Genomic DNA, 72089 nt, shown 5'->3' with positions numbered 1-72089 from the left:
TAACTCCGATTTTGATTCTCTTCGCTGAAACGTATTCATAAAACGTACTTTTTAAATCATTAATTCGTAGTGTTAACGTATTAATTATTACGGGAAATACATGTATATCAAACTTTAGATAGGTGAGTCACCTTCATATATTGTACATGACAGGTGTATGCTCTTGTAAAAGCTTGTATCGGCGAAAACACTTTGACAGTGAATAAAAAAAAATGATAAAAATGTAGAACTCTAAATTTACAATTCATACAAAGGCACATTTTGCTATGCAACACATACAGAGCGTTTCCATGAATATATTAGAGGTTTATGAAATGATATCTTCTTGACATTTCACGAAGTTCAGTAGCGAAAGTTAGCCAAAACATTGTCAAAAATGTACTTGTCTTTAACTTTGAATACGGAACAATAAATCAATTAAAAATAATTGCAATACATTTTACATCAATGAGTGGTACGAAAAGGGAATTAAATATCTTCAACATATTTTTGACTATCGTACCAAACAATTTTATTCATTTGAAAATATTAAATATTTATACGATATCAATACTAATGATTATCTCACATATTTTCAACTCTTATCTTGTATTCCACATGAAATAAAAAATAAAATGAACTTAGAAACACCAGAAAATACCACAGCAAACACACAGCAAACACACTTAAACATAAAATTATGTCCAGTAAAACAAAACCAAACAAGCTTTTATACTCTATCCAACAAAAAGGTGAAATGAACCAACACTTACAGGAAAAATGGATAAAACACTTACATTTGAATAGTATAAATGATATACCCTGGAAGTCAGTGTATACAAAATATATAGCTTCGACGAATGACATTTCTTTAAGAAGCTTCCAATATAAGTACATAAACAGAATCATACCGACAAATACTTTCTTATATAAATGCAAATTAACCCAATCAAATTTATGTGATTTTTGTCAGGAAAATATTGAAACACAAGAACATCTGTTTTGGGAATGTAAAATATCACAAGACTTATGGTCACAATTGATGAACTTAATAAATCAAAACATTACTCCACTTGTTTTAGATTTAAAAATAATAAGTCTCGGATACAATGATAAGTCACAACATTCAAACATCGTAAACTTTTTGATATTGGTAATGAAATTTTTCATTAGTAACATGAAAAATAGAGGTATAATTCCAACCTTTGCATTCTTTTTGAATTATATCAGACTAAGAGAAACCATAGAACGAGAAACTGCCCTCGTTTACAATCGAATACATATCCATCAGAAAAAATGGAACCTTTTGAACAATTATTTAAATCTTTGAATGCTCCATACAGTAACAACAACAACAACAACAACAACACTATTTAATGCTCCATACTCCTTACTGTCCATTAATCATCATTCACAATAATAATACTCAAATTTCAAACAGTAACACCAATTATCACTAATTTAAAAACCTACATAAATAACATCACTCTACCAAAACGCAACCAAAAACTCATATAGATCCAGTTGCATAGTATATTTGTTAAAATAGTAAATACATCATTATCATTGCTTGTATACTGCTTTATATGTGTTTTTCTTGTGAATATTTCATAATAAAAAAATAAAAAAAACTTTGAATACGGTTTATTACTTTTAATCAATATATATTTTAATAAAATAAATGAAGCATTGCGTTTCGTGCGACCATTAAGTACTGATGGCCAGTGTTCCGGTCAGCGACGTATATAGTTGACGGTAGCATCCTCTTCTGGAAGCTAGGACATAAGAGCATCAGAGATACTTAGGACATTGGCATCGACAGAAATGCCAAGGATTGCATTCGAAACGAAAGCTACGGACGGTAGGTGTGACTCGAGACCTTTTGAAGTCGACTAGGGGATGCTGAAACGGGATACTTAAAGTGATCAACAACCTAAAAACGAATCGTATATGCCTGACAACTCAGTTGAAAGTCGCCTATGGTAGTCCTTGGCTCGTAGGATTTGGGTGTGGTGTTTACACCATTGGAGAGTTTTCAGAAATCACCATTGTTGCTCTAAACAGACCTGCAAAGCCGCGGGTTATATGGCGTCCTTACTGGTACTAAACTATTTTCTATATCTTGCTGATTTGCCAAGGATGGCGAGCGATTACCGAAGGCTTCACAAGGCTGTGAGCTATCCGTTTGCCTTATTTTACTTCGACATGACTGATGCATAACGTTTACCTCTATAATTGTCGCAGATATTCTCCTGAATTCCGTCATAATCATAAAACTGACATTCCAAGTGGTTTTGTCGGCAATAAATAACGATTGCACCTGCTGATGCTAGCGAAGTTCCGGCGGGGACACTTGAAAACCAGTTCATCTTCTACAAAGTGAGATAAAGAATATGTTAAATGCATACAGTCGAATGGTTATAAATATCGTGGATTGCAACTCATTTCGTTGGTGTTTACGCATTCTTTAGAACCTTAGGTTAATGGAGATTGAAGCACACTTGCATTTTGAATCGCCAATTTATTGAGCGTCACGAAACAAAACAGTGCTTTGATCCCCACCCCATGTTGCAAGTTCAAACGTTGTTTTCGCTACCGTATACAACCAAACGTTTGGATAAAAGTTAACACTCTATTTCGTCAACATAATGATTTATAAACATTTTTGAGCGCAACATATACCCACATATGGATTATATATACCTCTTGTATTGGTACATACAGCTCGCTATTCTGATATATGTTTCATTGTGTAATCAAATTGACAATACAAAGATGGCTGTGTTCCGCTAACAATCACCAAATCACCAGACGGCAGACGGATTGAGTTTCTCTTAATAATCATCTGTTAAATTGTTTTACTTTGAGTTATTAAATCTGGTGTTCATATGAAAGCATGTGTGTGTGTGTGTGTGTGTGCGTGTGCGTGCGCATGCGCGTGCGTGTGTGTGTGAGTGTGTGTGCGTGTGCGTGTGCACGTGTTCGTGTGTGTGTGTGTGTGCGTGTGTACGTGCGTGCGTGTGTGTGTGTGTTTTATGAGAGGCATATCACTCCTACCAGTAATATATGTGTGACATGTTCTCCTTATCAACATTGATACGTCATTTATCTTATGGTGACTTCATGTGTATGCTAGGCTATAGCTTTAAAAATGAGTTTAAATAACATTAAACGACTTTAAAAGTAAGAGATGATTATTTGTAAGTTTGGCCATCTCTCCGTATTGCCTACACCCTCGTATTTATATGTAATGTACACTAACCTAGTCCTATCCCACAATTAACTATACTTTTTATTTTGTCTCATCTTTCGTTTTCTCTATGTATATCTATATTTTCTACAACTGCTTTACATGTTTTCTTCCATATAATCCAATTCAATTAAAATATACTGAGAATAAAAATTGATTAAGCTTTTTGTTGTTTCATTACACATAATTCAGACATTTTATACAATCTTTGGACGTGTTTTTATTGATAAAATACCGTTTTTCATCGAAAAAATTAATAATACCGGCGACGATATGCCATTAAATCGCTTCCTTCTCTAAAAACAATTTCCGGGGGGGGGGGGGAGCGCAAGCCCCCGGACCCCCCCCCCCCCAATACCCCTAGCAAGGGGGTACATTTCAAAATGGCCCAGTTACGCAGACAATTCTAAATAGCGACGTCACAAACAGTAGTTCTTCTAAATACATATAAGTATAAATCGCATGTACGGATGCTTCTTCGGGAAAACGTACGGTTGCATTAGTGGTTTACTCCAGTAAGAATGAAGCTTTTGATAACAAATGCGTTAAGATGTAATTATTCAAAGCTCATACGTATTTTTTGCATATGAGTCAATATCATCAACAAGTGGCTCACTAGTATGTGCTGTAGCTTAATATGACTTAAAATTAGTTTCGTACCTTAATGTGCATTTAAAAAAAGTGATGTACCTAAATGTGACTTTAAAAAGTAATGTACCTAAATGTGACTTTAAAAACGTAATGTACCTAAATGTGACTTTAAAAAGTGATGTACCTTATTGTGACTTTAAAAAATGATGTACCTAAATGTGACTTTAAAAAATGATGCACCTTAATGTGACTTTAAAAAGAGATGTACCTTAATGTGACTTTAAAAAGAGATGTACCTTAATGTGACTTTAAAAAGTGATGTACCTGAATGTGACTTTAAAAAAGTGATGTACCTTAATGTGACTTTAAAAAGAGATGTACCTTAATGTGACTTTAAAAAGTGATGTACCTGAATGTGACGTTAAAAATGTGATGCACCTGAATGTGACTTTAAACAAGTGATGCACCTTAATGTGACATTAAAAAAGTGATGCACCTTAATGTGACTTTCAATAAGTGATGTACATTAATGTGACTTTAAAAAAGTGATGTACCTTAATGTGACTTTAAACAAGTGATGCACCTTAATGTGACATTAAAAAAGTGATGCACCTTAATGTGACTTTAAATAAGTGATGTACCTTAATGTGACTTTAAACAAGTGATGCACCTGAATGTGACTTTAAACAAGTGATGCACCTTAATGTGACATTAAAAAAGTGATGCACCTTAATGTGACTTTAAATAAGTGATGTACCTTAATGTGACTTTAAATAAGTGATGTACCTTAATGTGACTCTAAATAAGTGATGCACCTTAATGTGACTCTAAATAAGTGATGTACCTTAATGTGACTCTAAATAAGTGATGTACCTTAATGTGACTCTAAATAAGTGATGCACATTAATGTGACTTTAAATAAGTGATGCACATTAATGTGACTTTAAATAAGTGATGCACCTTAATGTGACTCTAAATAAGTGATGCACATTAATGTGACTTTAAAAAAGTGATGCACCTTAATGTGACTCTAAATAAGTGATGCACATTAATGTGACTTTAAAAAAAGTGATGTACCTTAATGTGACTTTAAATAAGTGATGTAACTTAATGTGACTCTAAATAAGTGATGCACCTTAATGTGACTCTAAATAAGTGATGTACCTTAATGTGACTCTAAATAAGTGATGCACATTAATGTGACTTTAAAAAAGTGATGCACCTTAATGTGACTTTAAATAAGTGATGTACCTTAATGTGACTTTAAATAAGTGATGCACCTTAATGTGACTCTAAATAAGTGATGCACCTTAATGTGACTCTAAATAAGTGATGCACATTAATGTGACTTTCAATAAGTGATGCACCTTAATGTGACTCTACAGTGATGCACCTTAATGTGACTTCAAAAAAGTGATGTACCTTATTGGGACTTTAAATAACTGATGAACCTTATTCTGACTTTAAATAACTGATGCACCTTATTGTGACTTTAAATAAGTGATGCACCTTAACGTGACTTTAAAAAAGTGATGCACCTTATTGTGACTTTAAATAGCTGATGCACCTTATTGTGTCTTTAAATAAGTGATGTACCTTAATCTGATTATAAAAAAGTGATGTAACTTAATGTGACTTTGAAAGAGTGATGAAACTTACTGTGACTTTAAAAAGTGATGTACCTTAATGTGACTTTAAATAAGTGATGCACCTTAATGTGACTTTAAAAAGTGATGCACCTTAATGTGACTTTAAAAAAGTGATGCACCTTATTGTGACTTTAAATAAGTGATGCACCTTAATGTGACTTTTAAAAACTGATGAACCTTATTCTGACTTTAAATAACTGATGCACCTAAACGTGACTTTAAATAAGTGATGCACCTAAATGAGACTCAAAAAAGTTATGCACCTTAATGTGACTTTAAATAAGTGATGCACCTTAACGTGACTTTAAAAAAGTGATGCACCTTAATGTGACTTGAAAAAAGTGATGTACCTTAATGTGACTTTGAAAGGGTGATGAACCTTTATTTGATTATAAAAAAGTGATGTAACTTAATGTGACTTTGAAAGAGTGATGAAACTTACTGTGACTTTAAAAAGTGATGCACCTTAATGTACTTTAAATAAGTGATGCACCTTAATGTGACTTTAAAAAGTGATGCACCTCAATGTGACTTTAAAAAGTGATGCACCTTAATGTGACTTTAAAAAAGTGATGCACCTTAATGTGACGTTAAAAAAGTGATGCACCTTAATGTGACTCTAAATAAGTGATGCACATTAATGTGACTTTAAAAAAGTGATGCACCTTATTGTGACTTTAAATAACTGATGCACCTTATTGAGACTTTAAATAACTGATGCACCTTATTGTGACTTTATATAAGTGATGCACCTTAATATGACTTTAAATAACTGATGCACCTTATTGAGACTTTAAATAACTAATGCACCTTATTGTGACTTTAACTAAGTGATGCACCTTAACGTGACTTTAAAAAGTGATGCACCTTAATGTGACTTCAAAAAAGTGATGTACCTTAATGTGACTTTAAAACAAGTGATGAACCTTTATCTGATTATAATAAGTGATGTAACTTAATGTGACTTTGAAAGAGTGATGTACCTAAATGTGACTTTAAAAAAGTGATTTACCTAAATGTGACTTTAAAACATGATGCACCTTAATATGATTTTAAAAAGAGATGTACCTGAATGTGACGTTAAAAATGTGATGCACCTGAATGTGACTTTAAACAAGTGAGGCACCTTAATTTGACATTAAAAAACTGATGCACCTTAATGTGACTTTAAATAAGTGATGCACCTTAATGTGACTCTAAATAAGTGATGCACCTTAATGTGACTTTCAATAAGTGATGCACCTTAATGTGACTCTAAATAAGTGATGCACATTAATGTGACTTTAAAAAAGTGATGCACCTTAATGTGACTTTAAATACGTGATGCACCTTAATGTGACTTTAAATAAAGTGATGTACATTAATGTGACTTTAAAAGGTGATGCACCTTAATGTGACTTTAAAAAAAGTGATGTACATTAATGTGACTTTAAAAGGTGATGCACCTTAATGTGACTTTAAAATAGTGATGTACCTTGATGTGACTTTAAATAAGTGATGCACATTAACGTGACTTTAAAACAGTGATGCACCTTAATGTGACTTCAAAAAAGTGATGTACCTTAATGTGACTTCAAAAAAGTGATGTACCTTAATGTGACTCTAAATAAGTGATGCACATTAATGTGACTTTAAAAAAGTGATGCACCTTAATGTGACTTTAAATAAGTGATGCACCTTAATGTGACTCTAAATAAGTGATGCACATTAATGTGACTTTAAAAAAGTGATGCACCTTAATGTGACTCTAAATAAGTGATGCACATTAATGTGACTTTAAAAAAAGTGATGTACCTTAATGTGACTTTAAATAAGTGATGTACCTTAATGTGACTCTAAATAAGTGATGCACCTTAATGTGACTTTAAATAAGTGATGTACCTTAATGTGACTTTAAATAAGTGATGTACCTTAATGTGACTTTAAATAAGTGATGCACCTTAATGTGACTCTAAATAAGTGATGTACCTTAATGTGACTCTAAATAAGTGATGTACCTTAATGTGACTCTAAATAAGTGATGTACCTTAATGTGACTCTAAATAAGTGATGTACCTTAATGTGACTCTAAATAAGTGATGCACCTTAATGTGACTCTAAATAAGTGATGTACCTTAATGTGACTCTAAATAAGTGATGTACCTTAATGTGACTCTAAATAAGTGATGTACCTTAATGTGACTCTAAATAAGTGATGTACCTTAATGTGACTCTAAATAAGTGATGTACCTTAATGTGACTCTAAATAAGTGATGCACCTTAATGTGACTCTAAATAAGTGATGTACCTTAATGTGACTCTAAATAAGTGATGCACATTAATGTGACTTTAAAAAAAGTGATGTACCTTAATGTGACTTTAAATAAGTGATGTACCTTAATGTGACTTTAAATAAGTGATGCACCTTAATGTGACTTTAAATAAGTGATGTACCTTAATGTGACTTTAAATAAGTGATGTACCTTAATGTGACTCTAAATAAGTGATGTACCTTAATGTGACTCTAAATAAGTGATGCACCTTAATGTGACTCTAAATAAGTGATGTACCTTAATGTGACTCTAAATAAGTGATGCACATTAATGTGACTTTAAAAAAAGTGATGTACCTTAATGTGACTTTAAATAAATGATGTACCTTAATGTGACTTTAAATAAGTGATGTACCTTAATGTGACTTTAAATAAGTGATGTACCTTAATGTGACTTTAAATAAGTGATGTACCTTAATGTGACTCTAAATAAGTGATGCACCTTAATGTGACTCTAAATAAGTGATGTACCTTAATGTGACTCTAAATAAGTGATGCACATTAATGTGACTTTAAATGAAACTACAGTGGTAGGTTGTCAATGACTAGGAAAAAAAGAAAAAGAAAACTGACGACCTAACCACTCGGGCCACAAGGACGTACACTACAGGTGACAGGTATTTTAATCGAATACATTGGAAGCATCACGTGATAATTTCGATTAACCAATCACGATATAGCATTTGTAAATCGTGTTTTTGATTGTTTTTAAAAGGGGGGTATTTAAGGAAAATATATCGGCAAATACTTATTATTAGTTGAAAGGTTTCAGCTGTCAGTGTCTTCATTTTAGTGCTCCTAATGGTTTGCCATACTTTACTTCGTAATATATTTTTCTCGTAAATAGGGCATTTTACAAACAATATACAAGTCCCTTTAAAGTCAGTTTATCAAAGGTCACGTGCACGATCAGTCGTTTCAAAACGTTGTACACAATTCACAGGACTGTCTTTACTTTTTCCACAGAACACCTTACGCGAGAAATGGGATGAACCTTGTTTACACGAGGAGCCATGGTATATGTTTTTACTCCAACATCAGTAAAACATGTAGTAAAATGTATTCTTTCACTGAAACTCTTTTCGGCGGAGTGGAATACAGGATTTTTTTTACCAGTGGGCAAGATAAAGCTTTCTCCCACCTCAGATGAGTAGATCCAAACATTTGACCATGCTAGAAATTTTATCTTGCCCACGGGCAACGATAAAACAAGTACGTATGGAACTCCTTTTGATTGCTGTCACACAATTACCTCCTTTGTTGATGACAGTCGTCTGTAGCATCATGGAAACCTCGTCTTGTGTGTTGTGGCAATATTTAGAATCATAATTAGTTATTGATCGCTTCATCTGGCACCATAAAAAAGTTTTCACGCTCAATTCAACAAATAATGTAGCACTCAACTCAGAACTGTTTTTAGAACGAGTTGACTAAGCATAATCTGAATCACTGCGCGCATATCAATGACACCCACGTATTACCACAAATCTATACGCATTTATTTTCACTACGCTCAAAATAGTGCTGAGGAAAAAAATTAACTTTATTTATTTGAACTGAGGTCGGAGAAAATGCACCTGTCATATTTGCTCGTGTAAGATAGGTTCATCCCAACACTCGCGCAGGGTGTTCTGCGTAAACTCGGTAAACCTTGTTTCCGCAAAACACCCTACGCTCGGGTTGGAATGAATCTATCTTACACTCACGGCCATGGAAGATTCTTATATTCAAGCATGGCCAAACATTTTATCTACTTACCCTGGACGGTAGAAAATATTCTTTGCACGCATTGCTTTTAATGGATAAGGAAAAAAAATGGAACATACCTCTATATATAAAGCCCTGTGAAGTGTGGAACTTGAACCAAAGTCGGTGTAGCATATGAATCATGTTTAGGTATTCACTTTATTGCCAAACAACTAAATTCAACCATTAGGTAGGATTAAAAAGCAATAATAAATTAATGAATACTCTTACATTATTTAGTGATTGTTAAAAAGGTATTTTAAGAAGTTATCCATCGGCAGCTTATGAGAGTAAATGTTTCACAAAAAAGTAAGGGTCGCTAGGACTCGCGGACGACATCACACTTATTTGTATTGTATGATAATGTGTGGAAACCACAGGTGACCGTCACATAGCTTGATCACAACAGTATGACCCTTCGTCCTTTTATAATTGTTTAAAATTAACAAAAACAATTGATAAAATAGCATTTCTAAGGGTATAACTTGAAAAAATATGAATTTATTATAAAATAGACAGGGTTCCCTTGTCCAGAAGTCGCATAACTACAGTGGCTCTAAACAATGTCAAATATTTCCTAAAATACTTGACAAAATGCTATTATTTTACACTGCCGGAGAGGTAAAGGACTGAGCTAAAAACACTTTTTATGCCAGTTCTTAATACAATTCTAACATAATCATACGAAATGCGCAGACTCAACACTGAAAACGCCAATTACAAAACAATGAAGAGATTCAATAACTGCGAAATTTCCCCCCTAAAACACGTTAAATACAGACTGATATGCAAACTTTGCGCATGCATAACAAAGAGTAGCTTGAAATATCATCTCTACCTTTGTGAACTCGTTGAGTTAGACGCATATTTATCCAAATCGAACGTTTTTTGTTGCGGTATTTCTACTATTACTTTCAATCACCATCGTGCAATTTTGACATTGACCGCGCACTCGGCTATGTCTTAAAAATAATAAGCGTTTTCATTGAATGGCTATCATCGTTGATGACGTTAATGGAAAAGCCTTCAAATGTTGTCCAAAAAACTGTTCAATATCAATGATTTAGCTTATGTTGTTAAATAAAGAAATAAAAATATGTTGAGGGTTTCAAGGTACTCTTTCGAATCAATCCAGAAGCATAAACATTTTCTACAGAAGTTTTTATTTCATTTTTTTCATTTAAAGGTAATTGAAAACATGTGTACACATAACTTTGAACTTCTTCGAAGATTTCATTACTTGCAGACTCGGCTGAAACAACTGGCTTGGAATTTGAAACTCTACTTATTTTAAAGAAAAAAAGGTAAGCCATCGTGATTTTATTGGCATAATGTTCCCAATAGGTTAAAGTTAACTGGTCATGAACTTTTCTAGAACATGTTCATTTTGCTTTAAACTTCGATGTTCCAATTTTTCGGCGTTGAAAAACATATGTTAAAATTGTTATACCATGTGGCTATTTCAGTACTGTTTTAATTAGTTGATGATGAGATCAATAATGTGCTTTTTCTGAAAGCAAATATTCCTTGTTAGAAAATTGTGTTTTTTTTCTGTTGCTGTCGTTTCAATCAATGATTTTAAAATGGGGGTAGGTTAGTTTAAGTTTAAATAAAATTGATAATTGAATGTCTATTAAATTTTGTTTATAAATCCTGGAATTGATAAGCAAAAAAAAGATATCAAGCTTATTATATTTTAAAATGATGCCCAATTGGTTCTTACTACCTTAAGTCAAGATTACAAGATAACGACTGCGACTGGTGCTAGAGAATAAAGCAGAGTACTGCATACTGAACGTTAATACACATGGAAGAGAATACAAGAGATCGCCGATTCGACCTATAGAGTAAGCGGAGATTTCACAATTGATTGCCAGGCCCAATGGTATTTAAAATTATTCAGTTCGTTTTTCTATGCGCTCAAATAAACACAATCATCATGAGCTGCAGCGTGAAGTTCTACAAGAAAGGGTGACGTTAACTAACGCAACGTGAGCTTTGTATAAAACGTAATTAGTATACAACGACACTGCATGACGTTCATCGAGAATCGAGGAAATGTCATAACCGATACTGACACAAACATTTATTGTACAAAATCTAACAATATGGCAAAATATGTTCCTAGGTTAAACCTAACTCCATTTTAGCAGTGGCGATACCTCAATCGATCGTTGAAATCTTTTCTATTATCATCTGTGATACTTGCTCTTTTTTCCCTTTGTGAAGTTGATACTTGATAGCAACTTCTCATTCAGTAAACCCCTACGTGATACGTCAGAACTTTGGTTAAGTATATACGACGTAATTTAAACTGAGTCCATATGCTGATATACAAATGTAAATATGTAATACGTCAGACCTTTGATTTAGTATGTACGATAAACCACATTTCATATACAGTTCTTTTGTTTGGTGTATTCTTTCTTTTAGCTTGATTTTGACGAACGCTGGCACCTCGAGTCCGTTTTCCGGGCAGAAACCAGTACTGGTGTCAACTTCGAGAGGCTATGAGAAGGTACCCTGGTGTGGATTGAACCACAGGGGTTTCTCTCGATGTTTTCACCCTATTTATAATCTATTGACTTGTGGTTGAACACACATTTTGCGTTTCATAAAAGCATGAAAAGTATAACAGTTAAAGTGAAATTGTTTTATTTATAAAATGACTAATATGAAAAAAACATATGACTTTTGACAACTATGACACAAAGCGCAGTCATGTCTTGGTGTTGATGATGGGGATGTTTGCAATGTAAACCTTCACATATGTGAACCCTCAAATAACATAACTACCGGATCTCTGCAAATGGAACTAACTTTGCTTTATAATCATTACCGCACCTTTTTATACGAAACAACTTTTTTTTTAACTTTAACTTGTTTGACAAAAGGTTTGAAAGCAATGGTGAATTTTAAGCAGTATACCACTTATTCAAATTGTGATAAATTGCATATATCACATGCACCGAGATTTCTTTCACATACGAGAGTATTGTTCAAGTTTTAATATTCTTCATGGGAGTTGCATTGTAATTATATGAAAACGGAAATGGAGCTCTTGACAGTTTTAATGACTTTACTGATGAAATCAACGCTATAACACGTAATGGTACGCTCAATGATGAAGTGTAGAGATCTGGAAATAAATAGTGTACTTATGATATACAATAACAAAACATTATAGTACAATAATTCAAATGATTTAACATTATGGACTTAAATATATATGTTCTGTCCATGTTTTTCTTTGTGTTGTTTCTTTGTTTTGCGTTCCCCATAATACTTAAAGTATCACATATATATATATATATATATATATATATATATATATATATATATATATATATATATATATATATATATATATATATATATATATATATATATATATATATATATATGTGTGTGTGTGTGTGTGTGTGTGTGTGTGTGTGTGTGTGTGTGTGTGTGTGTGTTAATATAATGCATGCACAACTTCACAACGCATATAATAATTAACAAAATAGCACAACGGAAATCAGACGCAATATATGCAAGTCGATGGTGTTGAATCATTTAATTCAATTTGATCGATCAATGACTGTTTTTATAATAGATGCGGTAAAACTATGTATCATGATGCAGTATTATATGAAGAACAAAGCAGTTATTTCATTGCAGAAATAAATAAAAAGGGTTATTAAGAAAGGTTAATATCATACATACAGTGTGCAGATAAGATGATATGCTCTATACCGTTTATATATAATACATAATCTGCAAAACTTAATTATATGTTACATTAATTTAAGTTTGACATAGTCTAAAGTTCATTGTAATATTCATTATCAGCAGTCGACTTGTGGTCCTATACTTCGCCGAATTGTTTGGTATCAACTGGAGATGTTGAGGACTGGATCATTTCATATTGTTGTCCATCCTGTGATACACCGATTTGTTTCTTGTCTAATTCATCGTAGATAGTGTGACCGTCTTCAAAACAAAACAATTGTTTGCCACAGTCAGATAATATTTATTCAGATATGAATAAATATAGATATTTTCATAAATGTTAAGATTGTGGTTTTCAAAGCATAAAAATATTGTATTTAATAATTCGTATACACTTTTAGACTAAACGTATGTTACTTCTTGAGATACCGGATACAGTGCATTGTGTTACCTGTAATTGAAAGACTGGTTTCAAACGGTCGTTGTCCTTCAATGACTGCATCGCTGTGTTTCTTACCTCTCCTCCTATTAAGAACATTGGTTCGTTTATAAAGTGCGATCTACTCGTGTTTATCATTAGTTTATTATTGTGTACTTCAAATGCTTCATAACAATGCAATACAAATGATATAAGCATGTATATAGGATTTCTAAAATTATACATTATATTGTATGTTAAATATCTAGCATGACATGTGCATACATGACTTTACCTTCTTCTAAGAATGATCACTGTGATCAATGCAGTTACCAGTCCTATACTAATTCCGATAGCCCCGACGCCCGCAATCAGCCCCACATTGATCCCAGAAGCAGTTGCTGTAAGTTGAAAAATATGTTATGTATGAAGCATTGTGTATGAAGACATTTTTCTGTTAATATTTATGTCTTATTTATAAATGTGTCAACCTATCAAAACAACTACCTTGGTATTTGCATCCAACACCTGTGTAGCCCTCAGAACAACCGATCAGACAGTCCCCAACCATGTCGCATTCAGAGTTGATACAATTCGAACTGCATGATAAATTGCAGTATGGACCATATAAAGATGGATGAATACAACCAATGCATTCACCAGTCATTCTCTCACACGTCCTGCAAAGAATATCGCAACTGTCCTCACATTGATTTCCCCAATTTCCATCAATGCATCCTTTAATACATCGACCACTGCTTCCATCACATTTGTCATCTATGCATGTTGCCTTGCAAGCCGAACAGTTTCTGTATACATCTGGATAAAACCCATTAGTACAGTGTGTGCATCTCCCTGTATCCTGAGAGCAACTCAAGCACATTCTATCGATGTCTGAACACTTCTTGGAACAATCATTACCATACATGCCATTTTCACACCCATTTAAGCATTGAAATTGTGATGAACATATTGCGTTTTTACATGAGCTTGAACACGGGCAGCAACTGCTAAGGCCCTCATGAACAAAGTATGTAATATTCGTACAGATGTTGCATTTATCCCCGTTACAGTATTTCGTATGGCATTGGCATTTGTAATCCGGGTTGGAGTACAAATGTACACATGAAGTACATTCATCAACGTCCCCTTCACATCTGCAGTTTGGAGGACATCTGCATGTTGATCCAGAATATTCGTTGAAACATGATGTGCAATATGATTTATCATACTGTTGACATGTGGCACAGTTTGGCTCACAAGGGTATGAACACGTGTTACCTGAATATCCAGCAATACAACCATCAGGACATGTGCCGTTTCTTGAACATGTTCCACGGAAACAATTGTCTGCGCAATGTAGGTCACATGATAATCCATAAAATCCGTGTTTGCATGTATCGCATTTGTTTCCTTGGAAATTGCCTACACATGGACTACAAGTGCCATCATTACTACACGATCCGCCATCGCACCCTACGGAACATGTCTCGCTACACTGATTGTTTAGATCATAAAATGTAGCCTTGCAAGAGAGACATGGTATCCCACGATCTTGGGTGCAAGTATAGCAGTTATCTGGGCAAGGAGTGTGACATCTATGGCCGTATATTGTATCAACACATCCCTCAAAACAATAGTTATTTCCAAAGATTTTGTGATAACCACATCGGTCCTCTCCTTTACAGCACACACAGTTCAGACTGCAGTCCACCACCTCACCTCGAATAACTACCGTCACTGCAAATAAGCAAAACCAGGACAAAAGTAGACACACTTGTAGTATTCACTTATAATAATTATATATATTACATTACACAACAATATATCTGCCTCTGTGATTGTTTGATACATATTGCCCTTGTTTGATTTTTTTTCCTTTTTATTTCAAAAGAACTGGTATCTTTTACAACTGGGGTAAACATCCTAACACTAATTATATTCTTTCTAATGTTCCTCATGACAACGCTTATTTCCCTTTAAAAGAGCCTTCGAGTTATCCTCTTAAATTCAAAAAAAAAAAAACTTATATATATAACACACGTGTCCGCAATTATATATGTGATAAAACTTGGTTATATAAACTAGCCTCTATAGAGGCTATATGAACTAGGTTATGTTTAGTAGTAAATTAAAAGGCTATATAAACTAGGCTATTTAGAGAAAACATAAATTAGGCTACATAAACTACCCTATATAGACACATAAACTAGCCGATATACAGGCTACATAGACTAGACTATATAAAAAAGCCTATATAGGCGCTACATGAACTAGCCATTTTAGACGCTACATAAACAAGGTTATATAAACTAACCTAAATAGAGGCTACATAAACAAGGTTATATAAACTAACCTATATAGAGGGGCTACATAAATTAAGTTATATAAACTAACCTATATAGAGGGGCTACATAAACTATGTTAAATAAACTAACCTATATAGAGACTACATAAACTAGAATATATAAACTAACCTATATAGAGACTACATAAACTAGAATATATAAACTAACCTATATAGAGACTACATAAACTAGAATATATAAACTAACCTTTATAGAGGCTACATAAAATAGGCTATACATGGGCTATATCGATTTTAACATATGTATTATTGCTCAATTGTTATGTATTTGTTTTAATAATAAAAGCTACCTGCCACACATGATGATGCCAACAGTGAAATAAAAACAAGGCATCGTGTGCACCACTGTATCGGGAACATTCTGCTACGAAGCTGTAACATAAATGGCAAAAGGCTTATGTTATATGTAAAAAATCTGCATAATAAATAAAACAAATACATTGAAACCAATCTTAAGAAGTAGCATTTAAATCATCAATAACAACAACAACAACGTCATATACTTTACTTACATTTCATAATCCTGGCATTCCCGTTTAAAAATAATCATGTAAACTGCGTGTTTTAAACAGGAAGATAAAACCATTCAAACTTTACATTGAAAGCTGAAGAGTTAAGAATGAATATAATTTGAAACATGATATTTCCTTTTTGATAAGTGCTTATTAGTTGTGTTGTGTTCCGGTGTAAGTACTATACATAATAATTATAGTTGCTTGCGTCAGAATGTCCTTACGGTGTAAGGAATGAAGTGAACTTGAAATGCTAGCAGACCACACAATTTGTACAAGTCCGATTCGGGAGAAAAGCTCATGGCAACACAGTTCGGACAATATTGCAACGAAATCGTAGCCAACCTGAAGTAAAAGTGTTCTTACACGGTACCACATTCGACGATTTTCGAAATATGTTCGTTTAATAATATTATCAAATCAAATCTTACACACGTGTGTAGAAGTAAACACGAGGTTAAGGCGCACCACGGAAGTTTCGACAGCTAATTTTCTTTGCTCCAACGATAATTGGTGAAGCTGGCAAATCAATATATTAAATTTTCAATTCAATATTCTTTTTTTCCACCAATAATTTGAAGGTAAGAGATTCAAAATTTTAGATCAAGGGTCGCCACGGCGCCTCCTAACGGGATGTCCTTTACCGATTGCTGAAAAGGCATGGCATGATGGAAATCCTATGGAGAAAGATCGTTATGTGAGGGAATCAGATGATATCAATAATATGTATCTTGGTTATAGATGAAATGAATCATGTTATGGCTTTTCCATTATTCAAAAGGTTTTGGCTTAGAATTTAGATATATTTTTCAGTATTACATTGTCAGGTAGCAAATTGCGTTTCCAACGATTACCTCGTATTCAATCAAGTCTTTGAATATTTAATTGACTGACTCAAAAAGCTAGGTATCGTTCATTTATATATTAATTACCAAATCCTATCTCAGCCGTAGCAAAGGGCATCGCTGTACAATTAAGTGGCAAGAACCCAGCCATCAGGGCATGTCGTGTAAATTTACAGTGATTTAATAACACAAGTTCTTTGGAATATATCAATTTGAAATGGTTGATTTAGGTCGATTAACATTATATATTTAATTTAATTTGTAACATAACATTTCCGATTATATTGCTACATGTATAACAACATTTAGTTTTAAATCACCTACTTTGCAATTTGCACACCAACAAAACATACAACTACAAGTACTTGGAATATCTGTTCACTTGCACCTGCGGTTTGTTTTATTATGAACATCGTAAAGGAATTATAGATAACAAGTGCAAACAATTGTTTAAATAGCTTAAGATTTAATGAAGATCCCGTTAAAAGGCACTAGTATCAATATAAAACTTCATGGGTATGAACAAATAACTCCAAGCAACCCACATCACCACAAGACAACATACATTAAACAAACCTCAAACTATTTCCATCTGTAAATGTTGGAGTTAGTGCATTGCTATGGTCGGTGAATCACGTGTGGTTTATCAGTTTGAAGAAGTTTATTTATCAATATATCATTATTTGATTATTGAGTTATCTTGGAAAAGTATGCAACTTGGTGAAAGGTTTATTCATCATAATGTCAAGGTCAATCGTTGAAGACTAGATCACTAACATCAGCACTTAAGGAGGTATGCCCCATTAAAAAGTAGCTATTTTTTTTTTTAAATAAGCACTTACCGTTCTACCATGCTGATACATTGTGACAGCTGTTGTGTCAACAGTGTCACGGTAAAGTTTTATCCGGATGTGATACAAACCAAAACTAATGAAATAAAGCTGATGTGTTTAATTATTGTGCACGCAGTATAGTAAGCTCTATTTATGGCACTAAACTTGGCATTGTTGTTGTGTTCGTGATAATACTTCCATTACTTATATACACAATTAATTGAATTGACCCAGTAACCCCAGAGTTATTCCCATTTTACCCTTAGTTCATTTCATTTGCAGACAATAACTTAACAGATCAGTCATGCAATCATTTAAAACCTCAAATATAACATATTACCCTCAAATCCGGTATGCTAAAGACGAAACCATTCTGTCAAAATCATTCATCCTTAAGAATTTCCATAATAACGATGATGTTCGTTAATGATATCATGAGTCTGCGGATTCAGACAGCCATGTTTAACATTCGCCCGTTATCTTATAAAAACTACAACCCATTAATTATTAAACCAGTGTTTGTAGTAATACATGTATTGATATACTCGTGTTTGGAGTTATATAATTTTGTCATGTTATTCCTGATTGTGTAGTTGTATATGTTATGACTAGATGCCATAATAATAACATATGATAAGCTGTTATGTTATATCCTTTTTATGCACATAATAATTTTTGCAGTGCTAAATTACAATATTATTTCACATCGTAAACACCAAAAGTAACTATGTCATTCCTCAACTCGAAGGGTTCACGCGAAAAGGTTTTACATGTATCAGTGCTTCTGGGTATGCGTTCACACAGATAAAAGCAAAATGACTAAAATATAACTCCAAAATAGTTTCTTTGTACGACTTAGATTGATAAATTGGGTCCTTAGGAACAGTGAAAAACGCTAAGTGGCCGGTCATAGAACGTCAAGTTTTCGAATATTTATGGGAATTTTTCATTGTGCTATCTTAAACAGTAGTAAAAGAAATGCATCCTAGGTACAAATCTCCCTAGGTTTTTTTATGAAAGGGTCCCCTGATGGTTAGAACAAATTTAAGATCTTGAAGTTTATTTTACGGTTTATCAACGTCATACGATCATTTTGTACGGCACGGTGTACGGCCTGGGATAGAACTGATATAAAGACAGAAATATCGTTGTGTTTATATTATAAGGGAATATTACACGTGTGTTTACTTTTATCATGGTTTTGCTTATGTTTGCAGTGACGGTAATTATAGACGGGGAGGAGGTGAACCGTGTGTGCTGTAAAGGGGGAGAGGCTCGATGAAGATCTGATAATTATTGTGAAGACGGATGTTATTACAATATTTAGCCCGCGATGTCACAATCCTTGGTATCGGGAAGATAGTTGCATTGATTACAGTGATCATTGTTAGAAGAAGGTAAAAACATGTATGTACATTAACTTTTGTCATTCTAGATATTTTACATACAATATAATGTATCATTATACAAATTAAAAACTATTCGAAGCATTCGAAGTACACAATAATAAACCAATCGGTAGAAAACGAGTAGATTACACTGTATAAATGAAACACCTTTCGTAATAGGTAAGAAATTTGCAGTATTTGAATTGGCTGCTCTAGAACAATCCAAGACACAAAATTAGATCACAAGACGACATAGGATTGATCAATGCGGTGTCTCACAAAAAAGAGTAGATATACATGATCCTGATGTAAAGACGGAATAAGGCGACAAACAATTTACAAAGTTCCAAAGTCAATGATTTTTCCAATTTGTACACTTAAAACCGTCATTTTTTTAAATACAGTGTCGGATTTTGTTAAGATCTATGTAAAAAGAGATGGCATATTTTACATATACTACTTGATTATCGATCGAATCAAATTTACTTTCTAAATTGTTCAATATAAGGTTCATTGAGGTCACTAGCTTTTCCACATTTTCGAGTCGAGAAACACTTGGTTTTTATTACTTTAATGTCTTCCATGATACTAGTAGCCCAATTGGTGTTTCGGCATGGTACATTGACTGGCCGGGTTGACCTGGGTAGTTCATTTACTCGTTGGTGGCTGCATATACTGCCAACCAAACGCTGGGAAATTCATATTGTTCATGGTACCGAGTGTCGGTGTGTCAAAGACAAAATATTCCGGATGAGTATTACAAAAGTAACAACACATTTATGCAATACCAGACGAGCACTTTATTAAGTGATGACATGCAGCCGGCAAAGACATGTGTCAAGATATATGAAACAATCATGCTTTAGCACTGAAGAAACACTGGCTACAAATGTCATGAGCTGCGCAACCGACCGGCCAGGAAAAAAACAGAGACGGATAACTTATGAAACCTGCGCTTATTTGCCAAGTGTCGGCTCACAAGGTATAAATGTCTAGCCTCATTCATTCGTCTGGTTTCATATTTATGATACACATTCGACATTATATCGAAAAAGAATGTCACATGGATATAAGGTTGTCTCATCAACTTTAGAATGTCACAAACATTAGGCCGTCATACTAATGTAAGAATGTCACATTAGCACTTAAACGTCACATCAAAATATGGTTGCCTTATTAATGTAAATATGTATTTTAAATCAACACAAGGTCCAAATATAAAGCGTCAATGTATTAAAAGTTTCATATTAATTGTGTTTCCCTTTCAAAGGCATCTGTATTCTTCTCTGAAAGGAAAAAAAATAGAAAAACGATAATATTTATCACGGATATCTAAACATTTTTATTAAGTTGTTTGACCCACATAAGGTGAAATGTTCGAAATCATTCCAATTATTCATGGCAATATGCCAGTAATAAATTTTTATAATAGCATTGTACATGACAATATCTTAAACTTATAACCTAAATTTATTAACTTATGGTCAATACCGCAATCAACATCCATATCATTCGGTTTACGAGTAGACATTTTGCATAATTATATTAGTTTTAGTTATGGCTCATTATACAAAACCCTTTTTATAATTCGGACGTACATAGTATCAAAAAGTGATAACAATAACACTGTTTGAATCCAATGATAAATGTTCAATTTTTATTCTTACTTTTGTTAAACGGTCTTTAAATATTTGATAAAAACGGTATTGTATGACTTTGAATATTCAATTTTAGCCTCCAAATGGTATTTTCACCATCTATTACCTCATTTTTTTCACGTTGTGTATGAGTTTGATTAAAAAGATGTGTTGGCTTGACTTGACTTGAATATACCTGAATATTTTTCTAATTATTTAATTCTAAAGTTCTATAAACGATTCTCGCGTTACTGACCCTTTCCGCCATTAGGTCATCAGTGAGGTGTCAAACATTGTTTTATCCGTAAGATGTACCCCATTGTGACCTCAGTGAGATGTCACCCACTGTGTCATCAGTGACGTGTCGCCCATTGTGTTATCAGTGACGTGCCGCCCATTGTGTCATCAGTGACGTGTCACCTGTTGGGTCATCAGTGAGGTTGTCCATTGTGTCATCAGTAACGTGTCACCGATTGTGTCACCAGTGACGTGTCAACCATTGTGTCATCAGTGAGTTGTCATCCATTGTGTTATCAGAGAGGTATCACCCGTTGTGTCATCAGTGAGGTATCACCCGTTGTGTCATCAGTGACGTGTCGCCCATTGTGTTATCAGTGACGTGACGCCCATTGTGTAATCAGTGACGTGTCATCCATTATGTTATCAGTGACATGTCATCCATTGTGTTATCAGTGTGGAATTACCCATTGTGTCATCAGTGAGGTATCATCCATTGGTTATCAGATTGGTTTCTTCCATTGTGTCATCAGTGACGTATAACCCATTGTGTAATCAATGTGATGTCACCCACTGTGTTATCTGTGAGGTGTCACCAATTGTGTTATCAGTGAGCTGTCATCCATTGTGTCATCAGTGAGGTGTCACCCATTGTGTTGTCAGGGAGATGTCATCCATTGTGTTATCAGTGAGGTATCATCCATTGTGTCATCAGTAAGCTGTCATCCATTGTGTCATCAGTGAGATGTCCCCAACTGTGTTATCAGTGGGATGTCACCAATTGTGTTATCAGTGGGATGTCACCCATTGTGTTATCAGTGAAGTGTCACCCATTGTGTCATCAGTGATTTGTCGCCCATTGTGTTATCAGTGAGGTGTCACCAATTGTTTCATCAGTGATTTGTCGCTCATTGTGTCATCAGCGAGGTGTCACCAATTGTGTCATCAGTGACGTTTCACCTTTTGTGTTACCAGTAAAGTGTCGCCCGTTGTGTCGTCAGTAAAGTGTTGCCCGTTGTATCAATAGTGACGTGCCCCCTCTTGTTTCATCAGTGAATTGTCGCCCATTGTGTCATCAGTGAAATGTCGCCCGTTGTGTCATCGGTTAGGTGTTTCTCATTGTATCATCGGTAAGGTGTTGCCAATTGAGTCATCAATGAAGAGCCGCCCGTTGTGTCATCAGTGAGGTGTTGCTCATTATGTCATCGTTAAAGTGTCGCCCGTTGTGTCATCATTGAGGTGTTTCTCATTGTGTCATCATTGAGATGTTTCTCATTGTGTCATCAGTGAGGTGTCGCCCATTGAGTCATCAGTGAAATGTTGCCCATTGTGTAATATGTGAGGTGTCACCCATTGTTTCATCAGTGAGGTGTCACCATTGTGTTATCTGTGAGGTGTCGTCCATTGTGTTATCAGTGAGATGCCACCCATTGTGTTATCAGTGAGATGTCACCCATTGTGTTATCAGTGAGATGTCACCCATTGTGTTATCAGTGAGGGTCACCCATTGTGTTGTCAGTGAGATGCCACCCAATGTGTTATCAGTGAGGGTCACCCATTGTGTTATCAGTGAGGTGTCACCAATTGTGTTATCAGTGAGATGTCACCCATTGTGTTATCAGTGAGATGTCACCCATTGTGTTATCAGTGAGATGTCACCCATTGTGTTATCAGTGAGAAGGCACTCATTGTGTTATCAGTGAAATGTCACCCATTGTGTTATCAGTGAGATGTCACCCATTGTGTTACCAGTGAGAAGTCACCCATTGTGTTGTCAGGTTGGGATCAATCATTGTGTTATCAGTGAGATGTCACCCATTGTGTTGTCAGGTTGGGATCAATCATTGTGTTATCAGTGAGATGTCACCAATTGTGTTGTCAGGTTGGGATCAATCATTGTGTTATCAGTGAGATGTCACCCATTGTGTTGTCAGGTTGGGATCAATCATTGTGTTACCAGTGAGATGTCACCAATGGTGTTGTCAGGTTGGGATCAATCATTGTGTTATCAGTGAGATGTCACCCATTGTGTTGTCAGGTTGGGATCAATCATTGTGTTACCAGTGAGATGTCACCCATTGTGTTGTCAGGTTGGGATCAATTATTGTGTTAGTACTGAGGTGTCATCCAAGGCCAACGTTTAAAAATGCTTTATGGGAACGATGGGTCTGCGCGGTTTTGAGACTGAAATTGCTGGACAAAGCAATACGTGTTTTTTATGTTTCTGCTTACGTTTGGGTGACAAAAAATACCACAATAATGTTCCTTAAAAACATAATATCACCACCATTCTGTCATCAGGGAGGTGTGTTGGGCATTTGTGCATACAGTTTATATCGTTTTTCATTCTTAACAATTCACAAGGCATCCGTTTCGAGATATATTTTCAAAATACTATCACTTTTATATAACATGAACAATGAAAAAGTGTAAACTAATTTGTAATGTATAAAGTATGCAGAATCATTTGCGCTGAGCTACCTAAAAAGGAGACTAGACATGAAATGATCTAAACGGTAGAAAAAAAGAAAATAGACTTACACAAAATTGCAATCGTTGTGTACAACGCATTGAATCTTACTTACTGATGTATCACATCGCTTATGACATATGCATCTTTCGCAGTTTTTGCGCAATTTTCAAATCGAAATTTACTGGGGTTGTCTACCACGTAAATCCCAGTAAGTTTGAAAAAATAGCGTCGGCATATTTACTGTGACCATGAACAGATGTAATTCAGACTGGGAAACAAGTATGCACCACTTTAATACGGGGAAACTCTGATGATACAGCAACATGCTGTGGGTCAATTATTTCAATAATATAAAATAATGTATTGTCGGCCTCCTACTAGCTCGATGTGACAATTCTAGGCTTGTTTTGAGGAAATACTTTATTTGCCGATTGTTGGATCATCGGGTGTTTATTTGATGTACATGTAAATACAATACCTAGATGTGTTTCAGAGACGGTCGTTTAAGCGATCTTAAACTGATTTGCCAAAATTTTATAATTGGCATTATTTCAGAGGTGCAAAATTCACCTGCTTTATCATTCTTATCGTAGATTCACAACCGGTTAGAGGGATTGGTATACTATTTCCCCACATCAAAATATTTTTTTTCTCTTTTTGCCAGCACTTGAAGTTGAATGCTCGATCTGGTGTGGAATTGTTGAATAATGGCGGAAAGTAAAATTAAAACAGTATCAAACTGCCGATCTGTCAAATGCCTAAAATTTTGGATTTAAATGAAAATGATGTAAGCGTTTTGTTATATTTTATTTAAAATAATTAAAAACGCCGATATTTGTTGAAGGCATAAACAATGATAATAAAGATCGATTTGGTTTCAGTGATTTAAATGCGCATGAATAATTGCTTTTGTTAAAGCAAGAACATATTTAGCTGTTATAATGCCACTTAATCATGTCACGATATAATATTTCATTACTGTTCTAAGTGTGGCATTTCTTAACTATGTACATAATCCTTTAACTATTTGTAAGCAACACCATCACATTAAACTATTTAAATGATAAGATAGTTCAACACTATATACAATATCAGGTCACACTGTTTTTATCATTTTAATTCCTACTGTTCTTGTGAAGGTTAATAGTATAAGAAAGTTGGTCGCATTATGGAATGTTGATAAATATTTTTACAAGTGCATTCAAATAACGTATTACATTTGTCCTTTTTTAGTCATATCATTTGATGCTGTCTATACATTACAAATTATAAAGATAAGAACCACAACAATAGTGTTATGGTTTGATAGAAAATGCCGTTCCGATAGAATATCTTGAAATTGGCTTTATAACGGTAGAAAGGAAATGGGGACACAAAGTTGAATGTTGATTTTGGAAATGATAACTGAACTACAATCAACACATGAACACACTGTCATATGTACAGAATTCCGTAAGGGCCATCACCTGTAAATGTGTTGATCTGAAAAGCATTATTCGATGGAACGATGATAAAAACGCGAAATCACGAAACTATACGTGAATGTACGAACCTAATTGATTCACCAAAGGTTGCGCTGGAATTTCATTTCCATCTATGTTTTCACTAAGGGACAGCAAGTAAGAGTGATCGTTTGAGTTATTCGTTTTAAAACACATCTAAATAAAATGCTAACAAACGACCTTTCTATAAGTCATCAATAACTTGTAATATCATATTATGACAAAGTTGTATGTGTCTAATGCAGATACATCTGTTATTATCACAAGTTTCTGTAAGATACTAAAACCTTTCTAAATGTCATACAAACAGGGGCAACTAATTGAAATACAATAACAGGTGACGGTATTAAGGAGAGTTGTGAAGTAGTTTTGTAAGACTTAAGCGCCTTGATATATTTGCCATGCTTATTGTCATCTTAGCATTATTTTGGGGAATTTCTAGTGTATACTTCCGTATGAATCCACTTTTGGGGTAGACACTTATCTAAGCGTTTTCGTCCGTTGGGAGTCCAGGCTTGGGATATACGACTATCTAATATGATATGTTAAAATGCCGCACTGAAATGTGTGTTGTTGTTTTTTTAATTTTAATCGATAACAATCTACATCATCCATTTATAAAGTGATTAAATTAATGTCTTAAAAATGCACTCTTACTCCTAAATACAATTTACCACAATGAATACAATTGTTTTAATTTACCAAAAATGATTAATAAATGTCGTAGACAATGGTTCTTATGAAGAATTTCAAAATTTAAGTTGAAAGAAAGGTGCAGAAAACAAGGTTTTTCTACCTTATGAGACGATAGTAGATCACAGTAAATGTTTAAGCACTTATCAATCATTTAATACCTTTGCGTTTTCGGCAATTGTATACACAGTTAAAATTTAGTAATCAGTTATTAATGTTTTTCAAAAATGCATTATTTAGTAAGAAGTTAATGGTATATCACTCAAGATTTATGATGATTATAAATGGGTATGTGTTGATTTTGAATACGAGTCACTTCAATGTGACAATTGATATGCATTCTTTTAATCAGATCATTGACTGGGCGTGTCCCTATTATTATATTGGATTGTAAAAAACAGGTGTATTATGAATATCTAGAATATCTTGATACATTATACTGTGGTTCGCTGAGTATGTACTATGAACATACACTGGGACCCTATATTTACCTATTATACGAGTACTGCTAGTTTAAGCGATGCGTAGTTAGATATTCGGAATCTCTTGGACTGCACGTAACTAAATAAAACAAACAGTTAGATTTTAGTTTCACGATTTCTCTGTTTGGATAAGCAGTTACTTTCTTTATTAAAGGTCAGTAGTCTTGTGTGTTCTATGTTATTTTACTTTACTTATAACGAAATCCTTGACTTTGAGGAAATTTTATTCGTATCAATGAAGTTAAGAATATGATACCAATATAAGGAGCAGTACCATTGACTGCCATTTGCTCTTGAAGATGACAATGATATTCCCATAAACGGTATCATTGTATATGAATGGATAAATATCCGATGCGGGGGGAATATGTTTGGCTATTGTTACCGGATTCCCAAACCATTTTGAAGTATTATTAGCATATGTTTTTGCTGGTATCTTGTTGAAATCTGGTTTTATAACATAGTATTGGCAAGAACCATTCCTTTTGTTCGTTTTGAAACAACTAAATATTCTGATGTATTTTTGAAATATATGATTTGCAGCATATACTTTTATATATTATAATGTTATTAATTATGTGTTTTCATTTTGGCCTAATTATTTGTCCGAGGTTAGCTGTATTTGCCTCAGCCCGAAAGGACGAAGGCAAATAACTGGGCCAATATTAAATCACCTAATTAAGAAGTATTTTATTAATTAACTATTACCATTTTGATTAAAACATTCTTTGAACTTACCTTTATTTCACATTGAAGCCGTATTTATCCCTTATTCATTCATGATGTCTGCTTTTCTAGACTTGACTTTGCTGTTTTTGGCATGCATCCTTAAAGTGACATTGCACACACTAATGACTATAGCATTGTACATTGTAAGGAAGCATGTCTTTTCGTCTTAATTTCGTAAATCGTTTGCCAAAACGTCAAATGTGTCACCTTCGTCGTCTATATTGTCAGTGCACAAAATCATTATAATCGTAAAATCCACCAACGGATTAAATACAACTGTAATATCAAACCGTACAAAGTGGTTCAATCATTCAATAGGTTCAAGTATTCCAAAAAGGTTTATACGAAGCACACAATTTTCAAAACAGTCGAGATATGGTCGGCATATGAAACTTCAGGGTCAATAACGTTGTAACCTTAAGATTACCTTCAGCTGAAAATCGGTTTCCGATCAATATATGAAAAACGCTCAGGCCTAGAGACCTCAAACCTGATAGAGATCCCTCAGATATGACCAGTACCATAACTGTAATTATGTCAGTTAATCAAAGGTCAAGGTCATGGTGACCTAAAGCTGAAAATCCAATTTTGTTCAACTGAAGAATGCTTTGATCCACGTACCCCAAACGTGGTATACTCATTTAATGCATCTGCTTCCTTTTACTCATGGTTTAAAAACATTCGCGACGTCTTTGATGCTTTGCTTTGCATCAAAATTAGTCTTGTAGTTTTTAATGTTATGAAAGAAACTCAATACACTGTAAGGTTCGCAAACTTAAAATTCAAAGTAGTTGTTGATATTTTCTTCATTTAAACGTAATCCAATATGGCTGTTATGTGTAAAAACTGAATACAAGGTGGCTTTATTAGATATAGTGCTAACATTTAAAACTTTCTCAAACATATTTCTGAAAGGAACTTATGATGTAATGTCTTAAGTTCAAGTTCTTAACATTAAATATATCATAATATATATTAACAAAATGTTTATTTTAAAACCGCATAGATATCCTAGTTAAACTAGTTGACAATTAGGTATTTTAGTTTCAATCAAGTTTCATTGAAGACATCCCGTTGTCTGTATGAATGCGAAGTTTTGACCTGTTTAGCAAAAGATTGTTTATGCATTGATTTTGAATTCAACTTGTAAAATTTATTGAGGCAATTGATCCTTATACCGTCCCTTACAGCATTTAAACGTGCCGATCTATCAAAACGTTATATAGCTATTCAATTGCACATAGTTTTGTTTAACTAATTTCAAAACAAAGGGATCAACGCAAATCTATTGTATTGTATAAATCAAATATTGCAGCTTTTTCGAAACTAATATACGCATGACTCGGGTAGTTTAATTAGTATTCATGAAGAAGCTGTTTCCGGTTCATTGCACAATGGAAGCAATACACTTTTGTAATCATGAGTATGAACATCTTTTTTCATTGTGATTCCGGGCCGGTAATTGTAAAACATCTTAGTCATAATAGGTCCATTCCTAACTAAAACCATTTTGCTTAAGTATCTCACTGAACATATAATACATATAATATAATACCTTATTACTATACATACATTTCATGGTAAGCACTCTTCTTTCAATTTTACTATGAAAAGTTAAGGAAATGGACTTAAGTTAAGAATTGACTTGTTTTATCAACAAGGTTCTGCAGTTTAAAAAAGCTACATTTTTTTGGAAAAATGAGCTTTCAAAAACATACCCCATTAAAACGGAATTGATAATAACAAACGAGAACTATTTGACGTTCGCTTTAAATTACTGCTCGTTATGACGATGATGTTAATAGAAAACTTTGATCGCGCAATTTTGTTGAATATCTAAAATCAGCTATTAAATTTAAAATTTCAGTATGACCAATAATCTACTTACGAATTTTTATTAGCGTACTGAATTCATTAAGCTAACTGACACAGTATAAATCGACTTTGTCGGGACATAGGGGGAAAAGTCATGTGCGTGAAGTTAGCACCGTAGCACCGTATCACCATATAACCGCGGTGATGCGGTGCTAGCAGCATATTACCATCTAATTAATACAATAGGAGCATTAATCTCGATCAAACATGTAAGACTCGTTCTCGCAGAAACGAGCAAGGGGACCTATGTCACTGTGTAGCCGAGACCTGGCCCTAGATGATAGCACATGTGAATACCCTAGGATTTTAAACAGGCTATGGGGGATAGGGATATGAACTCGATTCCTGATGCCAATTTTGCCCATATTCAGACACTGTTATGGTGCGGATGCCTTAAAAACGAGCAAAGTAACTAATTCTGGTTACAACTTTATGTAACCAGCGTTATCGAGGCGCCAGTTCTTATTTTGTTTTAATTTAGTTGCCTGTAGCCAGGCTTAAAATAGACAATGACGTCATCCTTTTCCTCGCTACTTCCTCTTTATTCTACGACTATTCGAAAAGGTAGCCGTCAAAATTTCTCAAAGCTGTTTTTCAGTATTTTTGGCTTTACAGTATCATTCTTTAAAAAATGATTGGTTTATTATTTATCGTAGTATATAATCCTCGTTTGTTAGTGTTCGATTGTCCATTATTTATCTTTATTCAGAGATTTCGTCAGATTTAACACGGTGTCAATTCCTGGAACTGGTAGCATCGTGTCTCGCCATTTTTATTTTATCGTCATTATACATTTATGTGGTTCGTTGAAGGCGGTGTCATTTTAAGCCCACTAATATTTCCCTCATGTCCTAGTATCTATTATGCGTGCTCTCGTTGAAATACGTAAACATCAATGGCAACACAGTAAACAACAATAAAACCAGGTGTCCTTGTCTTATATTATAGTAAACACTTCTTTTTTCATAACCGATGTTTCCTGCCAAACCGAGAAAACGTTCTGGTAGTGGCAAACCAACGTCGGCGTCGTCGTCGAAAAAGTATCGGGCCCAACCGGATAGGAGCTCCAATCCCCAGCTCGTGCTTCCGACAACGGGTGACGTAGCAGTGTCGGGCCCTCACCAGTCATCCCAGCCAATTTCGGTCCAGGACCAAACCCAACCTGGCGCTGTCAGTACTAATAGATAACCACCGGGCGGAGTCGGTCGGTCTGCTTTCCAACCCAGTGGCGGAGTCTCAAACTGGTAATCTTAATTTGCCATTTAGTCCTGTTCCTGTCTTATCTGCTTCTTTGAGCCTGTCTGTATCAGAACAGAAAAGGAGTAAGATGAATTCCGGTCAGTTCGTAGACCTGGGTCAAATATTGACATCAGAACTGAACAAAACCCCAAGCAATCACATAGTCATGACAGCAAACGGGAAATTTGCAATCAAGCCCGCTACTAAGCATAAGATTGGTACTGTTGAAGTTTGGACCGACGCATTCTTGATCTTTTCAAGCATTTATTTGGCCGGTCATCCGGAAAAAAATAAGTCCTCCTAAATATGCCAGCTTAATCAGAACTGCTGCTAAACGAAGCAAATATGGTTGGATAAAATAATGCGAGCAGCTTAGGTATCGTTTAGCCATGGACCCCTTCCGCTGTTGGGCTGTGGCTTCTTTTATTTCGTCCGCTCCTAGCTTTGATAGCAGTGCCCCCAAACAACTAGTAAGGCAATGCTACGATTTTAACACAGCCACTAGTCTAAGGCCCCATTGCAGATTTTCTCACGTTTATCCGAAATGTTCAAATTCTCATCCATTCGGAGCTTCTCGGCCATTTTATCGAAAACAACCTCGGATGTATTTGGACGGTTTACATACTCAAAAAGTGGCACGTTTAAGTCCGCTGCAAGTAGATTGCGTAGTAATTTTATTTAGCAGTTAAACTTTGTGACTTAACTCTTGGAATTCTTAATTATGTTTGCAATAATTCAATTCAATGGCAATCAATTTAAACTTAGATCAATAAATACAACTCTGAAACACTACATTTAATTAATGATATATTCAAAACTTTACGAACTACTTCAACTGATGTACCTGCATACATCCGAGGTTGTTTTTAAAAAAAAATGGCCGAGGAGTTCCGAATGATTCTCATCCTTATAGGTTCTGTCCCCTTAACGCCCGCCCTTCCGGCATCCCGACTTCCGGCCCGAGTCGCCACTGCGGCGGATGGTCCGCCACCTTGTTGCGTGACCAACGCCCTATGGGACCTGGCATATTCACCAATCGTCATCCAAAAAATTAGGAAGTTTCTATGTCGATATCCAAGTAGGGCAGACGCTAAAATTATTTTAACAGTGTTTACAGGCGGGTTTAAATTAAATTACACTGGTTCACGGGGAGGTATGGAATCAAAAAACTATTTTCAGCAAAGACTCATTTTGCTGAAACTCAACGCATAATAAACAATGAAATAGCATTATCTCGCATGGCTGGGCCGTTTAAAAAAACTCCTTTAGCAAATTTCCGTACGTCCCAAATAGGCGTTGTCGCCAAGTCTATCGGGGGTTTTCGGTTGATAACGCACTTATCATATCCCGAGGGTAAAAGTGCATAGGCGCTTAAATGGCTAAACGCGACAAAAAATCAGCATTTAGATTAAATCCTGTTCATCCCGCCGATTTTCACTTGCTCGGTATGAAAATAGGGGATAATTATTACTATATATAATATATATAAATCTTTATGTTTCGGTTGCTGTAACGCCCCCGCCTCATTTGAAAAATTCGCAACGTTCTTAAATTGGGCCGTATCTAATGCATCAAGCATTGACACAATGGATCACTATTTTGACGACTTTATTTTCTCCGGATCCGCGGCTTCCAATCACTGCACTCACTGTGACTCACTCGCTGTTCCTATTGCCGACGAGAAATCAGAGGGCCCAACATCCCGCCTGGTATTTCTTGGGCTAGTAATAGATTCCGTCACTATGTCAATATGCATTCCCTATGATAAAGTGGAAGATTTAGTACAAACAATAACTTCGCTGCTACGTAAGAAAAAGCCAGAATGCAAGTGTAAGAATCCTTAGCTGGGAAATTATGTTTTGCAACTCAAGCATTTCGCGGAGCACGCGCTTTTATTCGCCGGTTGTACGACACCATGTCGGGCGTCAAAAAGCGTCGCTATTTTATTCGACTAACGGAGTCTTTACGGGAAGACTTGTCTCTATGGATTAATTTCCTCTCTAACTTTAACGGAAAAGTCCGTATCCCGGAATCAGTATGGCAGTCGAACGAAACCCTACAGTGGTGGACATATATCGGGGGGGGGGGGGGGTCAGCAGATTTAGGCGCGGCCTGTTATGTGCAGGGTCGTTCGACGTTTTTTCCAATGGCCTGCTTATTGGGAAAAGCTTCATTTATTAAAAGATATGACATTTCTAGAGAATGTTCAAGTTTTATTGGCTATCCTTTTATGGGGCAAACATATTGCGAATAGAAAACTTGTCATGTGGTCGGACAACCTTAGCTTGGTACATGTTCTAAATAAACAGTCTCAATCCAAGCGAGTAATGCATCTTATTCGGCCACTTGTACTCGTGATTCTATTTCTCGCAAGCGCTGGAAGAAGTTTCGTCAGGCGGCGCCAGATGCGAACCCAGCGCCCCCCCCCCACCAAATCCCACAGGCGTTTCTCTCCATCATCTATTCAACGAAGCTGATAAATTGCTAAATGCCGCCCACACTGTTAACACCTGAATGGTCTATACGCAAGGCCTTATTACATTCTACCAGTTTCGGCGTTCCCATCAACTTCCGGAACTCTGACCTCTCCCCGTAGACCATGTAGTCTTGTTTATTTCCTTTCTATCGTTAAACGACCGCTCCCATAACACAGCTCGCCTTTACACGGCCTCAATCAGTCACCAATGTAAACTTTGGGGATATTTTGACCCAACATCAAATTTAATTGTTTTAAAGATACTCGATGGGCTAAAAGGGCAGAGCACACGCAAGGACCCTCGTTTATCAATCACGTCGCAGATTCTCAGTACTGTTTTGTACGCACTTCCTGTTATTTGTAGTAACTTATACGAACAAACCCTCTTCTTCGCTGGCTATATTATAGCATTCTCTGGGTTTTTGCGTGTCGGTGAACTTGCTTGTACAAAGGGAAAGTCACCGAACAAAATTATTTTAGAACAGGATACCTTGGTTCGCAATGATAGCGTACAAATATGGCTCCGATATTCGAAAACAAACCAACATGGAGCATCACAGCTTATTACATTACATGCGTCTAGCGGTCCGATTTGCCTAGTTTCAGCAATTGTCAAATAATTGAAAATGCGGCCAAAACGCGAGGGTCCTCTCTGTCATTTAAATGGCTCCCCTGTCACCAGGTACCAATTCTCTGCAGTGCTAAAAAAGGCATTGTAACATTCCGGTCTCAATTATACTTGCTCCAGCTCCCATAATTTCCGTTTAGGTGCCGCAACATCTGCAGCTTTAAAAGGGGTTCCCCTAGACGCAATTAAAATTCGCAGGTAGATGGCGCTCTGACTATGTTCGCACCTATATTCGCCCGAATATGGTCTCTATTCTTAAGCTGTTATAATATTTTCGTTGTTAGTTGGCCGCTTAGCGCCAGGATCATACTAGGAGCTCTTGCATGAATTTATTTCAGTTTGGCTGGTCGGCTCCTCAATCATAAAGCAGATGTTAATGGTAAGCAGAACAAGTCCCGGGGGTACCAATTTGGGGCTACAACACATCGACCTCTGGTGGCAGGGTTACAGCGGCCTAAGTCTAGCAGGCCTTAGGCGGAAACTTAGGACATTGCTCAAGATAAGAGTCCCTCGCAACTACCTACTTATTCATTGTGGGGCTAACGACACTGGCCGAACCACCTCCGTGCAAATATGCAACTTAATTCGGGCGTCTGTTAACTTTATCCTCGAAAACTTCCCCAACATAACCATCATTTGGTCGCAAATGCTACCACGCTCGACCTGGCGCTATTGCCAACACAACTCGGCTATGAAAAAGGCCAGAAAATGGGTCAATAGTAAGGCTGCCAAGTAAGTGCCGTCCATGGGGGTCGCTATTTAAAACACATTGACATTAAACTTGTGATGCCACGTTTATTTCACAATGATGGGGTGCACTTGTCAGAACTTGGCTACGATATATTCATGAATAAAATCTCTACAGGCCTCAGCTGTTTCACGTGTCCGCATAGTAACGTCAAGGTTTACCCGGACAAGTGATGACCCTGCTCTATACAATGCGCATTGTTAGTAGTTAAAACATTTGGCTTGTTGTTAAGAAATGTTACGATTACAATCGGTGTTCGCAGCTGTACGAACCGCTTATCATATGGATTTCTGTAATTCGGCAATCGTAACAGTATAAACGGTGTTCGCAGTTGGGCGAACTATATGTGATGACATTGTTCGCAGCTGGGCGAACTAACTGCCCTCAAATGCAGTATTCTGCAATAAAGCAATCTTAAAAACGGTGTTCGTAGTTGTGCGAACTATTTCTATAAATTATGGCATTCACGGAACTTGCTCTTTATTCGCCCTCCAAAAATCTGCATCATTCTAAACTTAAGTCGATAGTTTCTAAAATGGAATTCGTATTGTGTTATGGGGGTTCGTTTTTTTTGGCGTGAACCTTCGCTGCGCGCAGATTCATTTGGCACAGTGGCGATTTACGTCAAGTCATTACTTGAGAAAAACTGATAATAATACGCATCTCGGCAGTTTAGTGCTGCTGTCTTCAGAGGCTATCTGCTGATGGTGTCTTCTCCACTAACTGGGGCGTCTCTTTGGTGATGCTTGGTAGGGTTAATGTTGGTTACCCTTGGTGTTGTTAGGGACGACTGGTTAACTGTACACCCCGTCTCCCGCCATAAACAATCAAGCCGTGCAATTTTCTGCCATCTTACAAATGAATTTAAATTAGGGATGCAAACGAATGGCAAAAGTGATATTCGAATATTCGGTAATTCTTTCGATCGAATATTCGAATATTCGAACACCAAAATGAACCTTTAATAACCTAATTATTATTCGCTAACGTAATATCGGGGGCCCTGTTACCCTTCCTGGTCGTATTCGGTACATGCGACGGACCCTTCTTGTTCCACAAATTAGCCTCTGAATTTCCCCATTTTCAAAATATAACCCAAGAAAAGATATATCTTTAACAAAAAACAAAAACGAATTGTATCAGTTCCTCTGCGTTCATTTTTGTAAACAATGCAAAATAAGATCAGGGAATTGCGTTTTTCCCGGTTAAATGACGATATGCGCCAACGTGGGACTTGCAGCCTTGTTCTTGGATTGATGTTTACGAAATATATTTATAGAAAACGACACCATGACTAAACGTCGCTTTTGCCTTAGGTATTGTACAACAATACAGGACATATATCCTTATCGTTATATTGAAAACGTGGAAACAGTTTAAAGCACACAACTAGCACATGTCCTTCGTATCATCAAGGCGATTTGAGCAATATCGCCAAGCTTGATTGGCAGTGAAGACAAAACATTGGTAAAAAGGCCGATCTCTTAAACCCTTAAATGGCATGGTCATTTTAATGTACCCAACATAATTGGAATGTGTTTTATGTCACTTGTCTTACAGCCAGTAAATGCAAAATTACGGGACTGTTTATAGTTCCCGGCGATATATCCGATATGACGCGTGTATAGTGTCATCAAGTTCACTCCTATGGCATTAGGGGTCCATCGTTGTAAAAAACAAGACAGACGAAGATGACAGTTGTAGGCAAACAACTTATTAATTTATTAATTCAACAAAAACATCGAATATTCGAATACCTATTTTGACATTCGAATACCAAACGTTCGATCGAATATTCGAATATTCGTTTGCATCCCTAATTTAAATGTATCTATTAAGTTCCAGTTGTATAAGTTGTAAAATAAATATTGGTGAATTTCAGTTTTCATAATGTTTATTAACAGAACCAGGTTTCGCGCACACCTGATGCGAAGTATGTGCTTGTTCCGTTTCTTATACAGTGTGTCCATCGATAATGGCACTATATCCGAGGGTTACCTGGCGGTGTGATACATTCGGGAAAACTGTTAATACCACGAGCATTTTAGTCTGGCCCGTCCTTAGCCAAACATTATGCGTATATGGGCAATATTATTTCTATTGATCCCTACCATACATGCTAGACTCGTTCTCGCAGAAACGAGCAAGGGGACCATAGGGACCTATGTCACTGTGTAGCCGAGTCCTGGCCCTAGGTGATGGCACATATGAATACCCTAGATTTTAGGCAGTCTATGCGGGATAGGGACATGAACTCGATTCCCAATGCCAAAATGGCCCATATTCAGACGCTGTTATGGTGCTGATGCCTTAAAAACGGGCAAGGATACCAATATGACTGTTTCCCATGGTTACCTGGTGGTGTGATACATCGGGGAAACTGCTACTACTACGAGGATTTTAATCTGACCCCGTGCTTAGCCCAACAGTATACGTATATGGGCAATATTAGCGCTTTTGACCCTTACCATGCATTAAATGATGGGATAACGTTTATAGAATTGTATTAAAAAGATAAAAACATTAAACATTAGTTTGTGCGAAGATTTGATATGGATACCGATAAATGCTATTTCTTTTGTAATAACGATATTGGTGGATAGTTATTTAATAAAGTCATTTAAAGCATTGACTTAAATACAAAAGGAGGAGTTTTAAAACGTATTGCTGCTATTGAAAAAGGGAGTCTTCGGGATGCAAACATCGGTTCCATAGACCGCCTTGTTGATAGCTAATATTTCATGAATCACCGTGTTGTTTGTTATTGGTAAACAAAGAAAAGTAAAACGATATAACTTAACACCTTTTTGAATATACGATATTATGTAATATAAAAGTACTTATTAAAAGTGTGTTTTTAAACAAATGTGCATAATTAATTATCATAAAATGAACCACCAGCAGACTATACGGTCACCCGTAAATGTTTCAGTCTACCGAGATTAATAACTTAGAACTTTATAATGGTCAGATTGTTCAGAGTTTTGTTAAAGTTAACAATGTTGTAAACATCAACGTTGTTTCACCTTTATATCTTTACTGATTTGTAAGTGCAATTGACACATTTGTGATCTGCATTTTTCGCAAGCTTGAAAGTTCACAAGGATGTCTCTAATGACGTTGTTAAATTTAACATAATTCTGAAGAATCGGCCCATTACGTGGTGTTCCTTTATTAGTATGTGTATTGATATTGAGGACTAGTTGATGAAGGATGGATTCTGAACAATTGCCAGAATTAAAAGACGACGATCATATTGACGTTTCTACTGCTAAAAGCGTAGTCAATATCTCGACTATTGTTTGCTCAAAATACAGCGAAACAATTCATATGCAAAGCAAAGCAATCAGATATTAATTACATGGCATTGCATTTAAAGGATGTTCTTAAAATATAAACAATACTATTATTATACACATACTACTTTATTGTAACAAAGTACTGTTTGATCCATATTCAGATACAATATTGTTGTAACAAACATAATATTTTTGTTCATAAAACAAAAGCAAATGTGTCCTTATTTCAACGAAAAACATTTGTTATCAAAAACACTATCTTATAGATGTAATTAACTCCCATGTATTTCTTATCTAATGTCAATGCACTCTTTTTAAATAAAATTATATAAAAGTGAAAAACATCAAATGCAAAAGATAATAATGAAAGGTTCATTTCATTGAATAAAACGGACTAAAAAGCGACCATTTGTTTTTATCGAATTATTTTGAAGGCGAAACAAATGGTAATATACATTTGAATCATGACTAAGTGTTTTTTTCAGAACTTAGTCTATATAATATTTTTAAATATTTTGATCACATTGTTATCCCCCATCCCTAAAAAAATACAGCCTCTTTTATCACAAATCGCGACACATCTTGGCCACATCACATTATCCTCTATCCCAAGCAGCTTCGTGACGGTGCCAGTCTTCGGAGACACCCAGCTCACAGTGTGGGACTTCTGACAACACACGTATACACGACCCGCAGAGTCCACAGTCACATTACGTGGGTCGTCAATGTTTTCTTCATCCTTTACTACACCAACAACAAGGCCATCTAGGGTGCAGATAGTCAAAGTGTCCTTGTCAAAGTCACTGATGTATATTGTGCTGAGGTCAGGGCTTACTGCCAGGTAATCAGGGAACTGGAACAGTTCCTTATGATCTTCGTCCATTACAAACACCTGTAACCATAGATACATAAACTAGAACATGTGTGGATGGTGACAGGCAAATGGAAGAAGGTGTTTAGGGCTTGATTTGTTTAAAGAATTCGAAATGCATGACCTCTTCGTACAATGCTCTAACGGATGCATTTAATGATGATAGTGCGAATCCATTCGATACATACGTCCATATTTTAGAATATTCCAGTTTGTTATTGATCTTTAAAATAAATCTAGACAAAAAACAAATCATCCACAACCAATTTATTTATCTTATAATGATCTAAAATATATACTATTTTAAATAACATTTACTAAATTAGATAACTCAATATCAAGGTACACGTGAGCTTAAAGGCAATTATGAAATATAAGCGTAATGAAATATAAGCGTAATGTTAAATCCTTTACCTTTATCACATTCCCCCTCATATCCAGTATTTCTACTCCAGGATCCGGATGTTCGTAAGAAACAATCAAGTTATCACCACAGGATGCAATTCCATAGCATCTTCGGTCAACGTTAATTTTATTTTCCAACAGCAAGGCTCCATTTCCAGTAACACACAGAACCCATACTTGATGAGCTGAAGTTGTCACTGCAACACGATTACCAGCTATTGTCGTAATATCCCAAGGTTCCAATTCAAGTTCATACATGCATTTTTGTTTCCTACTGTCAATGTCAAAACATCGCAAACACAACTTCCAATTGTCCGCCGCAACCAGGTACTTGTCGTTTACGACAGTCAACCCAAAAATGCTACCGAATTCGCCTTTCCCGTTTTTGTCAAGCAACTCCATATTATCCAATTCATTCTTGTGCCTTACCGTCGGAGCACAATCTGCCTTTCTAATAAAATGATTATAATAATAGTAATAATCAAAATAATCATAATAAACTACTACTACTACTACTACTACTACTACTGCTACTGCTACTGCTGCTGCTGCTGCTGCTGCTGCTGTTGCTGCTGCTGCTGCTACTACTACTACCACTACTACTACTACTACTACTAATAATAATAATAATAATAATAATAATAATAATAAGTATAATGACACTTTAAATAATAATCATCATCATCATCATAATAATAAAAATAGTTTGCAACGCTTAAATACTCATAAATCATAAATAATAAGTATTCTTACGTGAATGATATTGGCAACAAAATACATTATCCATTAAATCAACTTCTGTGTAAGTTTGGGAAACATGGTACAATGACAATTCAATGGTTAATTGAAAGTGTTGGACAACAGTTAAATTAAATGTTTTTGTTGTTTTTCTTGTTTAACATTTGGCTTAATATAAAACGGTTTGACTATCAAGTTATGCAGGAATAAAGTTTCGTTGGCTGTTTTCCTGTTCCAACATGTAATACATATGCAAGTTGATCTAGATTTGCTCGACAAATATACCAATTTATTGAATTATAATTTTTTTTTAAACAATTTACGAGTGACATTCAAAATGAAATGTTAATTACAATTATTATTTTTTTCATAGCTAGTCGAAATTGTTTTTATTTTACCACCTTCTAGAATAGTAATACATATTATGTGTTTCTGAGTGATTGGGTCGGTTTGTTCGAAATACAAGATTGATATTTTTCTTGTTTATTTTTCAAATATTCATTCGCGTAAAAGTGACGTGGAAAAAACGTGTATGTCTGTTTCACAAAATAACGCAAGCGACGTTGTTTACTGACTTCATGATGCCTAGTAATTTAAGTTTATTATTGATGTCAAATGTTGATTGTTTTCTTTTTTAAAAATCGCGCTTTTTAAGATGAATATTGTCGTTTTGTTATTTAATGTTCAGTAAAAAATGTATATTCAGTTAAGCTCTTTTGATATGCCATCATTAAATTCTCATTAATAATAATAATGAAACAAATACAATGGATGTGAAGCGATGTTGCGCTTGACTCACCTAGCACGGAATCTTCCAGCAAAGGTCATATTCACTACAAAAACCTATGCAGTGTGCAAGAAACGTATTTTTTTTTTATTGAAATATATCTCAGCTATGTAAGTGTCAAGTGTCATATTATTAATGGCCACCAACCTAGACATTAACCAACAGAGAATAAAGTTATTACAGAATCAATGTAAAATTGATTGTATAACATAATATGGTCAAGGTGACATTGTGACGACTGTCATATTTAAAAGCATTTGTTTATCTTGTCATATTCAATATACCATACTTTATTAACGCAAATGATATGCACATGCGTAGTTTAAAGCTAACAACTGTCAAAATGCTTTAATGATAATTATTGTTTTTAAATTACTAAGCTTCATTTGTTTCCATGTAATGCTAATGCCAAGGTATTCAATGAGGATATGCTCATTCGTAAGTCGCTCTATTTCGTATACATTGGTTAAAAACATATGTTGCTGAAAAGAACTTACGTTTCATTTTCCAACTCACTGATGTCTGGTTCATATTTTAATTTGACCACAACTGCTGGTGAATCTGAAATAAAAGTACTGTAGACTGCATCTCTACATATGTAGCAGCATATTATGATCGGAAAAGATTGACTGAAAACAAGTATAAACATCTATATTGTTGACTCCAATAATCAACCAATACCGTTTATACAGGAAATTTGGATCATAAACTAATGCGGGAAGTTGTCGGTGGAAGCATCGCTGGATGTCAGTAACCCGCGTCTTCACTTACCATCACGTACGACATACCCTTAGCGGACACTGGCAGTCGAAGATCAATAATCGTAGCCTGCGAATTCTGCACTTAATCGAATCTTAGTTCTTCGCTACGACTTTGACCCACGTCTTCACTTACCAACTCATACGACACACCCTTAGCGGACACTGTCAGGCGAAGATAGTGGCTTCCGAATTTTGAACTGTATCAAATACTATACGCTACAACTTTGTGTTGCTCGACAGATAATGAAAACTGATATAAAATAATTTATTCTGTATTTGTTTGTTTGAAGCTTGTGTTGTTGTTTTTAAAAAAGACTATAGTATGCAACTGGTATACCAAGTGTTACTGCTTGTGCATAATAATTGTTTGTTTGTCTGTAATAGTTCAACATGCTTTCACTTTGATAGATTAGCCTCAGTACAAATATTCCGTTATCGTTTATTTCACCTGGCCTGTAGTGAATGATGACGCCAGTATTTAGTTCTCACAGTTGTCATATAGATTCTGGCCCCTAGGTACTACGAACTTGGCCTTATACCCATGAAAATAAGAAATAAAATGCTCTAGCCAATGCAATTTTTTCAGAATATATTTAGTTCTAGTCTAAGTAGCGTTTGTGTTCATACTTTCCTTGTCTTTTCCCTTGATCTTGATCAGTGAGGGGCGTGTCTTCTCCTTTGTCTCCAACCTATGATGCAAAACTGATCTGTCATATTAAATAGTATTTGTTTATGTTGTTATATTAAATATACTATAGTTTATTTACCGAAATGAAATGAACATATGTAGTTTAAAGCTAAGAAGTATCGCAATGCATAAATTATCATTGTCATCAAAATGTTAAGCTTCATTTGTTTCCATGTAATTCTTATGACAATGCATTCAATAAGGATCTGTTTATTCATAAGTCGGTCTAATTCGTATGCATTGGTTAAAGAAAAAATATGTTTTGATTGACAAAAAAGAACTTACGTTTCATCTTTCAACTCACTGATGTCTGGTTGATAGTTTGATTTGTCCACAACTGCTGGTGATTCTGAAATAAAACGACGGTAGACTGGATCTCCGACAAATGTAAAGCATTATTGATAAGAAAAGATTGACTGAAAACATGTATATAACAAGTATAAGCATATCTATTGTTGACTCTACTAGGTTTCTTTAAATCAACCGCTACCGTTGAGACATGAAATTGGGATCATAAATTAGTGCGAGAAGTAGTCACTGGAAACATCGCTGGATATCAGTAACCCGCGTCTTCACTTACCATCACGTACGACATACCCTTAGCGGACTCTGGCAGTCGAAGATCAAAGATCGTAGACTGCAAATTTTGAAGGTGATCGAATCTTAGTTCTTCACTATGACTTTGACTCGAGTGTCAGATATTGGAAGTTGATATAAAATTATTCATGTTGCTATTTGTTTGTTTAAAGCCATTCTTTTAAAACGAAATGCATTCTATGCATCTGATAAACAATTGTTGCTGCTTTTGCATATTAATTGTTTGTTTGTCTGTAATAGTTCAACATGCTTTCAATTTGGTATATTAGAATCTGTACAATGACTGCGTTATCGTTTATTTCACCTGGCCTGTAGTGAATGAAAACGCCAGTATTTAGTTCTCACCGTTGTTATATAGAGTCTGGCCATTAGGTACTAAGAACTGGGACTAATACCCATGTAAATAGAAAATTGCTCTAGCCAATGCAATTCTTCCAGAATATATTTAGTTCTAGCATGAGTAGCGTTTGTGTTCATACTTTCCCTGTTTTTTCCCTTGATCAGTGAGGGGCGTGCCTTCTCTTTTGACTCCATCCGATTATGCAAAACAGATCTGTCATATCAAATAGCATTTGTTTATGTTGTTATATTAAATGTATACTATAGTTTATTTACGACAAATGAAATGAACATGCGTAGTTTAAAGCTAAGAAGTATCGCAATGCATAAATTATTATTGTTTTCAATTTATTAAGCTTAATTTGTCTCCATGTATTTGTACTGAAGATGCAATCAATGAGGATTTGTTAATTCATTAGTCGGTTAATATTTCGTATACATTGGTTTAAAACACATACGTTGCCTGTAAAGAACTTACGTTTCATCTCTCAAATCACTGATGTCTGGTTGATAATTATATTTGTCCACAACTGCCTGTAATTCTGAAATAAAACTACGGTAGACTGGATCTCCGACAAATGTAAAGCATTATTGGTCAGAAAAGATTGACTGAAAACATGTATATAACAAGTATAAGCATATATATTGTTGACTCTACTAGGTTTCTCTATATCAACCGCTACCGTTGAGACATAAAATTGTGATCATAAATGAATGCGAAAAGTAGTCACTGGAAACATCGCTGGATGTCAGTAACCGCGTCTTCACTTAACATCACGTACGACTTACCCTTAGCGGACTCTGGCAGTTGAAGATCGAAGATCGTAGCCTGCGAATTTTTAACTTGATCGAATCTTAGTTCTTCACTATGACTTTGACTCGAACGACAGATATTGGAAAATGAAATAATTATTTATATTTTGTTCTCTGTTTGTTTAAAGCTTTTTTTAAAAATAAATGTATTCTATGCAACTGGTATAACAATTGTTGCTGCTTGTGCATACTAATGAAAGACCTGTGAAAACAGAAAATTGCTCTAGCCAATGATATTGTTCCAGAATATATTTAGTTATAGCTTGAGTAGCGTTTGTGTTCATACTTTCCCTGTCGTTTCCCTTGATCTTGATCAGTGAGGGGCGTGACTTCTCCTTTACCTCCACCCGATCTTGCAACAGTTCCACTTCCATTGTCTACGGATTTAAATTCATATATGTGCAATATTATTAACATAAAAATTGTAAGAATAAGTTCAATAAAAATAAAATTAAAATAAACAAATAAATAAAAACATAAATAAATAAGTAAATAAATAAAAAATATCTCCATATATAATCAACATACCTACAACAGATTTAATAAATTAATCATGCAGTGTGACAACATTCAAAAGGTTTAGGTTGACGCATACAATGCAAACACGTTTTTTTAAACTACATGACCAACGGCATTGATTTGTGACCTAAATATCACCATATATAAGGTATGCATTTATTCTAGAACTTTATCCGCATAAAGGCAAATAGGAGTTACGTAGGATTAAACACTTGCCATTAACATCAATGAACTATGCAACCCTGCCAAATCCATAATGCATTATATCGTCGGCTTAAGCGTTTTTCTATTTCTAGCAGTCATTAAGAAATATAAATAATAGATGCCATGTGTTTCCGGTCCGGAAAGACTGCCGAGTTACTGGCAACGCAGAGTGGTCAAGGGTCAGATTAATCATTCCAAACCGGACGCACATGATTCATATTTGTACTTTCATACCTTAAATTATTATTTATGAAAGAAATGAAATGAAATAGAAAACCGCGTGAAATGATGTTTACTGTATTCACTGCATACGGCAAGAAGTTCATACAATATAACGTCGTTAAGGATCTGTTTCGGTTTGTTTTGATGCTATATTTTTGTAAAGTCAATGTTTATGGAAATCATTGATTAAAATATCATAATTATGTTTACAGAAGGCGTATAGTAACAGAAATAAAATAAAATATTACGTCACAGCGCGTTACTCATCTAGCATGGGTGCCAGATAGAGTTCAGCACGGCTGAATTCACAACATTTCAAACAATATAAAAAACATAAAATGTAAAAGAATCCCTTTAAACACAGTGTATCAATCGATCCACTTTGTTGAAAACATGATTTATTTGAAGCCAATCTCAACTTCCAAATAAAGTACAGAATAGTCAAGATTCATAATCTTATTCTACAATATTACGCAAATGTTTTCACAGGAAAAAAACAAAAAAAAATCGTTTAGGCGGTCACACGATTATTAAAGTGGGAAAACAAATTAGATGGAAAATAAGAATGAAAAGTCTTTACTACGTAACGGGGCAATGTATGAATACTAAAGGTTACTATAAGACCTACCTTTTCCCTCTTCCAGCCTCCGGAACCCGGCATTTTCTTCGGCTTAGTTACAACCGGAATATGACTCACGTCTAAAAAACGAGATTATGAAATAATTACCTTACTTAACATTTATCTTCTCGTCAGCATTTAAACACTTATAATTAATATATTCAACTATTTTGTTTCAGAATAATGTTGATCTATGATAATTGAAGCAATATTCCTGAAAATTGAATCAGCAATGATCTTAAAAACCTTTCTCAATGCAACGCGAGAACCTGCTTTAGTGTTAAGTGCTGATATTAAAAGTACAGTAGTTTTTTTCGTTTACATGCGCGGCCTCCTATTTTTATCCGAATTGCGTTTTTAACTGGCCATTCCCTTGGTTACCACATTAGATACGTGCCAATGCATTTAACAAACAGTTTTGGTCAACTGTATGCAAAGCATTTATACATTTATAGAAGGGCAACTTCAAGGACCAACAGCCGAACATGCAACGAAAGCCGGCTTTAATGGCAAAATATTCGAGTCCTTACATACACCGAACGATACTAGAGACGGGGTCACATTTCTTAAAAGATAGGTTATTTATATGTACATTAACACATTTTAAGTAAATGTATAGTATGTTGGCAATATGCAGGTCCAAAATGCATATTCAAATTAATAGTGATATATCAATGCACACAGACAGTCATCTGTGTAGGATTGGTTTCTTTAACACAAGACGAATTACCTCGCATAAAATAAACCCATGCGTCAAACGCAGATGTTCTACAAAAAACGATTTCCAACTAGGTATGTGTTTCCATAAACAAAAGAATATTATTATTTTTTGAAAACACTCTTATATAAAATTCGCCCTATATAGGCATATTTAAGTTCGAACAGTGAATGACTCCACCTGAAAATGACCCAGATTTTAGTAAATATCTAAGACGGCGGAAGAATCGACAAATGACCGCGAAAATTCCAAAGTAAGATTTCAGAAATCAAACATGATTATAACAATTTATAAGTAACCAACCTCAATGGTCTGAACAAATAAAGGCTAAGACTGCTTTAAAGACGTTCGGTACTAAATATGTTTGGATAGGAAATGATGTCATTAGCACACATTAAATCATGACTTACTGGATATAATGAAACGATTTAAAAAACGCAGATTTCGAAACAAAGTTATTTGGTTTCCTTTATGGCCGTTCTATAAATATCACCTCAATTTGCATTCTACTCATGAACGTAAATTGAACGATCGCATGCATCTGAGACTTTAAATTATTCTGGGTACCATATTTCTCGAATGGACGTATCACAAAAAAACATTGCTTTGAGTATTCGGTTAATCAATCACAAGAGCAGGTAAAACAGGTAGGTCGTTTTTGCTTTGCGTTTGTCTTACTAAAACATGTGATATAAAGAATCTGATACTCGTCATCATATAATAGATACGTTTGTTCAACTCGTCCAGAAAATATGTTAGTAAGTTCGTCAAAGGATCGCTTACTAAGACTTTTCTTGAACAAGTTGAATAAAAATGGGCATAATATAACGACTCGTTACAAAACCTCTATATCTTTTCTCGACACAATTAAAACAATGGAATTTCTTCATTTAGATCTAGCCATCAATGATCAAATTCCACAAAACAATATAAAGAAAGGGCTAATAATCTGGCCCAACAAATTTATATTTTTAATGTGTTCGAATACAAGATTAACCTTGCACAATAAGAAGTTGTTGTCATTTCTTTCCCTTAAACTCATAATATGTCTTAATGGCACTTGATATTTAGCACGCAGGTTCCGTTTTTTTAAATGTTAACAATGTCATTTTATAAAAACAACAACATGGAAATTCGAAACTGTTTTACCTTTACATTTACCTACATGCTTATACCCTTGCATATTCTCCTTCCTCCTTTATGTTGACATTTACCTGGTCCATGCAGGTTATTTAAAATTGTGAATACAATCATCTATTGATCTGGGTTGTTTGAATAATCATCATTTTCCAGAAAAATAAATTCTTGCATCTTTTCGTTCAGGATATTTTTATGCCTACGTTCAAACTTTTTGCGTGCAAATATTTGTCAGAGTACATACATTTTAAACAAAAATAAACAAGTTTCAATCAGTTCAAACTATCCACAAATGTCCGTAATGAATAAGGCCCAAATGCTTTCTTCCCATGCTCGTATATCAGTGATAAATGACATACTTGTCAAAATATGTTCATAGTGTTAAGTTAAAAAGTTTGATTATTAATCAATCTTTTAAAATAGCATTCGCTTAAATGCACTCTTTCGCGACCTTGTAATAGATTAACACAATTCGCTACTTCTCTGTAAGGCATCCGTCTGTTCGATAAACAAAAATATAATTCACAATAAATCCATTTTTTAATGTTGCCTTACTAATACCTTACAACTGTATACACCGATCTTACCCTTTAAAAGAAAGTATACACTTTATCAGAAAATCGTTATCACTTTCAATATTTAACATTGTTAAACAAAGCCAAACTTCATTCCATTTCCTTTTTAATTGATAACGGAATCAGTTATATTCTTGTAGCAGACGGCACCGGCCAACAGAGCGTTCAGTGCTTTGATTATCATAACAGTAAGGCCATATTTACTTTCTTGTAGAGAATGTGTTTTAGACACAATTCTAATTAATACATGCAGATATTTACTTTATTATGTCAATAACGATGAGACATGACCATGGGAAATGTTGTGTAAGTTACACTTAAATGCTTATTATTATTTCAACATTCTTTGTTTTAATCCAAATGAAATCAATGACGTTTTGTAGCATTTGAATACCTGCATAGCGTGTGTAAAGACGTATCCGTCTCGACCTGCGGTCTTCAGAAAATCGTTCTATCATAATATCCCATATCAACCAATAATAACACCTAGCCAAAAATGAATCCAGCAAAAAGTGTCAATGCCTCTTAGGTACGCTTCAGCTATGCCATTTTGTATATTTTTCTTAGAATTGTTGACTATTTTTGTCCTAGCCTTTGAACTACGTCATTAACATACTTACGTGTACATATTTGATAGTATGTTATATATTTGAGTTAGGTAAGGTTTGTATTCAACAATTGGTGAAGTTTGAAAGAGGAAAGGTCAATAGGCTAAAGTGCAATTATTTGCAACTAATCAACATTCCAAGATAAAATGCAGTACACAACTTAACAAAGTTAAGTAGGAGTCGGATTTAAAACGCCATTTGTAATATGCGGATGCAAATAAAAGACATATAAATATTTAGGTTTACAGTGCACCAAGAAACAACACAAATTATATCCGTATCGTGGGCAATGTAACCGTTACCTTTCTCGCCTTTTGTTTTCTTTTTTTCTTCTAGCCCAAATGTTATCTCTTTTGACGCTGAACCCGTCGTCTTTTCTTCCACTTCTTCCTCTGTTTAAAACAGTTCATAAACAAAAATCCATTTAAACTTAGAGGTATAATATCTAAATTATAAATCACCAAACATCTTGGAAAGGTTTAAAATGTACGTAAAGTATTTAAAATTAGAATTAAAGGTACTTAATTGAGTTTTAGGGACGCTTCACAACTTTAAACTAAAATCAGGATGCTTAACGTTGTACAATCAAATGCGTTAACATGAATTCGTTGATAAAACAAAAAACAAATTGCCAATTAAATGTTGTTGTTTTTTGAATTTCAAATCAGATGAAACTTTACACCAGAAACAAAAACCTACATATCCTATACAAAAAATGAAACAAATACCTTCATGTAATTTCGGTGACAATAAAATCATATCCATGCGAGGTTGATCAAGAGCTAACACCAATTTTTTCTTTATTGTCTTGCGTATTTCTTGTTTAACCTTCGAGGAAAATGACTTCTCTAAGTTTTCTTTTACAATGGCATTTTGAAGAAACCCTTGAATTCTAACAACAATGCCATCATCTTGTACTGCACTTTCCACAGTGAATCTACGGTGGTCACATTTGTCTAACACTTGACAGACTAGAACAAATAAATAAACTGGTGTGTTCAAATAACTTTGATGGTCATTAAGATGATCGTAGTTTGGACTCACATCTGAGTTTATTTGGGATCAAATCCGTGTACAATCGGTAAAAGTTAATCAGTACCAAGGGACAAATTATGCTGATAATTACTGAAATGTTTACTGCTATTTAGAGAAATTCAATAGTTCAAATAATAGCTACCACAAATTTTAAATCAAAAAGGTGCAATGAAATATTTATCATCTCAAAAAGGACCGTCAAAATCACTCGTCAGAGTGATTCATCGCAGCTAAAAGCTACCTTATTGTGCATATCTAAACGAAAAATACAAGTAAGAAACGAATGTCCAATCAAGATTACAGGTATAAAAATCTATACTTCTAGAATAAAACTTACATATGTCGTTAAAAAGAGCCCAGCAAGTTTGCCTCGTAATGCCAACATATACTTCAAAGCGCTCATGATCTGCATCAGTCCGTATTAGATCTTCAAGTGGCTCAAATACTTTCTCTAGCTTTCCCGAAAGACTGTCTTGTATCAGAGAAATGACTGCGTCCAAATTGTGACACCGGATTGACAGAACGAGACAACCTTTGCTGACCTTCGTTATCTCTTTTTTCTCTGAAGAAACACAAATAACCTAGTTATTACAATAACTGTGTACCAATGCGTTTTTCAAACGGTTTTGGTATTCAAAGCCGTTATGCATTAATACAAGGAAAACTAAAGGGATATGCCTACTATCCAAAACTTTATCTATATTCGTGTTAAGTTGCACATGATTCAAGGCCTTGGAAACAATGGTCACAGTACTGTTAAGGTAAAAGCATGTTCAATATAAGATGTTGATTATTATTTGTTGCGGCTACCTCTTTCGAACGGTCAGCGAAACAGGGTTTTAGTAGGAGACTTAAGACTAGCATTGTGTGTATTGGGGGTGTCTCTGAGTCTTTATAAAACCATAAAGCGTATGCAATTAAAAATTAACATGAATTATATTTGACGTGTATTTTAATAATAATACGCAGAATTGGCAAAGTGTTGGCAAATGTACAAACTTACCGTCAAATAATTTTCGAACAAGGGACTTCACTACACCATCCAGCTCGTTGGAAGCCCTCTCGGCTACAAAATAATTACAAATCATATCAGTTATAGACATACATTTTTATTGATTTAAGTATATCTGAAAGGCCAAATTTACTAACATGTGGACAATACGTTTTAGACATTCTTTTTAATACCTGCAGATTTTTACATTTTGATGTGTGTACAGAGGAGATTAACGTGGTAATTGCGGTGTTAGTTACACCTATTAAAGCTAACTATTATGTCAACATTCTTTGTATAAAATATGATATAAATGTATCTTGTAATATTTAAAAATTTAATTTCATAGTCTGAGTCTCCAACGTAGAAGCTTCCAAATCCATTTAATAGTATCATTTACCTGTTCTTTCTGTGCCATCCTCTAATGCCTTTGAAAATATGTCCAGCAATCTGACTGTAATTTCATGTTCGTTTTCTTTATTGTAGTTCCGAAACATAACCATGACATCCATCACTTCAATGAAAACAATAAAAAAACATTTAACTGAGCAAAACAACTTTAGTGAACAAATTCAATAAAACAAAGACTGTTGCTGTTTTCATACATGACGTGTTGTTGAGCCCTTTCCAGTATAATGTACGATCATCTAAAGTTTAAACGTTTTCTAAAACTGTCAATAATTTTAAATGTTTGAAAAGTTTTATCAATTCTGGATTGAAAAACACATGTGCCCATTAGCACGTTTCACAGTCAATGTATTCTTAAAAGTCAATGTTTAAAGGTATTCTCAATAGGGCAAAAGGCAGTGATGTGAATATACAATTGGTTAGAGAACGGTAAAAGACCTGGTATGTCCACTGTCAACCTCTTTTTCTCAATGATCGTTTTCATTTCCTGCAATCCGCTTTCAACCGCTGCGTCAGCTAAAACAGCAATGCTCATATATGTATATATTTATTTAAATGCAAAATAATATATCCGTTTAGAACTGAATTAAATAGGTATACTCAAAATGTGTCTTAAAGTTATAGTTAGTTTGCGATAGCAACTTAAAGCACTTTTTTACAAAACAAGATTACATCCCAATACCTGTTATTTTCTGTTTTTGGCATTGCTAACTAATTCAATGTATATTAAAATAAAAATAATGATTTGATTTGCATTTTTGTCGTTTGCGAAATATAGCGATGAATACCATAAGAAGTATAAATGTGTCTGGTTTATTGCGTATTTAAAAACATAAAGACGCTTAATTATGCATAATGAGAAAAAAGACTTACATTCATTAATTATGTCAACGCTTTTGCAGCCTGTCTCTGAAATAACATCGTTTGGATATATATGTCCAAGGCTTGAGTACTTCTCAAGTTTTTTGAGAAGTTTTTCTTTCAATCTGGGTTCTTGAATGTAGTCGCAAATCCGTTCGACAGCACCGACAATGCGTGCAATAAAACGTTGGTAAATTGCTTCCTCCAATGTAGGATTACCCTTGTGTTGCATTTTGTTTCTTATGTTTCTTATGTTGCCGAGTTCATGGATGAGCTGTCTGTGTATCGCGTCATTATTATCTAGTTCACATGCATTTAGAAGTACAAACACATAAAGGGGTATATCCCATTTGCTCAAATCCGGTTTTTTCTCAAAACCTGGGTAAAGAATGTTGGTCTTGATTTTATCTTTGCCGATACATATTAAAATATCTTTCACATTATGGTATAAAAACTCGTCTATTGACCACGGTTGGCGATGAGAGTCTTTTGGTGTGAGCTCCCGAATTCTTTGTAGTAAAAGATGATATAACAATTGCGTTCCACAGTCGGTCAGTGCAAGGGTTACTCTTGTAAAGAATTCCTGCTCCTTCTTATCCGCAGAACTTGCCTCTGCCATGCTTTTAATTCTGAAATAAAGATTACAGAATAATGCAAAATAGTCGCATTTATTTCCTTTTTTATATCATTTCCTATTACTAGTGAATACCTAGAAATATAAAGCTACTTCAAAAGTAAGTGAAAAAATCTTCAAAATCTTACTAAAACAATAAACAGTCGAAATCAGACAGATACTGCTGTTTTCATATTTTGAATGAAATGCCGTGTTTCAAACACATCGCTTATTCATGATAGCGTATTGATTTATTAATATATCTGGTATCGAATGATGTATGTTTGTATATAAAGACGCGAGAAATAATCTCCTTCATCATCTGTATTGTATTTTCTCTGAACTTTTTCTTCGGAAACATTGACATAAAAAAATCCACGTTCTGTTGTACATGTTGAGAAGATTTCATAGAGATGCACTAATCATTACATATTTGCAAAGACTTAAACACTTAACGAACTTAAAATCATTTTTATAACTTCCATATAAACACACGATATTAGAGATTAGTTTAACTCTTGTATACATTCTTACAGTTTTAGAATAGTATTTCCTCTTTTGCATTTTTCATCAAAATCCATGAAACCTCATGTAACACGTCCATTTATCTTTTGTCTTAGTAGCTAGTAACTTTTAATTTCTACGGCCGCAAAAAGCTGCTTTTGACTCTGCTTGTGATGCTTGTTAGTTAATCTGAGAAAAATATTATATGTTTCAAGACAAGATCAGTGAAACTGATATAAAAAAATTGAACTTGATTAGAACAGTTGTTAGTCTCCGACTATATAGTGGTCTGTAGAGCCTAAATAACGATGCTATTGGCATTGGCTTAGCTGATTATAAGTAGCATCAGGAGAATGTGGGTCGAAATGAGGTTATCATGATATTTCGGAAAAATCATTCATAAATAACGTCATAATTGAAATAATCATAATGTTTGCATATAGTGTCGTTAAAAGCACGTAACATTTGCTAAAATGGTGTAATTGAACCATTAATGTTTGTTTTGCAACTGTTTGTTTTTTCAACAATAATTTCACTATTACAGAACGAGCCATTTGAATGCATGCGTTCTTGTAAACAATTTGTGCAGGAGGACTTAAGACGAGTTTGTCTTCGTCACGACGGGTAACAAGAATAAAGCGCGTAAAATGTGTATGTAATTATGTTCATTCGATGGTAAAATGCATAAACAAAAGTGACATATGGCAAAACAAATGGAAAGTGGTACTAAACAGACCTGAACTATATATGTATTAAAATATTTTCATACGCAGTTAATTTATCAGTTGCCTAGAAAAGAATGCCTCAGGTGAAACTTACTTTCGGTTGACTGTATCAGGTAAACTAATACATTGGTAAAATACTGTTAAGAGTTATGGTACTTACATACTGCTATTTCATGACAAGGTTTGAAATGTAGTATCTTAAACAATAACTACATCGTTATATCCTAAATTCTTTCAAGGCTAGACTAACACCTAAAGTGAACACAAGGCGGTTCAAATTATTAAATGTACTCGTATTAAGTATGGATTATAAATGCAGAAATAATAACACAAACTACAGTACTATAATGGTGTTTTTATGTTGTTAATTGATACAAGTTATGGTTACATGATTCACAAATAATTTAAAACACTCTGTGACACCTCTTACATTTGTTTGTTTGTTTTTTTCAATTAAAGCAGTTGAGAGTAATTACAATCAGTTTTTACACAGCTGGAAAATTAACGGCAACAACGATTTAAATTTTAAAAGCTTACAAATGAGCAAGTCCATTTATATGTGAAAAACACATATTCTTGGAGGTACATGTACAACGGCATGTACGAGTCTAGTTTTGCAATCATACAAAACACGACGGGTCTAACACTTACATACCATCAACATAACTTTATTGTACGTACCGGTTGTATACATCCACTTTTCATCAAACGACGCAAATAACAGAAACATGCACAACCCGATTTACGCATTTTTAAAATGCAGAATACGATTTCTAAAGCTTACAATCTTAACATTGACGCGTTAAACCTGCTTTCACAATTGGTAAGGTAATACTCTTCAATACCTAGCTATTGAATTTACTCATCGATTCGTTTAATAAGACAAAGGGTTTGTGAGTTATGAGGTCATGCTTATCAAATAGAGTGGTACTAAAGTTTCATAATACCCCTTTGGTACTGAGTCAATGTAAAGAAACAGTACAGTAAGACTAACATTTCAAAAGAAACCAATACAGTATTAAGACTAACATTTCAAAAGATATTTTTTTTGTTAATATGTAAAGATACTCCTGTATGCGAGATGATTAAACATAACGTTTTAAAAACTAAGGTATTGTTCTATATTCGTATACATCACTGTAAATCGAAATCTTATTAATCGGATTGATAATTGTTTGATAACAAAATGATGATCAAGAAGTTAAAAACAGAAAAACGTTTAACTAACAACAATAACGGACACCTATCTCAGTCCAAATCAATTATATTATTCTTGTAAAAAGAAAATACAACACAGTTTAAGCATATATATCGTATTTTTGCATCTCAAGTGCGGTATATTTCACTTATCCCAGAGGCCAGCTTTTACCATAAGTTGATTCCATGAATACGAGTTGAATTTATGAATATGTTTGCCATCCTCACCAAACCATAACATTTGTCAGCTGATGATTTATTTTCTTCAGCTGATGACATTTCTTCTGTTTCAAAATGCAAACCATATATTCATCCTCGTTCCATAGCAAACAGCATTACACTTTTGACAACTCCCTCACTCTCACACAATGCAGGCAGACCATGACGAAGACAGCACCCGTATATTTATCCTTGTTCCATAGCAAATAGCAATACACTCTTGGCAACTCCCTCATACTCACACAATGCAAGATGACAAAGACAGCACCATACCAGTGCCAAAATGTGATACTAGTAATCTCATCTATCCACTGGTTTGATACCATCTCTGTACATGGGCAACATTCCATGAAATAATTTCAAACATTACATGGGTCATGCCATCAAATCAAGAAGCCTTATTGTTAAGAAACTTCAAACATTCCATGCCGTCAGATTAAGCAGTCTTATTGTTCCTTGTTTGATACCATCTCTGTACAGATCATGCTATGAAGCAAAACAAAACACACATGCAGACATGTCTACAGCATGAATCGGGTTTCCTCTGGTAACTTCAGAATTTTCAAAAGACACCCATGTAGAAACAATAGTCCATGCGGACATTTCAAGCAATTTTCCTTTTTGCACCTTCAAAATGTCTTTAATTAACAGCTTGTTAGTTGTCGCATGCCACGAAGCTATATCAAATATACACATTTTTTGACAACTTGTCTTCCATTCACACCTTGTTATGTTGTAGAATTAATACGTATGAGGTGTAACAGAAAAGTACCGTGATTGATGATCAATATATGACACGCAATTTACGTAAAGAACTAAACCTGATTAGAATATATAATAATTTGTTGTTGTAAAACATGAGACTGTTTACCTTTGGACCCGTAATATAGCTTTATTTATTGACCGAAATTGAAGATACCACTTTGTTTTTGAACCTGAATCCAGAATAGACCGGAATTCGAATTACTGCGTAGGTCAGTATTAAATTGTAAAACTTTCAGGAGATTTGAGAGTTGGGGCTCAATCAAAATGCAAGTTTTGTCAATGGTTGTGCATCTCTATTTCTGATTATATGGTACTTCAATGTGATTTGAACTACAATTTTCGCAAAACATACGCGCATTCAGTTCAAACGCATTATCAATGTTTTTTTACATTTTTAAGTTACTTCAGAGTAACTCTAAGAACCAAGTTTATAATAGTACTTACTTTTCCTATTATAAGTAAAGTAATGCACTTTATTGGGAATCGATTTCAACTTAGTAATAAAAATAACACGTTGAAGTAATGTAATTTTTACCATCATTATTATTATAAATTTTACGAACTAATTAATTGTACTTATGCATTTGCATATATCTTAGGATGTTTTCGATGGAAAATAGCCAAGGTGCTCCGATTAGGCGATGTTTTTGTGTGTATTGCCATTATATAAACTTATAAAACCTAATCAATTTATATATTAAAGTATTTGAAATAAATAGGTTCATATCAGTGATTAGAAGAATATATCATGCCTCCAACATAAATGACGCAACGTCATTGGTCCAGGACTGGTCACTTGGTGACCCCATATTTTTCCATATTGGGTCACCAAATTTATATCGTACCAAAATGGCGTCTATTTTCCGATTCCGATGAATAAATGGAACATCCAAACATGGAAACAGGTTTTCGGCGTGATATATACGTTACGAGATGGTTAGTAGGTGATCCGGTATGGGGTGTATGGGGCGCAGGAAACCAAACCAGTGTCCTAAATTGAAGTCGGTGTAATAAACAGGGGACAGAAACTAAGGTAAATTATTTTGTGTTAAACTTTAAAGTTATCCTTCTTAATGAAGTTCCCATGATAATCAATGTTTCTCAATTGTCCTATTTTTAGTTATCCCATGATCATGAAAGATCTATACTACGTAATGAAAAAGGTCGTTTGGTAAATGTATAACTTACATCAATTTTTAATTTCCATCAATTATCATTAAAACACGTACATATATATAAAACGTTTTTTACTGAACAATATTTTTGTATCATATATTCAAATAAAATGAAATAAAAAAATAAACTAGGGTATTGGAGGAAAATATTTAATAAGTTAATTGGATTTGTTATCATTTTACTGTAAACGTGAGGAATAAGCTTACTAATATGATTGTTTGTATTATCATTATGTTAATTTGTACTTCTAAATAACGTTTTTGATGTTGACTGTCAACATTCTTACCACGATGTTGTCTTATACCCAACATTTTACTTACGACCATGAAACTACAGTGGAAGGTTGTCAATGACAAGTAATTGGCACATAATGTATTGTGTTATTGGGACTCGCTCATGCTTTTAGACCAACAATAAGTTTCCCTGAAATACATCTGAAAAGAGAAATAAACTAAGGTTTAATACCGAAATTACAGGAAAAAAAACGAAATAAAAATATTTAGGCTATAGTCGGGCGCGAACCAACGCCGGTACAGTCAAAAACGAAATATAAAATTGACGCCTCTACCACTCGGCCACAATGACTTATACAATAGCGCACACATATTAATCTATATTAAAACACTTGAAGCATCACGTGATAATTTCGATCAACCAATCACTCTAGAACCTTTTGTCAAATCGCGTTACTGGTTGTTTTCAAAAGTTTGAACTTTAGGGAAAATATTTCGGCAGCTACTTATATTTGTTGAAGGGTTCCAGCTGTCAGTGTCTCGGTTTAATATTCCTAATGATTTGCCATACTCTACTTCGTAATATATATATGTTTTCGTAAAAAGTGCATTTTTCAAACAATGAGCAAGTCTCTTTAGAGTCAGTGAATCAAAGGTCATGTGCACGATCAGTCGTTTCAAAACGCTGTACGCAGTTCACAGTCTCCTTTTTCCGCTGAACACCTTACGCGAGAAATTGGATAAACCTTTTATACACGAGCGGCCATGGTATATACATTTACTGCAACTTTAGTAAACCAATATATAGTAAAATGTATTCTTTCGCTGAGACTATTTTTACAGAGAAAAAAAGTGGTTATATACGGGTATATTTTTATCTTTACCAGTGGGCAAAATAAGGATTTCTCCCACCTCAGATAAGTAGGTTCAAATATTTGATCATGCCAGAAATTCTTATCTTGCCCACGGGCAAAGATAAAACAAATACCCGTATGGAGCTCCTTTTTATTGCCATCACACAATTACCTCCCTTGTTGAAGACCGTCGCCTGAAGCAACATGGAAACCTTGTCTTGTTGTAATATTTAGAATCCAAATTATTTATTTCTCGCTTCAATTGGTACCATAAAAAATCACGCTCTTTTCAACAAATTATGATGCACTCTTCTCAGAACTATTTCAAGAACGATTTGACTGTTAACATAACCTGAATCATTGCGCGCATATTCATGACAACCAAGAATTATTACAAATCTTTACCCATGTATTTTCACTACGCACAAAAGAGTTCCAAGGAAAAAATACAATTTTACTTTATTTATTTGGACTGAGATTGGAGAAAAAGCACCTGCCATAGCCTCTCGTGTAAGATATATGGGACATTATGATAGGACGCTTTTCTGGTGACCTGTATCCGCCGAGACCGCAGGTCGTGATGGATGCATGTTTACTCACCGAACGAGGCGTGATGCAGGTCACCAGAAAAGCGTTTTATCGTAATATTCCATTTATTATGTACCTGCATATTTAATTATTCCTATTTATTTTTCGGTTTATGTTTGATTTAAATTTACCATCATCTGTCAAATGCGCGTATGAATTCGAATGTGGTACGTAGTTTTGTTTAAGGAAGTCAAGGGAGGCTACTATAGCGAAACGAAGTAAGAAGTTACAGAATTCACTTTATTGAGCAAAATAAGAACAAAATATTTTATGTTTTAGCTAAACTAACTAATTTCTATACGAAAATAATTATTTAATGTCATAGAACAAAAAACGACAACAAAACAACGGTATTTCAACGAGTATACACTAATCGTCATTTCCTGTAGACGTAACGCGGCCATGTTTAACAAAGTAAACATTCGTGGGATTTTTTGACGATCATGATATGCAGAATTGAGGAAAGTTCGTGGGTCAGTCGCTATTTCTATCGATGATGCGAATTCGCCTTCTTCTTTGTATTGGCGAGCTGCTTATATTTTATGATAATAAACATGGATAATGCAACAATTGATGAATTTGGAATTGGCAAACAACTAGTTCACTGAAGTAGCTGTCTAGATAGATTGGTAGCTGTCTAGATAGATTAGAAGTGTTCTCTGCTGCGTGTTTATCCTCATGGTTCTTTGAAGAACATGAGAACCATGTTCCTGAATATTTACATGCTTCTGTAGCGTGAGTAAAGTTAGATAATTTAATGTTTTTAAAAGTTGACAGGTTTTACCAGGTTTCTATTTTACACTCTCGGTCATGGAAGGTACTTATATTCCAGGATGGACAAACAATTGGATCTATTTACCTGGGACGGGAGAAAATATTATTTTCCCTCATTGCTTCAACTGGATAAGGAAACACATGTTACATGAAGCCCTGTGAAGTGTGAGTCTTGAACCAATATATATGCAAAAAACTACAGAAACAAAGTTTAAACATTAACCCGATTTAGTGGCAATGGGCAAACGCCAAAGAAATAGAACACAAATTTACAAACAAGAAACTTAGAACAGCACAAAACTCTACAAACAGCACAGTGCATCAATACTATATATATATATTGGTATAATTATCAAGAATTGTTAGGAACTGCCTTGGAACGGTCAGTAAAATGTAAATTTACTGGGGGTTTAAACCAGTTTATGTGCACAAACCTCACTCTTATCCCAACAATTCTTAATAAAGATAAAACGCAAAAGGTAAATATTATCAACGTATGCATTAACTTGAGGAAACCTATCAATAAAACAAATAATAATAAAAAACGAAAAGGTAAACCCTATACTTCAATGATTAGAGATCCCAACTCTATCTGCAGACGGAGGGAAACAATTCAGAGCACCTAATGCAAAGACTTTACAAAGATACGATGCAGTCATCGTTAGAAACCAAAAACATCACAGAATTTCATAATAAAAGCATTAGTGTACTAAAACTGGGAACAAATAAAGAAAACCATTATTAAAAATAATAGCGACTTGTATATGCTATTCTCTCCTTCCAAATGATTTGAAAACGTAAACTATTTGAAGAAAATTAAGTCACAGCCAAAACGCACGGAGTCAGTCAACACGTGTCCGCCATAAACGGTTTTAAAGATAACATGAATTAGCAAATTCTTCATAAAAATCAAAGCACTGAAAGTTTAGTTATGAAAGGATGCTATATTCAACCCAATATTTTGTTTCAGGTAGTCATCTACAAAAACAAGAAGGCAAGTGCACTTTAAAATATTGCCTTTATATCCACGGTTTAAATAAAATCCAAGTAATTCATTCAGTCTATCTGCCCAACTACCTGCAGGAAACATTTTAATTTTACGAATTTTCTTTAAAACATCACCATAAAAATCGGGATGAGCAATACTATCAGCAATGAGCGATTTAAGACTACAATTGTACTTTGATATGAGATTATAATGACCATTTACAAATTTTGAGAAAGTTTTCCTTAATTTAAAATATAGGAAACCCCGTTTAAGAAGTTTTTGCGTCATAAGTTTACTGCGAGAGCTGATTTTTTTTACATCTGTACATATTCTAGCAAATCGTATTAACTGTGCAACAAAAACACCATATGGTGGTGAAATAGGAACATCACCATCTAAAGAAGGGTAATTAATTATTTTAAAATTAAAATCATCACGTTTTTTATCATAAAGATTGATGCTCAATATATCTTCCTTTACTTCTAGTTACAAATCTAAAAAGGATGCTTTTAAAACGTGCTATTTAATTTATCAACAAGAGCTAGATCTCCAGACTTGAATAATTTTAACATGTATTCACTTTCATAGCAGTATAAAAAGAGGTCTGCAAGTAAAGGTGCATAATTGGCTCCCATTGGAATTCCAATGGTTTGCTTATATAACCATTTACCAAATTTAAGAAAAGAATTATTGAGTAAAACATTTAAAACTTCAATGACATCTGTGCATGTCCAATAGATATATTTATCTGAGCAGTCAACAAGCCTTTTTAACATTAACTGCCATGTAAGTAATAAGGTCGGCAGTGACCGCCGTAGCATTATAATCACGTTAAGGTATTCATTGTATTGCCCAAAACTAAATTCAACCATAAGATATAATTAAAACATAACATAAAGCCATGTGAAGTGTGGGTCTTGAACAAAAGTTGGCGGGGACTGCCGTAGCATTACAATCATGTTAAGGTATTCATTTTATCGTCAAAAACTAAATTCAACCATAAGATATAACATAAAGCCCCGTGAAGTGTGGGTCTTGAACCAGATTCGGCAAGGACCGCAGTATCGTTAGAATCATGTTTAGGTATATGCATTTAATTGCCCAAAACTAAAATCAACCATAAGATATAATTTAAACATAACATAAAGCCGTGTGAAGTGTGGGACTTGAAACAAAGTCGGCGGGGACCGCCGTAGCAAAAGAATCAGGTTTTGGTATTCATTTTATTGCCAAAAAAGCTAAATTCAAACCATAAGATATGATAGAAATGCAATCATCAAATATTTAATAATCGTACATTAATGTGTGATTTCTAACAAGGTATTTTAAAAAGCTATCCATTGCCAGCTTATGAGAGTAACTTTATAACAAAAAAGTAAGGGTCGCTAGGACTCGCAGACGACATAATACTTATTTGTATAGTATAGTAATGTGTGGAAACCACAGGTGACCGTCACACAGATTGATCACTAAAGTATGACCCTTCAGTCCTTTGATATTGTTTAAAAATTAACAAACAATATTTAAAATCGATAAAATGACATTTCAATATATTTTTTATGGTTTTTATTTGAAAAAAATATCATTAACATTTGATTGCCAGGCCCAATGATATTTGAAATTATTTAGTTCGTTCCCTATGCGCTCAATAAAACACTCATCATGAGCTGCAGCGTGAATTTCTACAAGAAAGGGTGACGTTAACTAACGCAACGTGAGCTTTGTATAAAATATAATTAGTGTAAGAAGACGCTGCATGACGTTCATCGAGGATCGAGGAAAGGTCACAACCGTTATTGACACAACCATTTATTGACACAATCATTTACTTTACAAAAGTTAATTTGCAATATGGCAAAATATGTACCTAGGTTCAGTTATTAACATTTTTTGCGATATTCGACTTTGACGGTCGTGGTATCACAATTGAAATCTATTCTATCATCTATCATACTTTCTCTATTTTCTACTTGTGAAGTTGATACTGTACTTCAGAATTTCTGAATCAGTAAACTCTAAGTGATACGCTAGAAATTTGGTTAGGTATTGAGGAAACCCAACCTGATTCCATATGCTGATATATACATGTAAATATGTGATACGTCAGACCTCTGATTTAGTGTATACGAGAAACCACATTTCATATACAGTTTATTTATTTGGTGTATATTATTTTCTTTTAGCTTGATTGTGACGAAAGCTGGCACCTCGTGTCCGTTTCCGGGGCAGAATTCAGTACTGGTGTCAATTTCCAGAGGCTATGAGAAGGTACCCTGGTGTGGATTGAACCTAAGGTGTTTCTCTCGATGCTTTCACCCTATATATAATCTATTGACAATGGGTTAAACACACATTTTGCGTTTCATAAAAGCATGAAAAGTATAACAGTTAAAGTGAAATTGTTTTATTTATAAAATGACTAATATGAAAAAAATCATATGACTTGTGAAAAACAGAAATCAACATAGTATTGAGTTATCTATCAAAATAAATATACTGTTCAACTATGACACCAAGCGCAATTATGTCTTAGAATAGATGTTTGGGAAGTTTGCATTGTTTAAAAACATGAGCGGTTGTTACTGTTCTTAAAACTTAAAGTTAATCTAAGTTGTCAAAGTTATGTAATATGTAAGAAATACATACGCTAACCTTTAAACAGCATAACTACCGGCTCTCTGCAATGGGAACTAACTGTGTTTCTTATCAATAGCGCACCTTTTTAGAAGAAAGGAAATACAGGAAGAAAAATTTTTAAACTGTAACTTGTTTGACAAAAGGTTTGAGAGCAATAGTGAATTTTAAGTGGTATACCACTTATTCAAGTTGTGATAAACTTAATGTATCAAAACCGAGATTTCTTTCACATAAGATAATAGTTTTCAAGTTTTTTATATTTCTCATGGAAGTAACATTGTACTTGAAAATATGAAAACTGAAATGAGAGCTCTTGATAGTTTTAATGACTATACTGACAAAATCAGCATTAGAACACTTAATTGTACACTCAATGTTGAAGTGTAAAGATCTGGAAATAAAATGTTTACTTATTATACACGATAACAAAAGATTATAGTAAAATAATTCGAATGATTTAACATTTCGACTTAATGATAAATGTTCTCTGTGTGTTTTGCTTTGTGTTTGTTTTACTTAATAGTCTATGTTTGGTGCCTTTGTACAATTTCCTTTTATATAGTGTGTTTGTGTGTTTGTGTGTGTGCGTGTGCGTGCGTGCGTGCGTGAGATAGTGTGTGAGTGCGTGCGTACGTGTGTGTGTATACCACATAATACTTAAAGTATCATATATATATATTAATATAATGCATGCACAACTTCACAACGTATACAATCTTCAGCAAAAAAGCACATGGAAATCAGATGCTTAATATGTAAGTGGCTGGTGTTGAATCATTCAATTTAATATGATCGATCAATGTATGTTTTTTTTATAACAGATGCTGTTAAAACTATGTATCATGATGCAATATTATATGAAGAACAAAACAGTTATTTCATTGCAGAAATAAATAAAAAAGGTATTTAAGAAAGGTTAATATCTCACATACAGTGTGCAGATAAGATGATATGCTCTATACCGTTTATATATTATACATAAGCTGCAATACTTAATTATATGTTACATTAATTTCAGTTTTACATAGTCTAAAGTTCATTGTAATATTCATTATCAGCAGTCGACTTGAGGTCCTCTTCTTCACCCACTTGTTTGATATCAACTGGAGATGTTGAGGACTGGATAATTTCATATTGTTGTCCATCTTGTGGTATACCGATCTGTTTCTTGTCTAATTCATCGTACATAGTGTGACCGTCTTCAAAAACAAAACAACTGCTTGTCACAGCCAGACGATATTTATTCAGATTTAAATAAATATATATTTTAATAAATGTTAAGATTGTGGTTTTCGAAGCATAAAAATATTGTATTTATAATTCGTATACACTTTTAGACTAAACGTATGTTTACTTCTTGAGATACCAGATACAGTGCATTGTGTTACCTGTAATTGAAGGACTGGTTTCAAACGGTCGTTGTCCTTCAACGACTGCATCGCTGTGTTTCTTACCTCTCCTCCTATTAAGAACATTGGATTGTTTGTGCAATTTGCTCGTGTTCTATTCAATAGTTTATTATTGTGTACTTTAAATGCTTCATAACCATGCATTCACTTTAAAAAACATATAAACATGTATATAGAATTTCTAAAATTATTCATTAAATTGTATGTCAAATATATAGAATGACATGTGCACACATGACTTTACCTTCTTCTACGAATGATCACTGTGATCAATGCAGCTACCAGTCCTATACTAAGTCCGATAACCCCTACGCCCGCAGTTAGCCCAACATTGACCCCAGAAGCAGATGTTGTAAGTTACAAAATATATTATGTATGAAGAATTGTGTATGAAGACATTTTTCTGTTAATATTTATGTCTTATTTATAAATGTGTAAACCTATCAAAACAACTACCTTGGTATTTGCATCCAACACCTGTGTAGCCATCCGAACAACCGATCAGACAGTCCCCATCCATGTCGCATTCAGAGCTGATACAATTCGAACTGCATGATAAATTGCAGTATGGACCATATAATGATGGATGAATACAACCAATGCATTCACCAGTCATTCTCTCACACGTCCTGCAAAGAATATCGCAACTGTCCTCACATTGATTTCCCCAATTTCCATCAATGCATCCTTTAATACATCGACCACTGCTTCCTTCACATTTATCATCTATGCATGTTGCCTTGCAAGCCGAACAGTTTCTGTATACATCTGGATAAAACCCATTAGTACAGTGTGTGCATCTCCCTGTATCCTGAGAGCAACTCAAGCACATTCTATCGATGTCTGAACACTTCTTGGAACAATCATTACCATACATGCCATTTTCACACCCATTTAAGCATTGAAATTGTGATGAACATATTGCGTTTTTACATGAGCTTGAACACGGGCAGCAACTGTTAAGGCCCTCGTGAACAAAGTATGTAATATTCGTACAGATGTTGCATTTATCCCCGTTACAGTATTTCGTATGGCATTGGCATTTGTAATCCGGGTTGGAGTACATATGTACACATGAAGTACATTCATCAACGTCTCCTTCACATCTGCAGTTCGGAGGACATCTGCATGCTGATCCAGAATATTCATTGAAACATGATGTGCAATATGATTTATCATACTGTTGACATGTAGCACAGTTTGGCTCACAAGGGTATGAACACGTGTTACCTGAATATCCAGCAATACAACCATCAGGACATGTGCCGTTTCTTAAACATGTTCCACCAAAACAATTGTCTGAGCAATGTAGGTCACATGATAATCCATAAAATCCGTGTTCGCATATATTGCATGTGTTTCCTTGGAAATTGCCTACACATGGACTGCAAGTGCCATCATTATTACATGATCCGTCATAACACCCTACGGAACATGTCTTGCCACAATGACTGTTTAGATCATAATATGTAGCCTTGCAAGTGTAGCATAGGTTGCCAAAATTCTGTGAGCACGTATAGCAGTTACCTCTACAAGGATTGCGACATCTATGGCTGTATATTGTATCAACACATCCGTCTACACAAATATTATCAGATTTACATCGAGTCACTCCCCCTTTACAGCACACACAGTTCAGATTGCAGTCTACCTCCACCCCGCCTATATTTACCGTCACTGCAAACATAAGCAAAATCAAGATAAAATTAGACACACGTGTAATATTCACTTATAATATAAACACTACAATATATCTGTTTTTGAGAGTATTTAATATATATTACCCTTGTTTGAATTTTTCATTTTTCATTTCAAAGGTCCTAGCATCTTTTACAACTGGGGTAAACATACTTACACAAATCATTTTCTTCCAAATGTCCCTCATGACGCTAATTTCGCTATCAAAAAGCCCCCTCTTAAATTAAGTTTTTCACTTATAAATAGCACACGTATCCGCAATAATATATGCACTAATACAAGGTTATACAAACTAGCAAATAAATAAGATAAACTAGCCTAGAGACTACTTAAACTAGGCTTTAAAAACCCTACATAAAAAGCCTAGAGGCTGCATAAACCGTGTTATATAAACTAGCCAGAGTAGAGGCTACATAAACTAGGCTATATACAGTAGCCTATATAGGCGCTACATGAGCTAGCCTACATATAGGCTACATAAACTAGGTTATATAAACTACCCAATGTAGAGGCTACATAAACTAGGCTATATAAACTAACCTATATAGAGCTTAGTTAACATAGACTATATACATGCTATATCGATTTTAGCATATGATTATTTCTTTATCGTTAAAATGAGTAGAGCTACCTGTCACGCATGATGATGCCAACAGTGAAATCAGAACTAGGCATCGTGTACACTTCTGTATCTGGTACATTCTCATAATTATGAATCTGTAACTGAAATGGCACAAAGCTGGTTTTATATTTTAGTATTTATAGTTCTATTTTATATCTTTCAAAACTTAAAACAATGCATAATAAATGAACCAATAGAATGAAAAAGCTTTTAAAGCAACAACAACAAAACAACAACAACAACAAAAAACAGTCGTCATTTTATTTACTTACATTTCATAATCCTTACATTCCCGTTTTAAAATTCAACAAGTAAACTGCGTGTCAAAAACAGGAAGATAAAACCATTCCATTCTTTACATTGAAAGCTGAAGAATTAAGAATGATGAGAATTTAAAACATGACACTTTGTTTACGTCCTCTTATGTATTTTTAAAAAAATGCACATATCTCTTTACATATCTCTTTGCTTTTTTTATTGAATTGATACAAATACTAAAGACATGCTGTAGCGTTATGTCTCTCTTGACTCTCTCATATTGAAAGATTAAGAGTGTGTGAAAATGTATGTGATCAAATATTTGTAACACTTTGTCTAGAATTGGACAAAATAGTCGGTAATATTTGTCGCAGAATATTCTTGTTGGACGAACACATTCTTAAGAGTTTTAAATCAGTTAAATGAATAACGGTACTTCTGGCCCTAATATTATATTACATGTAGTACTTAAAAATTCAAATCTCAATCTAAATCACAACTCTTTCAACTCGCTGTATATGTTTGACTCTTTTTAAAAGTTCATTCTTTCATAGATTATGCTGATAAAATGTATTTCGTCTATATTTTATAGAAAAATAGTTCAAGAGCTAAAAGTGTACTTGAGCCCAATTTAATAAAACCAAAAAATAGTTTAGTTATAGTCAAATGAGTTCAACATAATAATAAAAATGCGTTAGAGTTAAATTAAAATGCAACAACCTATATTGTGCCCTTTCTGCTGATAAAATATAAGAATGTTAACTCATTTCATATATTTGCAACACTTCCCGTGCCAAAAAAGCTTTGCTAAAGCTTCGCAAAACGATGCTAAAAGCGCCGCAAAACGATGCTAAAAGCGCCGCGAAACGATGCGGTATTGGCCAAAAAAACGAAGCTTTCGATTTGTTAAAAGCGCAGCTTTTTGGACATAAAAGCGCAGCTCTTCGCAAAAGCTGTGTTTTTTGTTCGCAATAGCTGTGTTTTTTGTTTGAAAAAGCGCAGCTTTTGCGAAGCTTCTTCCTTTTTTGTTTGAAATAGCAAAGCTTTTGCGAAGCTTTGTGCGGTATTGGCCAAAAAGCGCAGCTATTCGCAAAAGCTGCGCTTTTTGCTTGAAATAGCGAAGCTTTTGCGAAGCTTTGTGCGGTATTGGCCAAAACGCGCAGCCAGCCTGTTAAGCCAAGAGTAAAAACAAGAAATCAACGAGTTTTAAAACTATATCTTATAAATTTCATTTTTATTAGCTGGATATCATTTTGAAATGTAAGTCCAACATGTTTAAGAAAATAGTCACTGAGGTTATTAAGTAATTGATAAACAACTAAAATAAATATAAGATCAGAATATTATAAGAACTCACCAAAATTGCATGTCATCTTTTACAAAACATCAAATGATTGGATTGTCATTCCAAATCATAGTCCATGTTCATCTGATCTTATGATAGTTATATCATAAATTTAATACCATTAATTTATCCCTTTAATCATCAATTGTTGTTATTTGTGTAAATTCATTAATTCCTTTAAAAACATCCAACCCTTCCTGCTGAAATCCCAACAAAATGGCCGCCCCTATTTCAAATTTGGTTCTGAGATTCTGATTGGTTGTTGTACAAATATGGCTTATTATGGGAATGGCTTATGAACAAAGCATTAAGATCTATGATGATAACATGTATAGAAATTAAAGTAATATGAATTCTGTGAATATTCAGTTGAATGCAATTAATAACTGTTTATTTTGTAAGTGTATTATTTTGCATAATATTATAAAATTTTGATTTATTGCATTGATTTATTAAAAATATCCTTTTTTATTTTATTTTGAATCATTAATAATTCATTTATTCATCCAGTCATTTAAAAGTAACTAATTAAGTAAATTAATTAATCAATTTATTAATTATTTATTAATTTATTCATTCATTCATTCATTCATTCATTCATTCATTTATTCAAATTTTCACTCACTCACTCACTCACTCACTCACTCACTCACTCACTCACTCACTCACTCACTCACTCACTCACTCACTCACTCACTCACTCACTCACTCACTCACTCACTCACTCACTCACTCACTCACTCACTCACTCACTCACTCACTCACTCACTCACTCACTCACTCACTCACTCACTCACTCACTCACTCATTTATTATTCATTCATTCAATCACTAATCAATCAACCAACCAATCAATCAATCCACCAGTTAATCAATCAATACATCAGTAAATTAATCAAAAATCAAACATTCACATTATTCATCATTCATTCATCATTCATTCATTTGTGCAATCAATCAATCGATCATTCATTCATCCATGTATTATTTTATTTTTGGATTCAACCCTTTTTTCCATATTTCATTCATTCATCAAGAGATTGAATACTTCATTCAATCAGGAATAGAATGTATGAATTTGATGAATGACTGAATATTTTTTTTATGTTATTGTAGATTTACACATGGATAAACTAAAACAATTAAATTACTGCTGATAAAAGAAATTCTTAACTTGAACATGAATTATTATAATTGAGATGAAATGCAGAATTTTTAAAAGAAAAAATTCTTCAGCTAAGAAAAAGCACTTATTATTTATATAGTACACTTAAAATGCAAAAAAGTGCACCCACAAAGCAAAATATAAAAAAAAAGCTTCGTCTTTTCTTTTAAAGCTTCGTCTTTGGTTGAAAAGCTTCGTCTTTTCCAATAAATATTGGCCATCTTAAAATTCAAAAAGACGAAGGTTTTTATGCAAAAGACGAGGCTTTTATGTTAAAGACGAAGCTTTTGTTTAAGGAAAATATGGCTTAAACAAAAAGACGAAGCTATTTTTCAAAAGACGAAGGTTTAGCGAAGCTTTTTTACTAAAAGCGAACCTTTCATGAAAAAATCCGCAGCTTTTGCAAAGCTTTTGAAAAACCCATTTTAATGCCATCTTGAACTGAACCTCTAATGGACATTGGGAAAATGTCGGATTACATACTATTTATTCATCCGTGTTTAGTACAAACATTATATGGATAAATCTAATTTCTTATATAATTAAAACGTACTTTAATATGACATTCATTCATAATAATAAATAACCCTGCTTTTAGTAAAAAGTTTGAAACGACTTATATAAATCTACCTGAATCAGTTTAACATAATATGCAACTGTATTTAGACATAACTTAGGATTGATTTTGGATTTGTAAAAAATGATCACTTACACAATGGCATCATCAAACATCAGACTCCATATAACATAGACTAAATTTCGTTTTTATTATCACAGGAAATGCAATGACATGTGCTTATTAAAACAAAAAGAACCAGGGTATTTTTCAGAGTACTTTTTTTGGTTATTTAGATGTTTTCATGCACCAGCCAATTGTATATGCCCCCCCACCCACCCTAAGTCCGGAATAGCGGGGACTTTGACTTCCGGTCTCTCAAAACCCGGGTAAAATACCCGACTAGTCTAAATTAATAGACGTGTTATACGGGATTCTTCCAATCCCTAACGTCTAAACGGGAATGTGCAAAAAACGGGGGTGTTTTAAAAATATTGAAATTGTTTTAAGTGAAGTATTTTATGGTTGAAATTGAACATAAAGAGTTAAATTCATATTTTACCATGTGAGTGAAATGTTATTTTGCACTAAACAAGCATTTAATGCATTAAAACAAGTTGTTTACCTTTCCAATAAAACGAAAGTTGACTGACACAAATAACAATTATGCGAAGGGGAACAACTCGATACAATCGTAATAACTCGGCCTCCTCCGACAAAGCTTCGAGATAGACCTTGTTATACACTCGTAACAACTCGGCCATGTCCGAAATGTTCCGAGCGATTTAAAACTGTGCCCTGAAGCCTTGCAGGTGCCCTTCATGTATATATCGTTATGTTTTGACAGAATGAAAAGAAGAAAAGCCGTCAAACTCATAATTATAAACTGGATATTTTTTGTGTGCGTACGGAACTAATATAAAATAACATTATCTGGTAATATTTCTTGTTTTTATGATATTTTATAGACGCTATATGCTTTAACCCGGAATCCTGATCGGAACAACTACCCACTTTTGATACTAAACAATTTGTACGTGAAGGATTTGCCATATCAAAAAACTAAAAAAAATCCGTCAACGTACAATTATTTGGACTAAATACCCGACCTGCAGGGACACACTGCTGGGAAAATCCCTGCCAAATGGCCCCGCAACCCTGAATACCTATGTGAGGCCCATTCACGACAATTTTCAATATGAAGACAAAACCACATTCACTAGGCACTGCAGGGCCACCTGAAAGGTTAAAACACAGCCCATTGCCTCTGCTGTCCCTGGTTTACCCCTGGAACAAGGGCGAGGGGTGGGCGGGGCAGTGGTTACAATTGACAAGCGCATTACAATCCCGGATTATGTTGCAAATAAAAACAAAATATAAGGTGATAAACTTGGGATTACTTATGTTGAGGTATATCCAGACCAGTGTTTATATCGCTATTTGTGAAAAGATATTTGTTCAAAACTGTTGCTTTGTCAGAATTTGATCAAAAATGAGCTCGATACAATCATCAATTTGGACCAAACAATGACTCATGTTCCAGTTAAGTTGACCTGTGACATCGTCGTAACGAGGTAAAATGTTGGTCCCTTGTATTATGACTTGAATAAAATAGTACTAAGTTGATCATTCCGATTTCCATTCAAAACGAGTCACTAATTAAGTAATATAATCGCTACCAGTCTCAGATACACATGCTTTATTGCATAATGGTTGCTTTAAATAATGATTCTTTAGTGTATGAGACGATCAACAATGACTTCAAGCATGCTCAAAACAAATTTATTGTCAAAAATAAGATTTAATTTCCAAACTTCGAGCCACTTTGTTTATACCGGAAGCGGCCATTTTGATTGAATTTATTAAACCGATCGAAATACAGTATAAAAACACTACGCATCGGTAACTTCCCTTTACAAAAACACGAAAAATAGCGTAGAAAAATTATACGTGATTATTTTTAGCCTTTTAATAAATTATTACCTGAAAAAAATCTGCTTGGCGATCAAAATGGAGGTGCGGGCGCACAAAAAAAATAAAAATATTTTTTTTACATTTTCAAAAAAATAGGAGCGGTAAATCCGCGGAACAAAATATCAATTTGGTGTGGCCATATCATTAATTAAATGTAGTGTTTTAGAGTTGTATTTATTGATCTAAGTTTAAATTGATTGCGTGTAAAGTGAATTATTGCAAACATAATTAAGATTCTCAAGAGTTAAGTCATTAAGTTTAACTGCTAAAT

At 34.4% G+C, this 72089-nt stretch overlaps 4 protein-coding genes across 8 annotated transcripts in view; all 4 read right to left on the bottom strand.

The window, feature by feature from the left end:
- Positions 1–2444, bottom strand: part of LOC128205346 (uncharacterized) — a 6540-nt gene extending 4096 nt beyond the window's left edge. The window contains exon 1 of the mRNA XM_052906911.1: positions 2207–2444. Within this exon, the coding sequence (XP_052762871.1) occupies positions 2207–2348 (142 nt within the window). The 5' untranslated portion in view covers positions 2349–2444. The remainder of the gene's footprint in view (positions 1–2206) is intronic.
- A 10520-nt stretch (positions 2445–12964) lies between these two features.
- Positions 12965–16637, bottom strand: LOC128206501 (multiple epidermal growth factor-like domains protein 10). The gene is made up of 6 exons (XM_052909012.1): positions 16539–16637; positions 16317–16398; positions 14166–15398; positions 13954–14059; positions 13692–13765; positions 12965–13501 (listed from the first exon to the last, which is right to left on the bottom strand). Exons 2-6 carry the CDS (start codon positions 16384–16386, stop codon positions 13377–13379), a joined length of 1608 nt encoding a protein of 535 aa, XP_052764972.1. The 5' UTR covers positions 16387–16398; positions 16539–16637; the 3' UTR covers positions 12965–13376.
- A 21115-nt stretch (positions 16638–37752) lies between these two features.
- LOC128206414 (uncharacterized) lies at positions 37753–54168 on the bottom strand. Of its 2 annotated transcripts, none has more exons than XM_052908829.1 (17): positions 54042–54168; positions 51531–52147; positions 51096–51173; positions 50650–50763; positions 50262–50324; positions 49596–49820; positions 48952–49194; positions 48526–48615; positions 45195–45265; positions 43908–43998; positions 43287–43350; positions 42949–43022; positions 42158–42221; positions 41812–41891; positions 40921–40984; positions 38908–39349; positions 37753–38514 (listed from the first exon to the last, which is right to left on the bottom strand). In XM_052908829.1, exons 2-17 carry the CDS (start codon positions 52135–52137, stop codon positions 38116–38118), a joined length of 2769 nt encoding a protein of 922 aa, XP_052764789.1. In that variant the 5' UTR covers positions 52138–52147; positions 54042–54168; the 3' UTR covers positions 37753–38115. The 2 variants fall into 2 exon arrangements, with proteins under 2 accessions (XP_052764789.1, XP_052764790.1); XM_052908830.1 differs by having other exon boundaries at positions 41812–41873.
- Positions 54169–63818: 9650 nt separating this feature from the next.
- On the bottom strand, positions 63819–66931 carry LOC128206236 (multiple epidermal growth factor-like domains protein 10). Of its 4 annotated transcripts, none has more exons than XM_052908565.1 (6): positions 66793–66931; positions 66530–66621; positions 64657–65877; positions 64445–64550; positions 64180–64253; positions 63819–63990 (listed from the first exon to the last, which is right to left on the bottom strand). In XM_052908565.1, exons 2-6 carry the CDS (start codon positions 66603–66605, stop codon positions 63821–63823), a joined length of 1647 nt encoding a protein of 548 aa, XP_052764525.1. In that variant the 5' UTR covers positions 66606–66621; positions 66793–66931; the 3' UTR covers positions 63819–63820. The 4 variants fall into 4 exon arrangements, with proteins under 4 accessions (XP_052764525.1, XP_052764526.1, XP_052764527.1 ...); XM_052908566.1 differs by having other exon boundaries at positions 66530–66615; positions 66793–66864; XM_052908567.1 differs by lacking the exon at positions 64445–64550.
- Between the last annotated feature and the right edge of the window lie 5158 nt (positions 66932–72089).

This window comes from Mya arenaria, chromosome 10 (genome assembly GCF_026914265.1).
Source record: "Mya arenaria isolate MELC-2E11 chromosome 10, ASM2691426v1".
NCBI lineage: Eukaryota > Metazoa > Mollusca > Bivalvia > Myida > Myidae > Mya > Mya arenaria.
Note: the sequence above shows the minus strand (reverse complement) of the source record. Positions and strands in the feature narration are given on the sequence as shown.

Excerpts from the sequence above, each read along its gene's own strand:
- LOC128206501 (XM_052909012.1), bottom strand. The coding sequence starts at position 16,386 with ATGTTCCCGATACAGTGGTGCACACGATGCCTTGTTTTTATTTCACTG. Across the intron at positions 15,399-16,316 it reads GGCATCATCATGTGTGGCAG|TGACGGTAGTTATTCGAGGT; the intron begins GTAGCTTTTATT and ends GCTTATTTGCAG. Across the intron at positions 14,060-14,165 it reads TGTTGGATGCAAATACCAAG|CAACTGCTTCTGGGATCAAT; the intron begins GTAGTTGTTTTG and ends TTCAACTTACAG.
- LOC128206414 (XM_052908829.1), bottom strand. The coding sequence starts at position 52,137 with ATGGCAGAGGCAAGTTCTGCGGATAAGAAGGAGCAGGAATTCTTTACA. Across the intron at positions 48,616-48,951 it reads GTCACCGAAATTACATGAAG|AGGAAGAAGTGGAAGAAAAG; the intron begins GTATTTGTTTCA and ends TGTTTTAAACAG. Across the intron at positions 45,266-48,525 it reads GAAAACAAAAGGCGAGAAAG|ACGTGAGTCATATTCCGGTT; the intron begins GTAACGGTTACA and ends CTCGTTTTTTAG.
- LOC128206236 (XM_052908565.1), bottom strand. The coding sequence starts at position 66,605 with ATGAGAATGTACCAGATACAGAAGTGTACACGATGCCTAGTTCTGATT. Across the intron at positions 65,878-66,529 it reads GGCATCATCATGCGTGACAG|TGACGGTAAATATAGGCGGG; the intron begins GTAGCTCTACTC and ends TTATGTTTGCAG. Across the intron at positions 64,254-64,444 it reads GTGATCATTCGTAGAAGAAG|GAGGAGAGGTAAGAAACACA; the intron begins GTAAAGTCATGT and ends TGTTCTTAATAG.